A 69,441-nucleotide genomic window follows, 5' to 3' on the forward strand; every position below is an offset into this window, starting at 1 on the left:
ACTTCAACTTTTTTCTTTCCACTTTTATTTTCAAAAGAGCTCTTAATTTTTCAATTTTGCCTAAGTTATGATTTTGTCTATAGTTTATTCTCACCGTAAAAGTAAAAATTTATTACAAACACCATTTATCTTAAAAATTTGATTAATCGGCCAAATCAAAGTTTTGATTTATATTGAATATCAAAATTATAAATCAATAAATATTCTTTTCTACTTATCTTAAGCGATTGCAAACACAATCTATAATACAACTACCGACTAAAAGTGCTCAGCGGAGATGTATATTTAAATAATAAAGTAAGAATTCTATTTCTTTTTTTTCTAAATTTAGAACTTATCAAAGTAAAATAAAAATGATAAAAACACGTATAAGAAAAATGTAAATATAAGTTACATGTATGCATAGAGCCAAGTAATTTTTATTTTATTCGAGTAATTTATCATCACCTTTAAATGGGTCCAAGGCATATGTTTTGTACATAGTATTGAGTACTATTATTCCCTTCATTTTTCACTTGGTCAGTTTGTTTTCTGCTTTGGTTTTCAGTCAGTGCAACTCCATCACAACATTCTTGTGATATATATCACCTCCACATTTCTTAAGATTGTTTGTAATGACAGTGGATAAATTATAACAAGCTCTTTAAATGTTAGTATAATTATAAATATTACTTTTGTTATTTAAAAAAATAAAAAACAATACTGGGATGTTTGATGGTATCTGTACTCTGTTCTGTACGTTTTATGAACTACAATGTAACCTCTGCAGACATTGAACTCTTTTGTCATTCATGGTTTTAATCATTGAGAGAGATGACAATTTTGAAAATGACATTTTGCTTTCCATTTAAATCCTTGATACCCATTCTCAAGAACCTCAACCCCATCTCAAGGGGAATTCAGCACAATTAAGCAGAAATACAAATAGCACTTACTCCTTTTGCCAGTGGGAGGTCTTACACATCAAAATTTTGGCACTTAAGTGGCGATCTCTGTTATTGATGAGAAGCGACTGGAAAATATATCATTAAACACGCATCTCAATTAGTCCATAGATCTACAACTAGTCGTAGCAGTTTATATTCACAACATATTGTTTAAAGATACAGCAGACTCAGCCATCAAATATGCACCGAATTGGATGGCGGGCCTCACGTAAGCAAAGCAGTCTTTTGAGGGAACTAGAAGAATTCCTCTCTATGCATCATCATCGTCCGGATTGTTGACTCGTTCACACTCGTCAATCCATTCGCAATATCTGTACCCCAAAGAATACGGTAATTAGGATCCGAATGAGAATTAACTATTTTAAGAAAATGTACAAGTATGATTCGCCTTTTACTCACATGTCTATAGGCTCGGTCAATGCTGCAGGAGAATTGAGAAGGGAATGTCAGTTAACATTGAGAAATCAGAAAAGATAAACAGTGCGTATGACTACCAGGTAAATATAAAATGATAAGGAAGTGCTGACATCTCCTATAGTTGATATCAGGTGTTATGCAATAGAAATTCCTCTGCAGAAGAAATAAATAGTAAACCTGTTACATTGGTGCTAAAGCTCTCTTGACAAATACGGCAAGAAGCCTCACCAATCAAGTTCTTCATATCTCTGCAAGAAATAACAATATTTCATTACATATATGCACGCGTGAAGGACAAAAAGAAGGGCAGGAAGGAGAAGAAAAGAATTGTAAATAAGCGAATTAAAAAAATTGAACAGAGATTATAATGATGAAAAATTAACACTTATTATAATTTCGTACTGCACTAAAAACAAGTACATAGAACATATAACCTCCTCACAGGCATACATATTCCATGCATCCAGCGTACAAACAAAATTCATCAGATTAATCTGCTCGGACAACTGATATGGGCATCATAAACTTTTGTACAAGCACATGACTTAGCATCTGCCTTGACAAGAACATGACAACAATGAACCTCTTACCAACATCAAATCACATGCGACTAGAAGCATGACACTACTCATATTCAAGAAATATAAACCAAAAATCCCATAGTTCTTTATCAACTAAACATTTCATCACGTTGTGACCGCAGGAGACAGGGAAACAGGAGATAGCTTAGGGATACTTACATGCGGCATTCAACGCTAGTACCATGGTTACAGAATGGACAGCTGAAGACAGTGTCAAGTTTGTCCATCCGTTTCTTTGGTGGTGGCTTCGCCCTGGACTTCCTCTTACCCATATTTCAGTTGGGACTCCTCTAGTACTGTCATATTAGAAAATGTTAACTTCGACTTGAGCAAAAACCAGTTCAAGTACATTTGTTTCTAGACATACTAAGTTAATGGGAATTAAAAATTACACTACAAATACAGATACATGAGTACCAAAAATTCTTCCCTTCCAAAGTGTTATGATTGATTAACAGGTTTAATTACAATCATGTACAAACAGTAGTTTAGTCATACAGTCGCCATATAATGGTTATTGTTCCGAATTTCACTATCCTCCATGTTGAAAGTGTAAACTGTAGGCATAAACTAGAACTCAATGTCATCGAATACTCGGTTGTTTCCCTCTGGATTTGATAACATCACAGCTATAACATAAACACTAATTCACATGCAATGACCCACTCAAAAGAACTAAATTAAAAGGCGGAACCAACTCACAGACATAATTCCAGAGGGAAAAGAGCAAATTTCCAGAAAGTATGTCAAAATGTCAAACTCATCTTCTTTCTCACAACAAGTTTAAGAGTAATTTTCTGGAAATTCAACAGAACTTAGTGCAGAAATCATTGGCGATCCATTCACCATCTCAGAACACAAAAACGTGAATTGACTAAACGCGAAACTCCTAGATAATCGACCCAATATCCTTCAAAACAACGATCGAAACCGCGGAGAAGACCTCAAGTTGCTCGGTGCCGCAAAAAAATTACTTCAAATTACAGATATTAGAACCAAAGAAACCCTAGAACAATCAGACCAGCGATGTTCCAACCTACAACGCCAAGATAACACACAAATAACCATCTGCATATAATCGCAAAAATGAAAAATCAAGAAAAGCAACCCTAGAGGCCAAGAAGCTGAATACATCAAACACCATCGAAATGAAATACAAAGTTTACCTTCAAAATTGCTTTGTTTCCGTTTTTCGTAAGAAGCTCGCGCAAAGACGAAGTGAGAGAAGAGGCAGCACGGACCGTCAGTTCATATATATAGAGCATCAGGAACGTGAAGCAAACGCGAGATGCGATGCGCGTCGTTTTTGGTTTACCATCTCAAGTTAATATCAACCACCTCCTTTTCGAATTAAAATTAATAGAAAATAAAATCCAAAAGTATGAAATACTTATTCCAACCTCTAAAGTGTCCCTTTACATATATTTAAGGGTTAATTACACTTACATCCCCAATAAAAATATAAAATTATATTTTTTTCTCAATAAAATTTTAAAATTATATTTTTATTTTTTCAAAATTCTTTATTTGGCCCCTCGTTGTTAGAGCGAAAAATACTGATGTCAGCAAAATATATATATATATATATAAATGGAGTAAAGTTAATATTTTTTATATTTTTTTATAATACAAAATTATTGCATGAAAATATTAAATGAGAGACAAAATTAAAAATTTATATAAAAAATTCTTGCCAACGTTAGTATTTTTCAGTAAGACCTTAACAAAGGGAGGTCAAGTTAGATAGTAAATTATTGGAGGTAGCGTAAGTGTAATTTGAAACTTTTTCAGAAAAAATGTAATTCCGTACTTTTAAAAGGGGTTTAAGTGTAATTAACTCTATATATAAACTACTTTGAGCATGATTGAGTGTCAGTCATTCGATTATATTCAATTGATTTGTTAAAATATTTAGCACTAATTAGAAAAAAGAAAAAAAAGAATAAAATGTCATCATATAATTTAAATTTTATTTTTTTACTTAATTTAATTAAAATTAAATGAATGTATATATATATATATATATGCGCGCTTTCTAAGAAAAGTGAAAGTAAAAATAAATGTATAAGAGATATTGGTGTTTGGTTAGGAAGAAGATATGGAAGTAAAGTAAAACTCGATGTATATGAAACCCCTCTGAGTCCAATTTTATTTCCGTCCGAAATTAAGCGGAAAAAGTAGAAGTATAACGCTAAAAGGACAAAAAAGTATAATTTTATTTTAATACCTATATATATCTATATATATAATTTTTCTCTAATTCTTTTTTCCTTCCCATTGATTATATTATACATAATTACTAGAAAAAATCGATGGAGATGCGTGTTTTCTTTGCAGATTGCCTTCTTCAATGTGTCTAGCGATGATATATAAAGTTGTTTTTTGTACCAACAAAGGTGCGGATGTGTGAATTCAAATTCGTTAATCAAAATATTGTTGGCAAGGGGAAGGTAGGAGAAGAAAATAATTAAATTTTAATTTATTTAATTATAAATAATTAAATATACTTTAATCATTTAAGTATTAATTTTAAATGTAGTTTGAACTTAAATAAACTGTATAAAAAAATAGCAGACAATAAAATATAAAAATTTTATTATATTGTAAATTATATTTTTTTGATAAAAAATTAAAAGATAATAAGACACCAAATAATTTATTAAATATTTTAAATCTTATTTTAGTAACAAATCTCTTCTTGATATAATTTTTTTTTTAACTTTTAAAGATTGAAAATAACTTTATCGACTTTACACTTAAATTGAAAATGAGTATAGTAAATAATACAAAAGTATTAAATTAAAAAAAAAAAAAAAAAGCTCCTTTAGTGTTAAAATTATAAAATAATTGGTGGAAAATAATTTTGAATTGAAATTGATAATATTGTAATCATCTCATTGACATATGAAGAATTTTTAATTTAATTAAAAAACAATTAAATTAACTACAAAATATTTAAATTTATAAAAGAAAATTATATAGTATTATCTTACTTAATTAACATATAATAAGATACAAAATATTTAAATAAAAAATTAGTAACTAATCTCTTTTGATATTGGACATGGAACCCCTCCTCATATCCATTAAAGATACACATGAGCATTATGGTTCTGTGAAATTTAATAAATTAGTGGATAAATTAAAAAAAAATATTTAATTATATAATAAATATATTTGATTATGTGAAATTTAATTTAAATTTAAAAAATACATTAATTATTACATTTGTTTTAACATAGGTAACCATTTTTAATATTATATATATATATATATATATATATTGGTATATTGCCCCACCTGCCCCCATTACTTTTATTTGCCCTCTAACAATGTGGTAATGTGAATGACTCGGGTTGAGGTCTTCAACGGTCTAAAGTTGATCTAGCAATGATACGGAATGTGATTTGGCTAAGTATGTTGATTGAATTAGTAATAATTGGCCTGCAAACACAAGTCGTTAGGCTAGCTGGAGGTCCTTCGAAGTTTAAATTAATTAGGATTCGAAGTTATAGGAGACACGAAATGTGATCTCACTGCAGAGTGTGATCTCATAGTAATAAATGCATACCTGTGAAATGGGCCCTCAACGTATTTATAGACACTTGTGTATCGGAATCCCTACTACCCACATGTCAAAAGGACGACTATTAGATGAGTGCCAAATCATTGGCTATTTAAATGGGTTGTCGAGCCATGCGGGTCTGGTGCAACCTAGCTCACTAAAAAAACACGCAGATTTTGAGAGCGTTTAGATATTTTCTTCTTTTCTTAAGGGTATTTTGGCCTTCTTGCCAATTCAATATATTTTCCTTATCAATGAACTTAACGTATAAATTACAAAGCTAAATTTACTAAATAGATTTTAGATGATATTTGGAATTTAATTTCTAAAATATCATAAAATCGTCTACTTATTATATTAAGAGAATTAATCATCACCGACCCTTTGACAACAATTCAACAAAAACACAAACATTTGACGACACTTTGAAGTTTGACTAAAAGCGTGTTTTTTCTGTGATTGGTCAGCAGTAGTGTCAATGACCTTGTGTACACCTACAAAATTTGACCAGTTAATTAAGCTCCTTTGGCTCTGTGATTGAGTACAATTTATATTTTGAGTATAACAATATATATATATACACACATTATTTTACTCTATTTTGAATAATTATTTTTTATATTAAATTTAATCCAAATACATTATGATAAAAGCTATAATTTGTAAATTCTACTACAATTTTAAAAAAAGTTAATTACACTTCATGCCCATTAAATAATTTTTAATTCCTTTGTTAACCTTTAAAATAAGATCGAATATGAAATTATCATAAAATTATTATCTCGTAATCAATTTACAACCGTTGAGCCAAACTGAACCTGAACGAGAATAAATATATTGCAATTTTCTTGAAATAAGTAAACCTTTATCTTCATAAAAAATTACGTCCCAACTTGTCACAAAAAAATAATTAAAACAAAATACACGAATATTTTGTATACTACGACATATATAAACATTAACACGATCCCAACAACTTAAATTTGTAATTATTCATAGAAAAATAAATAATTTTGAAGCACATATTCATTTCACATTTTTCCTAGATAAAAATGAGTTATACCTAATTTCAAAATTCGATATTTTTTCCAAAAAAAAATATCATGAAAGCGACTTATATATTTATTTATATATGATATTGATTTATCTAAAGTTATAAAAATAAATAATTTCATTAATAAATAGCTTAGAATAACATCACAACTGTCATTTTTTTGCAATGTAGGGGGGGCTAATTTGCTCTAATTTATTCAATATTTATTTGCATATGTAATATGAAAGATACATTTTCTTATCTAATTGCTAACATACATTTGAATCCCATGCAGTCACTCTCATACCAATTAATTTATGTGTTATTATTCTTATCTTTCCAACTATTCTAATTCCTAAAATATAATTTTTAGGACTAATTACATCTTTCCACCAAACTATGATTAATTTTATATTTTGGCATCTAAACTTTTTCTTGTGTCAACTTATCATTGCAGTTTTACGAAATTTTGCATTTTTTCATTTATAACTAGTTTTCAATCAAGTTTTTTGTCAAAAGATATCACATGCAGTATTTAAGAGTTAGGATTAAAGACAATTTTCGTCCGCTAACTTCAGGCCATTTTTGTTTTAGTCCCCTAAGTTATTAGGGTTCCATTTGGTCCCGTAAAACTGAAAAAATCTCAATTTTGGTACAAATTTGGTCGAAAAGTTGAATCACTTGCCGGAAAAAATCACATGCCAGGCATGTGACTTTTTAAATTGGGGTTTGCATTGTGATTGGCTAAAAAAGATGATGTGGTGAAGATATAGCCTGAAGTTAGGGGACTAAAACAAGAATGAATTGAAGTTAGGGGATGGAAATTGCCTTTAAGCCTTTTATTTTCAGTCAATCACAATGCAAGCCCCAATTTAAAAGTCACATGCCTGGCATGTGACTTTTTCCGGCGAGTGACTCAACTTTCCGACCACATTTGTACCAAAATTGAGATTTTTTTAATTTTATGAGACCAAAATGGAACCCTAGTAAATTAGGGGACTAAAACGAGAATGACCTGAAGTTAGGGAACAAAAATTACCTTTAAGCCCAAGAGTTGTGTAATGCAATATTTTTTACACATGCATAGCATGTTATGTTTTTCCAATAAAAAAATTATCATATATGAAAAAGTGCAAATTTCATAAAATTGAGATGGTAAATTGACACAAAAAATGGGTAAAATGCAAATACCCCCAACGTATGGGGTTATTTGCACTTTGTCCCCCAACCTTTTTCTTTTTACACTTCCTCACCCAACCTTTTGATTTGGATGCACTTTACACTTTTTGGGGAGTAATGATGGAATATCTTATTCGTGTATGTACAGTGTTTGATAAAATTATAAAGGTTAAATGCAAACGTTCCTCGAAGTATGAAATCATTTGCACTTTCCCCTCCCTTACCTTTTAATAAAAATAAAATAAATAGAAAAAATGGAGAAAAAGTTTTATATTCTGTAGATAAATAACTTCACACTTACAAGATAAAATCAAATAGAAAAATCATGAACTTTCTACAATATTTTAAATTAAAAAAAAACCCATAAAATATTTGCTTTAATTTGACTATTTTTTAGACTAAAATGCCCTTCGAATCGAACTTCAAGTTAAGACATCCTTAGTCATTTGTCAGTGTTGTACTACTTTAAAATAAAAATTATCAGCGATGAGAAAAATACATGTGGATATGAGGGATATGGTATATAAAGATAGATAAAATAAAATAATAAAGGCGCATGTATTGTTATCCATGATGGACACTTTTGTCATTTTGTCAATTTTTTTTTTTACATATTTTCTGTTGAAAAAAGTGAAAGGGTATCAAAATACTTTTACACGTTTATAAATGAGTTAGTAATTCATTACGAGCTTAAAGGGAGATAAATATAATTTTTAATATAAAATAAATATATTTATAATTAAATTAAATTCCAGTGAATATAAATATAATTTATCCTGAATAAAATTTTATAACTCATAAATAATTATGCGCTCCCACAAAATATGCAACATCCACATCAATGATGCCTTAGTCAAGTCATTAACGTTGAGATTTTGTGAACAAGTTCGCTGTTATGAGTTTGAGTCTCATTAGATATGTAGGTATTTATCTAATTTTATGTATTTTTTTATAATTTATATATTAATTTTAGTTATACTAATATATTTATTAAATCAATTTATTAATAAAAAAATTGAACACCCACTACCTATAATGTATGGATACTCTAGAAAATCATCTGGTCTTGTGTCGGATACGGACACGGCTCTAATACAGTATCCACATGTCAAAAAATATAAAATAAAAAAGGACACGCTGTCATACACGCCCATTGGCGTGTTCTATAGGTTTAGTTTTCTTTTATATATATATATATATATATATATATATTAAAAAAAATTGGGTTATTTCGAAAAAAAGAAGTTATTTTAGGCCGACCGAATAAAAAAGAAAAGGAATCAAATCACATATCTCAAACTAAAAGTTTTTGGATGAAATTACTGAAAAATTGAGAGATGATAATGATGATTTAACTAATTGGATGATTAGAAATATTCCATTTGATACTTTTAAAAATAAATCGATTATGCATATTTTTCAAACCATGTATTTTGGTTTAGAACTTAGATACACTTATTTTATATTTTATTTTGATATTTTTCATATTACATATTTTAATTTGATGATTATATTAAAAATATATATTAAAAAATTATATATTACAGAAAATCGTACCGATATTATGTCGTGTTCGCATGCATACATCATATCCCACGACTAGATCACATTTCAGAAATTGGGGAAACCCGCTTTATTTTGTGGGTGTTGCGATTTAAAAAATTGGGAATAAAATGGATATAGTCGTGTGTGTATAATAATGGTTTCAGCTGAGGAATATTCCCAAAAAGGCTGAGCAAATGGAAAGTGAGGAGCCGTCAGCCACGAACCTGTGGGCCCCACCCTCAACCCTTTTGGCGGCTATTAAAATTTCCACATTTTATAATTAAAATTATTAAAATAAAATAAAATTCGCATAGCAAAATATTTATAAACCTAATAATCCATAAATATATATATATATATTTTACAAATTAAAAATAAATAATTTCAAAGTAATATTTCAATTTTATAAACTTTGGGATTAGGATGACATGTCATATATTAATTAATTTACCATATCAGAGCTGTCATTTAATTCTCGACAATTGTTGTTTCCAAGTAAATACTAAATTTATATTGTACCTATCTATACTATTTATTAGAGATTCGACACTTAAAGTAATTGCCTTTTTTAAATAAAACGTTAGTTAACTAAAATGTCATTTTTCTGTGTTGATTTCATTACAAATAATTATTTTATTGTTTATATATATATTTAAATTATTTGATTAAACATATATAACGAAATTTAAATTCTACTCACACATTGAGTGTGATTCGTCGGTTAATAATAAATAAAATTACTAATAAATATACAAGTAGTTTAAATGAAAATGTCAAAATTTAATCAACGGTTGTTTGCATTATTATATATTTTAAATATAATTATTTTTAAAAGGTAAAATATATAATCATTTAATTTTTCAAAACTTAGGGATTAGGATGACAGGTCAAAATATTAATTGCTTTACCTTATTAGCCCTACATTTACTTCTCAATAATTGTTGGTATATCTATGTTCATGTTTTAAGCAAATACCAGATTTTTAAGGTGTGATACGTTATTTTTGTGTGTATATAATAAATAATTTTTATATTAAAAAAAGAACAATAAGAGAAAACTAGTTTATCATTTAATGTAAAATTTGAAAAGTCGAATAAGTTAGTTATATTATCGGTTGTATGGCATTTTTGACTTCACAAAAAGCTGGTATGACTGTGTTATTATCCGCCGTTTGTGAGTGGGGAGAGCCTTTCATAGTGTTTGGATCTGTTTTTGGAGTGTTTTGTTTTGTTTTATGGAGATAGAGCGAGAAAAATAAAGATAAATAAGTATGTGTTAGATATAGTATGTATGTTTGGATTTATTTTCGTATATAATTTAAAATAAGTATTGTATGTTTACTGTTGTGTTTTGTGAGACAAAAAATACTGTTCATTGTCAAAATCATATCTTTTTTTATATATATTTATGTATATGTGTGTGTATATATATATGTATTTATGCCAAAATAGTTAAAAACACCCAAATAAGGTATTTTTGTATGATGACAAACATTGATATGTTTTAACTCATTTCGAAAATAACTTGAAAATAAAAACAAACACAGCGTTTCTTTTTTTATATTAGTACAAATGATAATAATGTGGTTTGCGATTAGTCAATGCCTCGTTGCTTTAGGTATTGTTCATTCAGACTATACACGAACCTAATGATTTTTTTTCTGAAAATGCGTCTTGTTAGAGAAATAAGGTCTTGGGGTTTATAAGCCAATAAATTTTTTATCAGCATCTGATGCAGGACTTTTTGCTTACATTAAATAATAATAACAAAATTACAAAAGTAAATATAAAAATAATTAAAAAAAAATTAAGATTTGATTGAGGGTTGTTTGCATATTTTTTTTAATACAAGATAAACGGTATAAACCAATTATTTTAATGACTAATTACTTATGTTAAATTTGATGATCGAATATTTTTTAATGCGTTCTTATAATAATCATTTACCATTAACATAGTCATTTAGTAATTAATTTTTATCAATATTTTTATCTAAATATAACGAGTTCTAATCTCACTTGCACAATTATACGAAATTGAATAATATTTCAATAAATTTCGATAAAATGCAGTCACTATATTTGATTTCATTTTTAACTTGTTTTGATCTGTTTTGTGGAGATAGAGAGAGAAAAACAAAGATAAATAAGTATGTGTTAGAGATAGTGTGTATGTTTGGATTTGTTTTTGGAGATAATATAAAATAAGTATGGTATGTTTGATGTTGTTTAGTAGGAGACAAAAACTATTGTTCATTATCAAATCATGTCTCTTTTATATAATTTTTTTAGTTGTAGGGCCTATAATTAGTGTTGAGGCTCAACACTGTTTCAAAACATTTCAAAACACCAAAAAAACCTCCAAAACAAATCAAGACAAACATTGTCCATGTTTTGGCCTATCTCGAAAATGAATCAAAATTGAAACCAAACATTATGAATATTTATTGGACCAAAAAAGGAAAGAAAATATATAATAATTATCTAAAAGTTAGAAATAAGAATAAAAAATATTATTAATTTATTAGCAAAAATTAAATTGTCTTAGCAGCGCATCTTAGCATGTGATGATGATAATAGAGCCTATTCTTGCAGGGTTACAGCTAATGCTTAGGGAAGCAATTACCAATAACAAATTAAAAAAAAAAATCTCAAATACATTTAATTTTGAAAGTAAATTAGAATGATGTTTTTTTTAATTTTTTTATAATTATAAATATTCTTTTATTATTTAAAAAATTATGAATAACTCACTGAAATTAACGATTGTCTATCAAATACTTCCATACAAGAGGCTGTCACGAGGGAATATTTGTTATATTGTCATTAATTAAAGGGGGTAATTGTAATTTTTTAAAAAATAAAGGAGTATTTGTAATTATGATAAATTTCAGACTGACTAGTTGTAATATATCCTTAAAATAAATAGAGTTTTTTGGGAGTGATTTGACGAAAACACCCTTGAAGGATGGAGGGGTATTTATGGAAATGGAAGGATGTAAGATGATAAACAGGAAATAGGCACACGTAGGCAGTTAACGGTAAAAATATAAATGAAAAGAAAGACAGGGAAGAGAGAATAGAATGCAAGAATAGGGGGAGAAACATTAACAGGTGAATTTCCCATGAAAGCTCTCTTCTCCTGTCTTTCTCTCTCTAAAAATTTGCAAGAACTCCTCTCTCTGTTCTTTTCTAATTCAGATCTCTTGAATTTTGTCCTCTCAGAATCCTTGAATTTGGTTGGTGTTTCAGGAAATTTTGATTTTTTTTTCTTTTAGTTTCCTAATTTTGTTTTTTTGGATTTTTATGGTGTTTTTTATGGTTTCTTGGGCTTTACTTTTGTGGACATGATTTTTGCTCATTTTAATGCATACATTTTTGTTTGAAGGGCGAAATTTTGGTGGGTTTTTTATTTGATTGTAGTTTCGATGATCATTGATCATCTTTAATGCAGGTAACAAGATTAGGGTTTTTGCCCTGTTTTGCTGATTGTTGTTGTTGTTGTTGTTGTTTTGTTGGCAGGAGTTACAAGTATTGATTGGAATTTATTGTTGGTGATTATCAGAAGGTGGAAACTTGCAAAAGCTTGGAACTTTTTCATGATAAAAAGAGGTTAGAGCCTTTTCTTTCTTTTTTTTTTTGGGCCACCCTTTTTGCAGATTTTCGGCTGGATGATTGGTTGGAGCTTCATGATTATCCTTTTCATGTCTGCCCACAAATTTGATGTAGCCTATTTACTGTTTGGGTATGTGGGTTTTCTTTAGCTTGCTTGTTTGCAGAAAAGGAAGAACAGAACCTTAAATTCAATGTTTTTTTTTAATAAATAACAAATTATGTATGTGTATGTTCATGTTTGGTTGATGAAAAATGAAAATTTGAATTTATTTGTGCTTTGTTATGCCAGTTAGAATTTGTTTGGATGAAAAAAAGATGATTTGTGATGTTTTCTCCTTGTAATAGGATGTGGTGGTTGGTTTTGGTTTATTTAGTTTAGGTTTCTCAGTTTCTTTAAGCTGTTCTAAGTCCAGTTACATTTATGTAAGTTGGGGACTTTCCAAAATCATTGTTACTGCATGAACACGGTGTCATAGTTACAGCATTCGGTTAATCATGGCACATTTAATTGGTGGGTTCCATCAACTTCAGGTATTTTGGGTTCCGCTGCGTGTTCCGAATTCCTGGTACATTTGTTTCCATCCTCTATTTGTAAACACGAGGAATTTATGGATGTAGTTACTTTGTAATGTAATCTGCTGGTCTTCTGTTATCCTTTTAAATGTGAGGACACATATAGATAAACGTCGAATCTTGTTTCAGAAAAATTTATTTCCTTGATTTGCTTTTCCTTCCACTTTTAGAATTTTTTCTTTGCTATTATGCCAGCTCATATTATTGCCGTTTGCCGAGAGAAGTAAATACTTGCCCTACTTCTGCATTTCCATACAACTTTCATCTAGTAAAATTTGTAATTTTTGCCTGCACAAGTTATCTTGAGGACTTGTAATTAATACATCACTGGAACCGTTCATGTTGTATGTTGTTTGTGAATGCTTGCATTTGAATTTTCATATCTATGGAGACTCTATTCTGGTAGTTCATCTTCAGAAATCGAACTCGACTTTCGTATATTTTATTAAATAAGATTGTGAAGTTAATTGTAGAATGGATTTTGGGATCAGTACAGTATTAATAGACGTGTGATATTCGTGAAAAAGGAAATCACGGCATTCTATTGGTAAAACATTAGCGGTGACTACATTCTATTGCATGCATTCTGTTTGCAGAATTTGAGAATTTTTTAAAAGCTCTATACCGTTGAATTCTGAGTAACTTGGTTAATTCATGTCCTATTGGTATAGTTGGGCTATTTGTTATACAGAAAGAGGAAACTCTGGACTTTTTGTCTTTTCGCTGTTACGATCAACTAATAAGTCTTATTGACTCTTAAAATTAAATTGCTTCTGAGCTGTCTTATCTTGTAATTAAGACATTTATAACTTAATTTTTAGCATTTTTTACCTTACAAGATGAAAGCATTGACTTAATAACATAACGAAGACTATCTTTCTTGAAGTGATATTCTGGAGTAGGCAGGTCATGACTGAAGGCGGCCAAGTCATTCCTGGAAGAGAATGAATTAGGTTTTCGTTCTAGGTGCATGTTTAGCATGTATTATTAGGTAACTGGCTCTGCTCGTCAAACTGACATTCGTTTGAGTATGTGTGTTCTGACTGCCTAATGCATGCAGCCAAAATGAACCCGGGGAGTTATCTTAAGTTAACTGCTTTCTGATTTACACTTTGCTTGTTATGAATCAAGCTTTTCTTGATGTCGTGATGAGCTGGAAGTGTACTTTCCTTGAGACTATTATTCATTTATAGTTTCTTGGTTGACTCAGGACTCTGTTTGTTACCATTGACTTTTTAGCTTTAATTATTCTTCCTTTCCTTAACTTGTTTCTATGCTTATCTGATATAGACATATCTCATTCAACATGGGGCACCGGAATACTCAGTTCACCGGTCATATGATTGATATGGAGACAGATCAACAAGGCCATAGCCATCTTCATCCTGAACCTTGCATCTTCTATCAAAGTGCTGCGAACTTTCCTCAGCCTAGTATCCACCCAGTTGTCCCTGCTCAAGGAAACCAGTGTAATTTTAACTTTCACCATATGCCGGAACGTCATGACAACGGTTTATTCTATGGAGTCCCGCATTTAAATAGTGTCCAGTCTCAGCATCCAGCCACTAATCTTGAATTAGCTGTTGCCGCACCATCTGGTCATTATAATCCATACCTGGCGCCTCCATCTGGTATTAGAGATTTCCCTGTTCAGGTCAATCATGGGGCAAATGATCAGTTGTCACTTTCAAGCACTCACAGATTTGCTGGTATTCCTACAGACAGCTATGGCAGGAGCTTACCCTACATGGATACTATTAGAGGATCATTTAAGAGAAAAAATGCTGAGGGGTTTCCTGGGAATTACGTGTACCATAATGCTTCAGCAGGTCCTAGTTCTTCTATTGCCCCTGTGACCGCAACGCCAGCTGAATCTGATATTACTTTGACCAATGCAGCTTCTTTTTTGCCACCTGAATATGGTGGTGACAACCTGACACCAGTGGTTGAAAGCAGCTCTCACAGAAGTGTGAGGAACAGGCCTGGTATGATCGGACCGGAATCCATTGTTGCACATAATGCTACTCATTTGATCCAGGGAACTTATGTTGCTCCGGCGGTTCAGTTGCCTGGTAATCCTTGGTTGGACATGCATTTGGGTGCAAACAATGGTGAAATTGGCCATTTTGCATGGCCGCATGCTCCTTTTCCCTACATGCATGGTAATTGTCTACGTATATATTTATAACCTGTTTTGTTGGATCTATATGTTATTCTGATGGGATTCTCTCCATCTCTTTTCATTTCTTGGCATATCAGCTAATGGGGCTTGTGCTGAATCTGGGAATATAGGCCTAAATGGTTATCAAGTTACAGGCAGTAACAGAAGTTCCAGTGGTTTTCTGCATCCCCATCATCAAAGCCATCCCAATCCTCATCAACCGCCCCCACCTATGCAAGGTGTCAGAGGATACAATGTTAATGTCCCATCACAACTGGCTAGCGCTTCACGTCGTATCTCGACCATTAGTTCTTCAAATACTGTCATCACTCCGTATCAGGATGTTGTAGATGCCAGGCCTACATTTCTAGCTCCTGTACCACCAACTGGTTTTCGGTTGTATCAGCCTCATCGAAGGGACATCATACTCGACTCAAGTGCAAGGCACCAGACCCTTCCTCACTTGAGAGTTTTGCCAGAAGATGTACATTCTTATTCCAATCCCCTTCCCTTCACTCCTTTGATCAATATTCCTGTTCATACTCATTCTTTGAGGACTATGCGTGGGAGTAGTGGTTCTGATGACTTCAAAAGTTATAATAATTGTGTTAAATGTTTGTGGTCTGTCATTTATAGGAAGCTGCCGTACTAGAAATTCCAGGCTATCATGGAGCGGGAGATTCTATTGATCAGCACAGAGATATGCGTTTGGATATAGATCACATGTCTTATGAGGTAATTAGGTGGTCACACTTGGTAGAGCAGTGCGTTGATGATTGTTTCTAATGAAGCTTTTTTTGTGTGCTAATACTCTATGAAGTTCCTGAATTTAAACTTTACATGACAGGAGCTTCTTGCATTGGGAGAACAAATTGGTAATGTTGGCACTGGATTATCTGAGGAATTCATTCAAAATAATTTGAAAATAAGAAATTTTACCTCATCGACTGCTGACCTCAATCTTGAAGATGATACTTGCCTGGATCAGCAAATCGACTTCTGTGTCATATGCCAGGTATTATATCTAATGATTGGGTTATCATTTTAAAAATGCCGCATTTAATATTCCAGCATTTAATCTCATAATGAGCATATTGAGGTCCGTATCTAACACAAAGGAGTTAATTTTTCTCTCTACTGCCTATATTACTGATTTTTCGGCCCTTTTCGTGTTGATATGCATGTATTACCAAACAAACCCAACCATCCCTGCCAACCCAAAAAAAGAGACCACTTTGATCAATTAATAATGATTACTTGGGGGTTTTATGCAGACCGATTATGAGGATGGAGAAGATATTGGAATCCTTGACTGTGGACATGAATACCACAAAGAATGCATAAAGAAGTGGCTGCTCGAGAAGAATACTTGTGCAGTATGCAAATCCACGGCCTTGAGCCACAAGGCGAAGGATTTATGAACAGAGGGCCGGTGTTATTGGAATATACCAATAACCAATTTAGCATTTTGGTCCTCTTTCCTTTATAATCCACAAGGAAAAGAACAGTTTTCTTGGTGTATTATATTTTTTTGTATATAGTTGCAGAGATGCGACTGGCTATTGAAACATTTGCTGGCCCTCTGTCTGTCTCGCAAACTGTACAGACTCGGTACATTTGTTTGTTCAGTTATGCATGAATGCTGTATTAGCTTCTGTAGTTGCTTTGCCTTCTCTTGTAGAGAACATGGACAGCTGAATGTTGAATGGAGAAGGCAGGAATTTGTGAATGTTATAGTCATATACCGATGATTGTGATTGTATTGCGCTTGGATGCTCGCGACTTGTCGAGAGCTGAAGCATATTGCTAGTCCTATGGTCACACACAAGGGATTGTCATAATTTCATCCCTTAAGCTATTGTGAGATATTAATAAATTGAAGTAACAATTACAGTGGTTTTTGTTTGGATTTGATGTAATTACATATCATATTTATGAAGTTTGGAAAGCAACATCCAGTTTGTCGCTAACCACCATTAAGACATGTCTGATGTTGTGATCATTTTGTCTCTCTGTCCTTTCTATATTCATGTTACCAAATTCCGTTGGGTTAATTACATTTAATTTTTCTTTGAAAATGTAAAATTTTGCTTTTCCTTAAAGAAATTTTAAAATTATATTTACATTCCCTCAAAAAATTCACACTTAATCTTTTTTTGTTAGAGTTTGAATAAAAAATATCGATGTCAGCAGTAAAATCATTTACTGCTTATCTAATTTTCTCACTTAACGTGTAATAATTTTGTGCCTATGTACAGAAATGTTAAGTACAAAAATGAGAGGTAAATGAGTGTAAATATGCATGGGAATGTTCAATAAGAAGTAAATATTTTCTTATTAGCATATTTATTTCTTTTATAAATACAAAATTATATATAAAAAAATTAAATGACGATAGATTTAAAAATTTATGAATTTTTTGTTTTTTACCAACGGTAAGATTTCTTGTTCAACTCTAACAGAAAGGCATTAGGTGTAAACGAAAAATATTCTAAAGGAATTTAAGTTTAATTTTAAATTTTTTTTGAAAAATATAAATTCGCATTTTTATAAGGGGTGAAAGTGTGATTAATCCAATCCCATAAATAGGACTTAAATGCAGTTTACAAACCTATGGGACTTCAATTTTCAATTAGAATAACCTTCAAGACAGATTATCCTTTAATTGAATTGCAAATCCAAGAATCACAGACTTGCATAGTTCTTACTACATTATGCAAGGAGCAGACGATGTCTAAACAAAACATTGTAATAATTTTGGTTAACAGCCAGAAAGCAAGTTGTGAAAACAATACAAATCCTCAAGAGTCATTAAGTGAAACAATACAACGTAGGAAAGCCAGGTAAAACACCACAGAACTGACGTTCGTTTGACCCGTTGCTAACTCCAAAAACTGATGGCAACCTCACCAGTCACCGAGAGGAGAGAGCAACCACAAACGAACGCACTGATGGCACTATTCCTTTAAATCCAATCTAATGCCCAGTTGGCGCCAATTTTGTGATCATACGGAGCAGCAACTGACCTTTTTCACAGCCGACACATCATCCTTTGACCCAACATTTATAGTTTCCCCTTTGGGCAAGGCTGCTGGATCATCACCAATATCAAGCGCTTTACGACTGACCACGTGGTATATTTGGGTGAGTGCTTCTGTGAAAGCATTCTCGACATTCAAAGACTCAAGGGCAGATGTCTCTATGAAGTAGGTCTTTTCTGTCTCAGCAAAGGCCGCACCGTCCTCAGTGGAGACAGCTCGTAGATGACGTAGATCTGCCTTGTTGCCCACAAGCATGATAACAATGTTTTGGTCCGTGTGATCTCGGAGCTCTTTTAACCATCTTTCAACATTCTCGAATGTGACGTGTCGAGTAACATCGTAAACAAGCAACGCACCAACAGCCCCTCGATAGTAGGCACTTGTTATTGCGCGGTATCTAGAGGCCCACAAAATACTAAGCATCAAGAGCTTGTACATGATTGTAAATAACAAACAGCAGAATAGGAGGCACATATTGTTTTTCATCCTAATCCTATCAGTAATTCTGCAAACTGCTCCCTATTCTTCAGGAACCTGTCAATGTCTCAAAGATGGTAAAAATAACTGCAGATTCAGTTACTTTGCAAGAGACTTAGAACAGTTTTTACTGTCTAAACACTAAATTAAACAAGCATTTTAGACAAGTTGATCAATCAATCAAATCCCGGTATCTTTGATTACAACCTAAAGACCCCAAGTGGCTTGCAGGAACAGAGCGACAAATATTATCAGTAAAATTGAAGATTTTGTATTTAACATTATTACCATATGCGGCAATAGTCCATCACCCTACATTTGTAACGGTAATTGCAGCAGGCATTCTTAAACTACAGCCACATCATCCAGATCAAAGAGCCCAGAAAAATTCAGTGTCAGGAATCTCACTGCCGCAAAGTTCTAAACATAGCAAATTAACAATGGCCCAAATGTTCCTACTTCATGAAAAACTTAACGCTGTCTCGAAGTTCTAAACCCAGGCACATTTTGCTCAATGGATCTGTTGTTAACTTGCAAGCGTTAGGAACTATCACCAATGTTCCTCCAATCTCAATATCCATAAAACAGTAATAAGTAAAATAGAGAGTAAAAATAAGCACTATTCCTCGCTCCCGGCGTTAACTCACACGAGCACTACAACCCTAATCCCCCCATTCGAAGAGAAGAATCAGAAACAATTCCAATCTCTTCATCAATCCGTACAGTGAAACCAGAAAACGAGAAAAACTCAAGCATTTAACGTGTTAAACAAACAAAAAAGAACAAAACATAGTATTACCGTTCTTGACCAGCGGTATCCCAAATCTGAGCTTTGATAATCTTATCATCGACGCGTATACTCCGTGTGGCGAATTCCACGCCTATAGTAGACTTGGACTCTAAGCTGAACTCATTCCGAGTAAATCTCGAGAGCAAGTTGGATTTACCGACACCGGAGTCGCCGATCAGCACCAGCTTGAAGAGGTAATCGTAGTCGTCGTCCGCTCTGTAGCCCGCCGCCATGTCTGCTCTACACTACACCGTATGTACGTATACAAATACGTAGCTGCTGCTGCGTACGCAAATCCAGAGCGAGATGTTTTTAAGGTTTCAGCGTCATTAATATGTGAGAAGAAATGGAGTGGAGATAGAGAAATTGGTGGCGGTGGAGAGAGAGAGAGAGTTATTAATACAGAAATGAAAAACAAAAGGCGCAGTTACGGCGATTCATTTATAAGACCAACTTTTTACTGTTACGCTCTTCTTCTCTCCCACTCCAACATATATTCACTCGCCACCTATCATATAATTATACCTAAACTCGTACTAGTTTGAAAGATTATTTAACATTTTTTATGTTAAATTTCGTCTAATAAATAAATTTTTTTATTAGTTAAAATTTATTAAATTTGTTGGTATTTACTAAAAAATTAATATTTACCCTCAATTGATGTATTACTAACTTATTGCAAATCAAATAAATTTTTTTATCATCCAAACTACTCTTATAACGATGAAAATATCCTCCTCACATACATTAACGCGTGAAGACTATGAGGATGATTTGATCATAAAAGGACTCACCTTACATGCAATAAATTAGTAATGAGTCAATTGAGAATAAAATATGAAAAAAAATTTAAAAATATAAAATCAATTGTTCAGTTAGTTAAAAATAAGTGAGGGTAGCTAAGGGGGAGGAGGGCGAAGGTAAAGGGGAGCGGGAGGGAAGCTAAAGGGGGTGGTGATGGGGGGAGGGCGGCGCTGGTGACGGTCCGGGAAGAGGAAAAAGGAAAGAAAATATTATTATAAATAATATATTTAATGTATGATATTAAATATACACATATATGTGTATATGATGCCCAGATATAAGAAGGGAATGTGTGCTATACCGTTGGCCAGCAAAGTTGGAACGAAATGTTACCTATGCATCATTCACGTACGTTGTTTCTTAAATGTAAGAACTTGGTTTGTTTTTGTTGTTTGACGCGGATTTTATGCTTGGATCTTCAGTCAAGTCATATGTGTGTTGAATTTTTATTCTGATTATTTGATTATAGCATGAAAATACTAGTGATGTATGATTATTGTTACAGCAGCCTTTTGTTATTTCACCTGACAACTTAGGAAGAAAAAATAGTGCATTATTCTGTACAGGAATGTTGTTGGAGTTGAGGCAAAAACTGCAAAACAGAATTGATTTCTCAAGTATTCCTCTTCAGAGAGTAAAATCCAACAGAATTGAGAATGTGAGTTTGTAAGAAAGAATAAAGTTCCATATCATTTTCCTTCTCTATAATTTCAGTGGTCTTCACGACATACTTGAAATGTCGCCCGTAAATATGTGAAGCTGCTGCTGCTTTGTAGGTCAAAAGCTTCAAATCACCTGCGACTGTAGAGATAATAACAAGCAAATGAATGTACATATTCGAGTTATGTAAGAAATAAAGAATAAATACTAGAGAGGTTCCACGTAGAGTTTCCTCAATGCTAGAGTAGCTATCTGGCCGGCATCAGTACCTCTTTTCTAAAACGAGTATTTGTAGTCCCTCATTTAAGTACACAAAAAGAAACAAAACATACCCATTTATACTTATATGCAAAAACCAAAATAATTGAACTAATTGTTTGTAGAAAAGAGAACCTAATCAATCCGACTTTTTGTACTAGTGTTAGGACCCCGAGTTGCTTAGGAGGGGGCTTGGAGCAGCAGCTAAATCCTGAGTAACTGCCCATCGTTTTTATCTCCTCACTCTTAACGACTTCTTGTTGGATAGTCCAGAAGTTCTTTCAACAACCTCAAAGTTGAGTTTTATACTCTCAAAATATGGTAGAATACGCTTAGTCATCCACCTCAGTATGTTTTGTTTCCCATACGGTTATTCATCACAGGACAAGCTTTTATGAAACACGATGAAGAATAAGGGGGAATAAACTAATGAGAGAAACAGAAATGTCGAATATGACTTAGGGACCAAACGAAGTAGACTTTAAAGCCCAATTGATTCCTCCACAGAAAGGCGTGAAGCTGGATGGTACTAAAATCAGTGAGAATTTAGAGGTAGAAACTTGGTAGTGATGAAATTCACAAAAAGCATGCTTCAGGAAAACCAGAGTTAACTGTGGCCAGAATACTCATTTAACGAACAAAAAATAATAATAATAATAATAATAATATCCTTATACCAACAGTAGACTTCTTATTAATTGATCCAACTAGGGGTGATCAAAAAAATTTCAAAATTGCCAAAACCAAACCGAGTCAAACCATTTATTATAATTTGCTGAACAAATTAAAATTTCAAATTTAGAGTAAAACCACATCGCATCGATTTGGTTTTGGTTTAGTTTTGAAAAAACGCAAAAAAAATGAACTGTTATATAAATTATTTATTTAAATTACATATATAGAATATTTTGATAAAATTAGTTGTTTAGAAGATTTTAATATTCAAATTATAGAAATGTAATCAAATGTGCAAATTGCAAACCCATGTTTATAAATGTTAGATTTGGCTTCTCAAAGTTATTAAAAATACAACAAAAAAAAGGGACAAAGGCAACAAGAAAAAAACCACAAAAGCCCACAGTTTTTTTTTTTTCAAAGGAAAAATAGAAAAAGAAAACAAAAACTGAAGATGAGAATCGGAGAACGTCTCTTTCAGACTCTCATATTCAAACTTCTCAAGCTAAGTCCTTTACTTCTTATCCTAAATTTCACTTGTTCAACTAATTTTTTCTTTTCTTCTTTTCTTTCAATTTGACAAATTATAAAACAGCCAATTGCAATTTGATTTTAAAATAACTTAGGAAAAATCGAAACCGCACCATGATCACCCCTGGATTTAGGGGTCCAACATAGAAGAAAAATCTAGCTTCGGTGGTAAGAAATAACAACCCAACAAGCCAAAACTGAATACCTAGCATAAGTCTCTATTAAGCAGAACCAAATAACAGCTAATTGAGATGCAAATAAATGGGTTTTTGATTACCTGACTCATTATCTGAAATCAGGATCCTGTCATGGAAATGGCGATTCAGCCACCATCTGGAACGTAATCTCCAAGTTTTTCCAGATTCACCATTGGTGAATAAATCTGGAATCTTGTTAGAATGATCTAAATATCCTTCATTGTACCGATCACTGCCACCAAAACAAGTCGAAACTCTATCTCCTTCACATTGAGAAAGTTTCAAAAAGCAAGATGCCAATTCTTGCCATGTCTCACACATTCCATATGAAGCATCTAAGTGTAAGGCTATCATTTCCACCAAATTCTCCGTTTCATAATCTCCTGCAATTCAGTACACAAATCTCATTCAACCAACAGAAAAAGAACTCGGTTTTAATTTTTGGTGTATCTAGAAGAGGAGATTATATTAAAATGACTTCAGGTCCAAAATAAGCAAGTCCTGTGGCCAATCTGGTAGCAGTAACCAAAGCAGTAGCCCAAACTGACCACTAGCCCAAGTATTGATTTGGTACTTTACTTTGGGGGGGAGATGAACTGTTGGTGTCCAGGTGTTCAATTGACAAATCTTGTTCCCTCAGTTAGGTAGCAACATGGTTCTCACAAGGACACTGTCAAAGCTCTGAGATTATTTTTTTAGAGACTTTAATTAAGACTTTTCAGTGTCATTGTTATTCCAACCTATTCATAAACTAGACAGTAATGGTTATAAGATGACCAGCCTCCCTTCTGTATTGACACAGGGCAAATGGCAACTTCAAGTGACAATTTTTTCACTAACTGTAAACCACTTAATTTGATATGCAAAATACAAAAAAACATGAAAATTAAATGAAAGGCAAAAACCAAAAAAAAGGAGAAATATGTGAATGGAGATCGAAAAAGAAATCAAAACCAAGAAACATTGTATAGAGGACCTTCCTCTTATTTTTGTTTTTGGAGACAAGATGCACAAAATTTGTGTACTAGGGATGCACTCACAGATTTATCGAAACAGTATACCTTTTAGAGTAGCATTCATGAGTGCCTATGAATTGAGAGACACATTTGCAATTAGTTCAAACTGATAGCTTACCACGGCGGTGCATCAGTACAAGTCTTGCTAAGGAGTCGTTGCATGTTGGATCCTTCTTTAAAATGTCCTCAAAGCATGTACAAAGTTTGACAAAATTGCCACTATCAAAATGCTCCAAGAGACTGGCTTTCAATCTACAGAGGAAACATATTCTTCAAACACAAACAGATGTATACACATGCATGATGTTTGTGAAAAGAACTTTGTGTGCAAGTTTCACAACCACATATTTGGGAACCTTAAAATATTTTAATTGGTCTTGGCCATGCATTCAGATATTAGGTTTTTAGAGGAGACAGGAAATCATTTGAAGGGGGGAGTGTAGACGAATATAAATTAAAAGCCCTCCATCTCCAACAATCGTCACTGAAAAGTGAGTATTCACATTGATCTGTGATTCATAGAGGGTTGTCTTCCACGATTTCCAGATTCAGCATATTTGAGCATCATTTTCTGCACTTTTACCAAGATAAGAACAAAAGTGTGGACAGATAATCGGTGTTAACACTAAACATAAGACTTTTTATCTAGTATAATTTTGCACACCTCAACTCTCAGAAGTCAACCGTCAGAATGATCAACGAATTTTCTTTTATTCAATATACCTATTCAACTTTTAGTTTCCGTGAATCTTTTTAGCAAGGACTTCTAACCAAGAACACAGAAAAGAAGCCATTACCTTAGTTGGAGTACTGTATCCGAGCTATGAAATAAAGTTTCAAGTTCATTAAGGGCTTCATGAACCTGATCTCCAAGAAGCAGCATCTGAAGCATGAAACAGAAAGTGACAGCCTTTAGAACACATGGCTTCAAACAAAATCAAAAAATGTTCTTGCTTAGGACAAAATGTAGCTATCCAAATTGGCAAAGTGATTGCACCTATGGGTTGCTAATATATTACTGTCACTTTTCCCTTCGTTTTTACATATCTTCTTTCATCCTTAACATTTTATTCTGAAAAGTTTACAGACAGAGTTCAGCACCTGTAACAAACAAGTGCACTCAATCATACAAGAAAGAAAATGCAATAGCATGATATTGCCGAGAAGCAAGTAACATATACAGGTGTACTTCTTTATGATGATACAACTTAAAGGCGAAGAATTAATGTTCCAGCATGACATGCCCAGTAACTGAAGTAACTTCAAGACTACAAGTGTACATCATATGAATGATTCAACTAAAGGCTAAACTAGGAATGTTATATGGAACATAAAAAGTGAAAAGAGGATAAAGTCAGCAGATTTGTTTTCCAGATACCCTTAATCAACTCAACCTCTGCATCAATCTTAAGACTCACGCGATAAACGAAGATGATTGCGTCCAAGCCAGGTTTCAAATGATTCTACTTTATTATCAGACAAAGGATATATAAGAAAGATACCCTTTTAAATAATCTCAATCATTTCCATTAACATAGTAGGAAGTAGGTATATAACTGTTAATTCTGTCAAGAGCTTTTGTAGAGCTACTGGCATATTTTAATTGCCATAATTATCCAATACCATATATTTCATTTTATGTCAGCAACCATCAGTTGCTACCAAAAAATTATCAAGCATATGAAAGACAACCAAACAGGGACGTTATGAGGCCAACGTTACAAGATAACAAGAAGGAGCAATTGAGAACTTATAACTATGGGATGACGGCTGAACTTATGATTTATTATATCTTAAAACAATGATTTCTCCAAAAGAAAAATAGAAGCCACATTTTCATTATTAGAATGAACTTACAGGCATTCACAGAATCTCAATCATCAAAAGACTTATGGTTTACTACCTGTATTAAAGGGTGGAAGGCCTCAATTACTGGTGGTGTTGAGTAGAGAGCAGCACGTAAGTGCTTCAATGCACTCTTATAGTAGTTGTTATGCAATTTCCTGTGCATATACACGGCATCCTCCACGTTTTCATGAGAACTCGGCAATTTTATAGGCAATAGCCATGGAGGTAGGCCTATATCTGGACAAAATAAGATGAAGTTAGCTTACAGAAACTTCATAAACATATCTTCCAAAATATACCAAAACATTACACCTTGAAGAAGCAAGTAGATCTCTAAAGCTGCAGGAGCTCACAAATTCAAAATAGCAAGTTTGTCTACTAAGGCATTTCTGAGCATACAGTTTGGTCAATCATAAAATATAAGATGCATAAGAAGGATGATGTTGCAAATGTAAAGCATCCCTTAATCTACCACACTAGAATAGTAGAATACAATTTGCATTGTAAAGATTCATTTCCAGGAAACTATAACGCTACCCTACTTCATTCTGTTTGGATGGGGGTGAGAACAATTTCTAGTGATGGTAAGAAAAAATATTAAATGTTAGAATAACTATAAGAACAGCACATGGTTTCACAACAGGTTCCAAACTGATGAAAAGTAGATAGCATGGACTAGGAGAATAGCATACAAGTCCTTAAATTGAAAGGGGGACAGGAGGACAGAGAAACACTGAATTTTCCCTATAAATCCAAAAGAAGGGGAGGGGTAGATTCTGGACTGCGATTAAACCTGATGAGCTACAGCTCATAAAAGACGTTGGGAATAAACAAATTTATGCATTTCATTTGAATACATAAGTTTCTTGTGCTGATTCTTGCTGCAGTTTTGAGGTGTTGATGTGGTAAGTCACAGATATAGATAAATTAGCAAACCACAGAGAGTTTTTCCTAGATTTGCATCAAAGAAGATGCTGTAGCTCCTCAAAATACACCTTTGAGCAGTTCATGAGTAAATAGACAAGAAGACAGTCACCTTGATTGTAGAAAATAGAGGCATGAGGAAGGTCGCTGCTATAATTAGACATCGAATAATCACTATTTCCACTTGCCTCGGCTGATCTCATGTAACACCCTTGGGGTTGAAAACTGGTATAAGAAGTTTCTTTTTTCACATTGTCATCAACATCCATGGAATCTTTCTGCTGATCACCATCATCCCCAACTAGGTCTTTATCATTGGCAACAGAGGTGTTCGAATCACATTGTAAAGGAGAATTGGCTCCCCCTGCTTCAACAGCATCATTTTCCTTAGAATAATCAATTGGCATGTGAATACCATTGACAGGAATTTCTGATTGTTTATAGGTGCCAGATGAGTTGGGCTCTGTCAATTGCAACTCTTTTGGAATTCCAGAATACCACAGCTGAGAAAATGCCAGGCCAACAACCAAATTTGCAACAGGGTCACCATCAAAACCACGCTCCTGCATGAGACTGATCAACAATGTAGGTAAAAGAAAATAATAACTAGCAGCAGAATATCCTGCCATCAGAGTTATTTGAAACAAGACCAAGTATATTAACATAGACTTCGGAGTTATACACTCTCCAGATCCTTCAGTTGGAGAGAGTCGGAAGTTGGAACATCTTGCTAGAATATGGAAGTTGAAGGCCATATAGAACATTTGAGATCAGAGTTCTTAGAAGCAAGACCAAGTATATTAGCATAGATTTTGGAGTTCCCCTTCCAATTGGACAGGTATATCATTGTCTTGAAGCTATTGCAAACTGGTAAATGTGGAAACAAGTAACCTTACCAAAGAGCAGCTTGATGTGCATCCTCCATGCTTCCACGTTTTAGACAAGTAAGAATGAACTCTAATTGCACAGCAAACCTCTCCTGTAATCAGAATCTTAGCTTAGCATATCAAACTAGTTTTGGCCTTCACATAATGCATCTAGAATTTTCAGTATTTGTATAAATACATCAAGAACTTTGGAACTGATCTTTTCCACCTATGCACACACAAGGCAATTACCTATGAACATCAACAAGTTTACAAATGCAGAAATCTTTCTTGGATCCTATAAAAAAAACTTTGCAATACCGAATTAAAATAAACAAGATAATAAAGATATAAACATAGGGTATGCAGTTGATTCTCATTTTTTCATGATTTGAGACGGGAATTATATAGCAAGTCTCTGTAAGAGAGCATGCTGGGGGTAACAACCACTCACCAAAAGAACAAAGAAATGTATCGTACCTTCGTTGACCAGTTCTTCAAAGGTCCAAGCTTTTTCATCCATAGCTCATAAACACTCTGGATTTTCCTTGAGCTGATAGTTTGACCTTTAATGTGACTGAGAAGTTCCAATGCAGCCTGCAGAAAATTGGTATACGAGCATTTAATATAGGCTATAGCACATAGGTGTCTAGGAAGGATTATAACTACAAAATTTGGTAACTGAACATGTAACAGATTGACTAATTGGAAAAATAATAAAGTAAATAGAAGACAATAAATACGACCCCTCAATTACTGTAAGTTGCACAAAACTCATTTCCCAATTACAAATTCTTGAGAGCCACCCCCAGAAAAATTTACAAGCTAAGAGAAGGGCTCGTGATTGGAAAATTTCATGATGTGAACGAATAGCAAATGCCATGATAAGATTAACAGATACCGAATACTTGGCACGGTTTCTTGAGAGAGATTGGTCTTTGACAGTCCCTTGGAGCAAGACACTCAATACTCCACTCGCTTCCGCCCAGTTGTGCCGCCGAATGAGCTTTTTGAGTAGCCGCCACAGCCTTTTCCGGTGCTGAGACCGCAGGCTTTCGCCCCCACATTGCAAACTCCCAACGCCTTTCTTCAGGCAGTAGCTGGGCTTATTAACAGCCAACAATGCCCCTTTGATTTTTCTTGCTTTCGAGGACGCTTTCGCGGAGCTCTGGTTCTCGAACTCGTGAAGTTCTCTGGGGGCTTTCCGATTGATTTTTGTCAGCGTTTCGCTTTCTTGGTTCTCGTGTTTGGGTTCCGTTAAAGGCTCTTCCTCCATGTGAAGGGCTTCAGGGGAAGGAGGATTTTATAATTATGCAACGCCGACAGCGGTAGAGGTGGAAGGGACGGCGGAGTAGGAGGAGGAACTGCCGCATGCGGAACCCTGAAAATAAGCCGCCACACCTCGCGAGTTTCAATTTTATACCCTCCCACGTTTCAAATAGGAAAATGGCACTTCACCCCTCCAAAGTTTAGTTTTATTATTTCGACCCCTTTAAATTCAAAAATTTGTTGTTATTGCCCAAAAATTGAAGAGTTACTGCACTTTGGCCACATTCAAGTTGAGGTACATCTTCCATTGTGTTAAATGCATATTTTTTTTTTAATATATACTTTTATCTATCTATATTAATATAGAAATAATAGATCATCCGCAATCACAAACGGTCGTTAATAACACAAATGCACTAATATTTTGTGAAGTTAAAAATGCATTTCAATTGATAAAATAACTAACTTATTCAAATTTTCAGATTTTATATTGATTGATAAAATAGTTTTCTTTCTTCGTTTTTTTCAAGATAATGTATTGATTTGTATATTTCACTCTTGTTTATAACATATTTTAGGGTAAATTATAACTACCTCCCATGAGATTTGGCATAATTGCTAATACCCCTTATTGTTTGAAAAAATACTATAGCCCATGGATTTTAACAACCGTTTAACAATTAGCCAAATTTGTTAGGTTTTGCATCTAATCGTTTTTTTTTATAAGTTTTTAATTTTTTTTTAAACAAAAAAATACAGCAAGGGCAAAGTCGATAATTTCATACCCGATCCAATGATTACATAATTTCATCAAACATCATGGGGTATTAATAATTTTCCAAATAACGAGGGGTATTCATAATTATGTCAAACCTCATGGAAGGTCATTGTAATTTATCCTATATTTTAAAGTGTGAATCATTGGTTATTATATGCACGCAGGAAATATGTATCACAAAGGGTAGTACTTTTGTAAAGAAAATAGGTGTTGTAGACACTAAGTCACAATTTTGACACCGCTGCATCAAATTCTTGTGAAACAAAAAATACCCTTCAAATGATACAAAAACTAACTTATTCAACTTATTAAGTTTTATATTAATTCAACTACCCAATTATATACTTATTCTTATTTATAATATATCTTAAAGTGTGAGAGATTATTTATTATATGCACATATGGACGGGGTGTTACAATGGTTAATACTATTATAAAGAAAGGACGTGCTATAGACATAAAGGATGTTTTTGATATTGTTATATCAATTTTTTGTGATCCTAAAAATATTCTTCAATTCATAAAATAACTAACATATAAAACTTTTCAAGTTTTACACTAAGTTAACTGCCTAATTAATAATATTTTGTATATTTGATTCTGATTTATAATGTTTGAAGCTAATGATTTCATATCATAATTACAAATTTATTAAGTGCGTTTAAATGACGTATTGTTATACTAATTTTCAACTATTTGAACGTCATCTCAAGCTATTTTATTGAGGTGTGTTGTGAATTTTTAGATACATATGATACGGAGTTGTTTGTTATTTATTTTCTAAACATTTTCTTAGATCCCACAATCTTTTACCAAAATGCAATATAAGGATTTGAACTTTAAAACTTACTATAATAACAAAAAAGTTTAATGTTCTTACTATGAAACTTTGAACGTCGTTCTAATTTGAATTGTTCGATGTGTAACTAAGGGCTTTAATCACTAGTTCGGTACAAAGGATTTAACCAAAAACTATCACATTCATTGATAAGAAGAATTCACCCGTTCTTTTCATATACCTGTGAGTTATATAAGACGTTACAGTCAATAATACTTGAATGATAATTTAATTAAATATTTTCTGTAAAAAAATAAAGATATACACTTGCACGAAGTTAAGCCGACAAGCCACCCCACGACAATATGCATGTGATGTGAGAGCTTCGGTCAAGAACCCCCCATAAAAAAAGGTTCACTCTCGACTATTTCAAGCTGAAAAACGTATTTATTTAATTAAATAAGGTGGCATGCAGTCGTCCCAATTCTCAAGGTTGGAAAGTGAAATTTTGGGTTTTATTTGGATTCTTCGAATACAACTTTTTAAATCTTACAATGTCGGAGGTAGACCATTCATATTCTGCTTACCTTTTAGTTTTAAGAGTGTCGAACTTAAGTGGTAATTTTGGACATTAATTTTATATACTCTTAAAATTGATACTGAGAAAATAAAACTAAAAATTATCTAAATTTTATGTAGATTAAACTATTACAAAGTGATTTAAAGTTTGCTAATTAGAATCTACTTAATATTTTGTTTTTTTGTTATATTTTCATTATGCACCCACACTTCAGTTTTATTAAAGTAGTCGTCATAGCCTGTCGCTCTTAAGAAAAACAAAAAAAAGTACTTATTATTAATTTTTAAAATTAAATAAATAAGTATATAATTATTATATTTAAAAATTAAACTAATTATTTTGTGATTGTAGAGTATTTTTTATTATTATTTATTGTTTTACCTTTTTGTTCACGAGCAAAATGATGGGGTTGGGGTATAAAGTAATCGAGCAACAGATGAGGGTGTTCCGCCTCTTCAAAATAAGAAATTACTCTCCCCCCCTCTCCCAATCTCCCTCCACCTTCTCAAAACCCTAACCCCTTTCCACCAATACCCAGCACCTACACTCTGCAAAATTCTAATTCTATTATGGCGGAGGCGACGGACGATTCTAGGGACATCGAGAAGCTCTACGAATATGGAGAAAAACTCAACGAAGCTAAAGAGAAGTCCCAGGTTGGTCCTTTTCTTCCCGTGATTTAGCACATTTTTGTGAGGGAAAGAAGACATGCTCATCTTGTGTGTGCGTGTTTGTTACTGGGGTGCAGAATCAGAAGGATTATGAGGGGATAATTGCTGCGGCGAATGGCAGTGTGAAGGCGAAACAGTTGGCGGCGCAGCTGATACCCAAGTTTTTCAAATATTTCCCCGAGCTTTCTGAGCAAGCTCTCGATCAGCATTTGTATTTGTGTGAAGATGAGGAGCTTGGGGTAAGTGATTCACGGTCATCTCGTATCATTTTGCTTAGGTATTTTTGTCCGTACTTGCGATAAAGTGCACATCAGGAGAAAAGCTTTTCAGTTGACGAGTAATCAGAATGCGACTTTTCCTAATTCGGTTGGAAAGGCTTAAAAATTGTCTCATTATGTTGACGTGTTGAAGAAGGCTTAGAAATTCTATAAGTTGTGTTGAAGTGCAGCTCATGAGACTGCGCCATCCTTTGTTCGCGGTTTTGGGTTGCCCAGCACATTTTTGAATTAGCTAGAAAATATGAAATTTTATCTAGATCTGATATTTCCTTTCCAGTGCTTTATCTAGATGTTTACTTTCATAGCAAAGTGAAAGAGGAAATAATTTTTTAAGAAAATGGTTTATCTAACAGGTTGTGCCCTGGTATATTGGCACGCGTAGTGAAAATGATAGATTTGTGCTCGATAGGATGGAGGTGAAGTTCAGATTATTTTTTATTGATGTCTTGCTCGGTTCCTCCTATCAATTTAAAGCCCATGTCCAAGCACATTCTTCATGTATTCTTTTTTCCTTACCCTGCATATGCTGAGTTCAGAGCAATGGATAAACCATCAAGTCATGGATTCTAGTCTTTTTGAAATTTCCACTTAGTTGACCTAGTCTGTTCTCCTTTAGATGGTCTGCGGGAGAAGGAGAGTATGTTTTTGGATAAGATAATTAGATGATGGTTTCTCATCTTTAAGGTGTAGTTGTATCTAAATGTTTTGGGGTTCTCGTTTTTTCTGTTTCGTGATTGAAGGTTCGTGTGCAAGCTATTCGTGGGCTTCCTCTTTTCTGCAAGGATACACCTGAACATCTGGCTAAAATTGTTGACATCCTCGGACAATTGCTTATTGCTGGTAAAATAGTCTTTGAATTTTTTAATAGGTTGTTTTAGCTGTTTAGTTTTATTGAATCTCCTTGATGATCATGATTAGGAGATAATGTGGAGCGCGATGCAGTTCATAAAGCCCTCATGTCTCTGTTGCGGCAGGATGTCAAGAGTAAGTCCTAATTTTAGCAGATATATCTAATATGTCTTCTGTTTTCCGAGAAAAACTGCAAAAGAGTTTGTTTTTCTTTCTTTCCTTTTTCTTTTCCAGCTGATGCCATCCTAACTTTACGATATCACATCTTTAATTTTTTTTAAGAAGTATTCCTAGGGAGCCTGAAGCTTTTGTGTTTGTAGCTCTTGGAATGAATATAATTCTCTAAAGTATATTCGCCCTTTTATGTTTATGTAAACCCCGAAATAAGTTATACTTGGGAAATGAGCATCTTTGCTTGGTCATATTAAGTTGCCCTTAATGGTGAGAATGATCTTTAGGATTTTAATGTAGTGTTTGGAACTTAAGTTGAAAACTAATGAAAAGAAATATGGTTGTATCATTAGATAGATGTGTTCTGTTAATTATACTGTTTGATCTTTTGCGAGAGATAAGACCGACGTGAATGCTGTTGCTGAATTTTGTCTATGGGAAGTGTTTTTGGGGAATAAATAAGACACCAGGATTTGTCTTTTACTTTGTCTAACCTGTCCTTATTCTATTTTTCTGAAATAAAAAATTAAGGAAAGGCCTGAGAATTTTGTTTTGATCAAGCTTGTCTTTAGTGCACTTTGACCTGTAGAAAACCTACAATTATTTGCGTCAAGCTGCTGCCCAGACTGCCTGGATGTATTATCCTTCCTATCGGTGCATACATTTAGTGTTTATTTTGAAGTTTTTGAGTATGTTTGTCGCAGCTTCATTAACTGCCTTATTTAAGCACATTGGAAGCACTGATGATCGAAATGCGGAGGATCTCAGTGCTTGGGAGAGCATTCGTGAGAAGGTTCTCTGCTTTATTAGAGATAAGGTCAGACATGAGCGCATTTTATGGATGATTATTCATTTTACAAAGCTCTTTGCAACTCTAAATTTTGACTGAGTACATTTTTCAGGTGTTCCCTCTTAAAGCAGAGTTGTTAAAACCAAAGGATGAAATGGAGAGACATATTACTAATTTGGTGAAGCAGGTATTACATGTGTAGCATTGAGCATTTTAGTCCAATCTGTCTATCTTTAATGTCTCAATTTCTTTCTACAGCAGTTTATTCTTTTTGGATGCTAGAATCATGATATGTGAAATGCCATTATTTGAGAAGCTTAGATATGCCTTTTGAGTGTTTCTCTGACATGTTTTTGTTCCAGAATTTGCAAGATGTGACAGCTGCAGAGTTTAAATTGTTCATGGACTTCTTGAAAAGTTTGAGCTTATTCGGACAGAATGCTCCTGTAGAGCGCATCCAAGAACTTGTTGAGATTATCGAAGGCCAGGCTGATCTGGATGCTCAATTTAATGTATGCCCCATATCATGCATTTGCAAGCGAATTTTGTTCTGCTTGCCACTGATTGTTTGGTTGTTGTTACCTCTTTTAAAGGCTTCTACTTATACCAGTTCATTATATTATTCATTTAATATGGTTGCAAGGTCCATATTTTTGCATTGTTGTTTGTTTGTTTAAGTGTAATATTTCTCTGTCTCTGTTCCATAATCGGTCCTCTTTTGCCTTTTCCGAGTCAGGAATTGGGATAATTGCTTTTAGATGCAGTAGAATGTTTATACTTACTTAATTTCAGTATTTATTATGTTGATAACAATTACTATTTTCTTCGTAATTTTGTTACTCTATTTTCTCTGACTATTGTCCTTCATTGTATTGGTATAATTCTACCATGCAAATGCTGGTCTTCTGTGGATCAAGAATTACTATAGAAGTATTTTTTAATTTCATGTGCTAACCTTTCTCCTAATGTTTCCACAGGTGTCAGATGGTGATCACATCGATCGATTTATATCCTGCCTACAAATGGCCATTCCCTTCTTCATGGTATAAGAAAACTCTGATATTTTGATAATTGTAAAATATCTGAGCATATGTTGATCTCAAGCATATGTGTGATTTCAGAGGGGTGCATCAAGCAGCAAGTTCTTCAACTATTTGGCCAAGCAGATTATCCCTGTTTTTGACAAGGTAATGCTCATACTGAATTTCTGTTTAGTGTCTGAATGATTAAGTTACATATAAAGTCTTTCAGTTTGCAATTCTTGATCAATTATTCCTTCTGCTATTTTTCTCACCTCAGTATTTTCTGCTAGCTTAATCTCTCTTCACCGAATTCAATATCCGGAAGCTGCGGTAGTAGTGTTCACATTTCATATTTTCTTTCTGCATGCAATCAAGTGGGCCCTTATTTTTCTTCCATCTCTTTGCAACTATTATTCCTGTTTGATATTTTCTTTTTCTGCATTTAGTCAATTTAGCCCTTATTTTCTTTGATCTGTCTCTTTGCAACCTTACTTATCTTTTGATCCCATCAATATCATACTGGAAAATGTGGAATCCCTATACTGCAACTTCTTGCATTTGGGGACCTTAACAATTTTGCAGTTTCCTGAACTTTTGCCTGGTGACAAGTTCATTTTGACTTCCCTCTCAAGCCTATTAGCTTCATTCAACATAAATAAGGAGATTCACTTCCAATGGAGAGCTAAGAAGTTATTAGCTAAAGATATCTTCTGATATTTATCTATGAGTTTTCCTGCTCTATGTTTTGAATTTTATTTTTGGAGTTATCTGATGGAAATTTAACGCTTTCCTCCATCAGCTTCCTGAAGAAAGAAAATTAGACTTGCTCAAGAGCCTTGCTGAATGTTCATTGTATGCCAAACCACAAGATTCAAGACAGCTTCTTCCATCAGTTGTTCAACTTTTAAAGGTACCATTTCTTCCCAGGTAGATAAAAAGGTGAATGTTTCCTGTCAAGTGTGTTGTGCTCTTTTTTCTCTATCCTTTGTTCATCCATCCCTTCCTTGATTTATGCTGTTATCAGTTTTCTTATTTGCACTCTCTCTTTGACCTTGATGGCCCACTTTATGTTCATAAAATGATTCTGCATTTTTTTGGTATGTATTGGTAATTGTGCTGTGTCAGCAATCTTGACACTCTTGATGCTTGGTCAAGTACTTTTGTCATCCATATCATTCGAAATATTACATTTAAATTAGATACCAATACTTCTTCCTTTTAATTGTAAGATCTTTTTACTGAACAGTGATCCTTTAACTTGATTCTCAAATGAATACGAAATTGGGAGCACACTTGTCAAATCGGAGATGTCACAACCACCTTGTGCTGTTGATGTTATGTTGTGGATGAATAAATTAATTCTATTGATGACATTGCCATTTCATTTTACATTAATTTTCTTAATTATTTTTTATTGTTCTCTCGCCGTCTCACAGAAATACATGGTTCGTAGAAAGATTGAAGAGATAAATTTCACCTGTATCGAGTGCTTGTTGTATGCATTTCACCATTTAGCTCACAAGGTAAGTAGTATGCCACATTTGAGCATGTTGAGTTATATATCTTATACAATGAAACTGGCTGACAAAGTCTTCAATTTTCTAGACTCCAAATGCCACGAATAGCCTTTGTGGCTACAAGATTGTCACTGGGCAACCTTCAGACAGGCTTGGGGAAGATTTTTCAGAACAATTTAAAGATTTTACAGAAAGGTACGTCATGAACTAAACATGTTTTCAACTTGCAATCTGGTGCAGTTCTGAAAATAATACTGGTTTTATAGTCCAAATCATTCCCTTATGAATGTTCCAGTACCTTGATAGAAGTTTAGGGACTAAATCACTATGCATTAGTGGGCTTTGTGGAGGCTTAGTTACTTTTTATAGCCAAAAAAAATTATAATAAAATATTATTTTCTTAAAATGCATAACATTTTTATTACAGATCATGGACAATATTCACGACGTGATAAATTCTTTTTTTTTTTTAAACTGTCCGTGACTTGAACATAAGTTTAAAAAAAAGTTTAAATTTTTTTTCATCAAGGCGTGCTGCAAGGCTGACACATAAGCCTTGACTTGACTTTTTCTTTTCTTTTTTTTTTTAAATATTAATGTTATATGTTATAATTATTTATAATTATAATCAACGTTAAAAATTTGTCACAGTTGATTGTAATTTTTTTTATTAATAAATTTTTAACCTTGATCATAATTAGAAAAATATTTAAATTTATAAATAAATAATCGTTTAAATATTTTAATATTACTAAAAAAATAATAACAAAAATAATTAAAATGAAATAACTAATACATCTATACCAAGACTTGAAGATTTTTTGTAACTATTCGTCCACGACAAGGAAATGAAAAAAAAAAAAAAAGTTTGAATCAAGCATTTTGGCTAGCACGCCTTGGACAAAGCCTGACACGGCAGTTGGCGTGCCAGCCTTTGTCACTTTTCATTCTTCTTTAAAATATACATATATATTATTTAAACATTATATATATTTTAAGTTTAAGTATTTTTTAGTTATAATCAACGTTAAAGATTTATTAATTAAAAAACTTACAATCAATTAAATATCACAATAAATGCAAATATTATTTATGATTTGCGACCCCGCATTGATACATTAATGTATTTCTTATTTTTTTAAATATTATATATATTATTATTAATATTGTATGTTATAATTATGTAATTATAAATTTACATATTTTTCTAATTAAAATCAATATTAAAAATTTATTAATTAGAAAAATTACAATCAATTGTTACAAATATTGTAATGAATACAAATATTATAACATAGTTGAATTTTTGTCACACTTTATGTAAGTTATTGCAATTTAATTATCGTTGTTATATTAATGTATTTGTTCAAATGAGATTGTTTTGCATATTGAGATAAGTTATTATAATTTGTTTACGGCTATTAATAAAAAAAGAAAAAAAAAAGAGTGCACTAATAAAATATTTTTGTCAAGTTGGTTAAACATAATTAATATTGATTAGAAAATTTTTCACTTACTACAGTCTTATTATTAATATATTAATTTATTTTTAACTTCGACTGATTAATTAAAATTTTAAGTTATTCGAGATCGCGTCTTATTTGACTGATCATAAATAGTATGTATTTATTATAATATTTGTAATAATTGATTGTAATTTTTTTAATTAATAAAATTTTGGCTTTGATTATAATTAAAAAAATATTTAAACTTAAAATATATATAATATTTAAATAATAACATATATGTATATATTATATTTTAAAGAAAAGAAATGAAAAAGTGACAAAGGCTGACACACCAATTGGCATGTCAGCCTTTGTCCAAGGAGTGCCAGCCTTGATGCTTGATTTAATATTTTTTTAAAATTTCCTTGTCGTGGACAGCATCCGCGACTAGGGGCGTTTTTTAAAAATCGAAAAATTCTTCACTGTCCACTACTTGGTATAAATGTGTTAGTTGATTTTAATTATATTTTTATTTTTAGTAATATAAAAATCATTAAAGCATTAAATAATTATAATATATAATAATACTATATATAACATTAATACATAAACAAAAGAAAAAGTCAAGGGCACGCCTTGAAGAGAATTTTTAAATTCTTTTTTTTTGTTTTTTAAAACAATGTTCGAGTTGTTGATGCTGTCCACGACTCAGACAGAGTTTTTTCTTTTCTTTTTTTTTTTTTTAAAGTTGTGATTGTCTATGACTTATAATAAAAATGTTATGCATTTTCAAAAAATAATATTTTTACTATAATTTTTTTTGGGTAGTAAAAGTAAATAAGCCGCTTTGTGGAATTAGAGCTGAGTATGGGGTGCGAAAAAAATTAGTGAATGAAAAGTCTTGAAAGATTAAGACAGTTCCTATTCTTGACAGCCAATGAAAACCATCTTGAGCAGAAATGGCAACATCTGTAGGTTTTGATGTCTTACAGTGATGAAAAGGAATAATGTTTTTGGGCTTACTTATTTAATATTATAAAAAAAAATTACAACTATACCCCAATTTGGGGAATAGTTGCAAAAGTATGGTGCGTCTATAGTGCTACTAATGACTCATCCATGTTTCTGAGTTTTTTTTTTTTTTAAATAAAAATATGCCTTGAAGTCGTTAGTGCTACTAATGAAACCAAGTCGTTGGTAGCAGTAATGTCTTTGTACATTTTTTTTTTGTGCCAAGTCTTATGTGCTACTAACACTTGGCACAATTATTCTTTTTGTTAAATTTTTTTTATCAATTATTATTTATTATATAATTAACAATATAATATACTAAAGATATTATTAATATATTGATTAGTAATTATTATTTTTAATTATAAATTTTTCATTTAATATTTTTATAATAAAAATATTAATAAAAAATATAATAAATGTTTAATTGATTTTTAACGACTAATAAAATTGAAAATTACATAAAAATATAAAGAAAATGTATGAACCAAAATATTATAAAATTAGAACTAATTACAAATTTTAATAATGTCCATCAGTCCCACAAAGACGTCGAGGTCTTTTTCTTTCCTGAGCCATTGTTTTGATGGTTCATTTTACTCTTGATCATCACAATCGGCATGAACGTGCAACAACCGACTTAATGACCTTGAACTTGGTCTTGGCATCACTCAAACATATGCGTTATGACCATAATAGTCAGTGGCGCATGGCGCAAAACGGCGCCAAGAGCTCCTGTGCCTTTTTGAAGGATGGCGCAAATATAAGAAATAATCTATGTACTTATATAATTAATATTATTTGGACTAGATTAAAGTATAAGGAGTTAAATAAGATATATTAAACAACAAATTCAACATAACAAAACTTCATATAATTAAAACGACCAATGTTGAACCATTGAAGGATAGCAAAAGTCCTAAAGATTCAAATAAATCCTAAATAGTAAATAGTTTATCAAAACACAAATAGCCTAAATATAAATAGTGGCAATGTATGCTATTAATCTACAATAAATATAGACATAAACATACAATAAAATACTGTAATATGCCAAAAAGAAAACACTAACAGAACAACTAAAGCACTCAAAGATTAATAAAATCACATCAATTTCGAGATTCAATCGACATAATTAGACCAAAAATTTACACTTCATAAATTTAGAAAAAAAGTCGTACCGGTGAACAGCAACAACAGATACTATATATGGAAGAAAGAAAAAGAGAAGAATTGAGAAGAAGATGCGTTGAAAGAGGAAGAAGAGAGAACTGAATAAATAAGACTCAAGAATGAAAGTTAAACATGCATGCAAAGTTCTTAATTTGCTAAAATTCCTTTTATAAACCCTAAATTCCTTTTATATTTAGGGTTAATTAGCCTAATATTTTGTTTTTATACACGGGCCTGGGCAGCCCAGCCAAAACCCAGGCTGCCCAGGCCATCTTCTCCATGGCGCGCCTGGGCAGCGCCAAAAAGGCACCTGCACGCCAGTCAGCGCCATTGACTACACTGGTTATGACATAATGTTTCCCCAATCCAATTTCCATCGTTTCGTGCATATCGTGATTCAATACAATCAAGCTCTACAACATTGTTAAGTCAGTTGCACATTCATGCCCATTCTGATGATCAAGAGCAAAACGAACCAACATAACTAGTTTTCAGGAAACGAGAAGACCTCGATGGCAACGCACTTGTGGGACTGGCTAACATTATTAAAATTTGTAATTAATTCTAATTTTATAATGTTTTGGTTCTTATATTTTCTTTTTATTCGTTTGCAATTTTTAATTTTATTAGTTGTTAAAAATCAGTTAAACATTTAATATATTTTCTATTAATATTTTTGTATTATAAAAATTTTAAATTAAAAATTTCATAATATACAATTAAAAATAATGACTTCTAATTAATACATAAATAATATAATTAGCATATTATATGATTAATTATATAATAAAAATAATTAATAAAATTAAAAAAAGAAAAATTGTGCAAAGTCTAACAACTTGGTGTCGTTCTTAGGACTAACGACTTTGAGGCATATTGTTACAAAAAAAAGAAAAAGAAACTATAAACATGGGTGAGTCGTTAGTAGCACTAACCACTCACCCTACTTTTGCAACTACTCCCCAAATTGTGGTACGGTTGCAATTTTTTTTTTTATAGTATTTAAATAAATAAGCCAATGTATTTGGGCTATGATAATTACATCATAATCGGGTAAAATAAGCTAGTTATTGTATATTGAGAGGCATAAAGATAAAACCAAGGTTGCTCTTGGAATCCTGGGGACCACTTGAAGTGTTCTTTGGTGTATTGAAATGGCTACAAAGAATTACAAATCCAGGAATAGAGGCAGCTGCCTGCCTAATGTTGTTTTCATTCTTCATTGATTCTATTTTTCAAGATTATTGCGTACTGCAGTGCACAATGCTGGCTCTGTAGAAATGAAGTCTTTTCAAGTTGTGCAACTTAATAGATTTGACAATCCCATATGATTGCTCTTCTATTTGATCCCACAATTGGGTTGGGGTTGGGTTCGGGGGTGGGTTCACTTCACTGCATCAATTTATTTGGTCAGCATTCTGGTGGATCCTGAATTTCTTTTTGCGTGTGATGTCACTGTTTAAATCGATTAAAGTTGGGAACTTTGACATGTTAGCCATTTACTTAACTATAAGATTAATTCATATGCTATAGGCTTAAACCTGTATTTGTTGATTTAATTTTGGATTTGCACCTAAATAATCATGAGTCCAGAATTTGACTGTGTGGATTTCATTTTTCTTTTCCTTTTTGTGTGTGTGTGTGCCTGAGCTGATGGTTTTTGTGGTCATCTGCTAGATGTGTTACTGCTAGGAAATATGAACAGTTTCCACTTGTCCGTCGACAGTTGGGGCATGGTAGTTTCTACATATGCACTTATAGAATTGAGCATGAGGACTGAATGTTGGTTTATTTTACGAACCCATGCTATTGAAATATTTGCTTGCCTAATCTTCTAGTTTCTTTGTTGAACTTCAGACTGTTAATTTGGTCTCTTGTTGAAATAGATTGAGCACAATTGAGGAATTGGCTAAGGCGATGAATAAGAAATTGACCCAGGGGATGGCGGAGCACAATAAAGCTATGGCAGCTGCAAAGACAGAAGACGAAAAAGAAATGATTGTGGGTTTTGCCTTTAGACATCCTGTTGTCCTTTCACCCACTTCTATTTGGCTGCATGCACGATATTGTTTCATTCAGTTGCTTTAATATCATTTCTGTCTTGGTGATATCCTGCAGAAGAAGCAGAAGCAGAATGCTACAGCTGGCCTTCGGAGCTGCCACAACATTCAGGCAATGACCCAGGTGGGTTTTGGGCAAACAACTTTGGGTGATTAACCTTACACTTCATAAGGAACTTTGATGAGGAAAATAGTGGCAGTGGATCTGGTTCTATTGAAGGCTGATGCTTTCAAGGTTTATTAGAATTATTGAATGGTCAAATTCATGGAGAAAACTATCTGATACAAGTTTGCCCCCCTATATGAATCATAATATATTGGAAGAAAAGGAAGAATTTCATCTCCTCTAGTCTACTCAGTTATCTTACTTCTCTCCAGCTTTATTGCCTGTTATTTAACAATTATCCTATTCTAATTGATCTCAATAAACTACGGTCTCCGTGTAACCTTTGCATACAAAAGCGCCTTATCTCTTACTTCTCCCGAGCGTTTTTGCCTGTTATTTTGACAATTATTCTATTCTAATTCGTCCCATAAACTATGTTCTGCATGTAGCCTTTGCATGGAAAAGCGCCTTCATTTATCGGGGACCAGAAAATTAGCTTGTCATGGAAAGAAGTAACAAAAGCTGCAGTAACATCCGGTGCTGGTGCTGCTGGGTATAACGAGAAAAAGTTCCTTCCCTTTCAGCTATTACTGCTATTATGCTTTATTTTCTGTGTTTCTAAGTTAAATGTCTATCATCTCAGCCAAAAACGAACAGCTACTGCCACAAATGGATCTGGCACGAATGCAACAAAGAAGGGTCGAGGAGCAGGCGGCTTATCAAACCAACTTCTTAATAGAGCCTTTGAAGGCTTAAATGATACAAGAAGTGGCGGAAGAGGTAGAGGCTGGAGGGGTCGTGGCAGAGGAAGGAGTTACCGCTAAAAACCATCAGTTTGTTGTATAATATTACAGACATTTAGCTAATTTGTAGACATTGTAGTAACTGGTTTTTCACTGATCTAGTTTCAGAATACATGATTTGTTCGATATATTCTAATCAGCTGCCCCTTTACGTCGACTAAACATTCGCCTGCTCTGCTCAATTTATCTGGACAGATGAGATCCCTACTTCCATTGTTTTTATGATTCAGAGTCAGACTAGATCTGTTCAACAGAGTATCCACATCTTTAGGCAATCTGGCATGTATTTGTTGTAACCTTATGTTGAATGTCTGTGTGTTTTCCTTATTGCTTGAAGCAACATTCTTAAGCTGATGAAAATATTGTGCTGGCGTGATCTTTCTATTTATTGAACTGAAAGTGCTAGGGCTTCTCATCCAGACTGTTGAACTAGAGCATGCTGCAAGTCTTGATCCCAATTGCTCCAGATTGCAGCTCTTCATACCGTTGAATTTGTTACAAATTGATACTTCTCTTGTATTCTGCTACATGAATAGCATTTATGTAAACAAAGTCCAAGAATTGAATCAACCCTCGTTTCTGCAACTTTAGTCTCTTTCTGATCGGGCTCGAAATCGTTTAGATCGCTCTACGGTCGCGTTCACTTTTCGCTCCCAAATCCTTGAGATACTGTGGATAAAAGAAAACGTTATCTAGTCGGGTTGGCACCCGATGAAGACACTCCGACGCTCAAGTCAGTTATCTTTCTTAAATGTAAAATGCTGATATGTAAAATATATTTATTTGTGAATCTGAAAATTTCCTCTGTCGGAGGGATTTTTCCCTTCTTATACTGAATGAAGCTTCCATACCGGAAATGCCACGTACCCACGATCTCAGATTTTTGGATCCCACTTAAATGCACATCTCCTTAAATTATGCACCATGATCACACGTAATGTGCTAGAAATCCGTGATTATGCCCATTAATTACGCCCTTAAGTATTTATTTTACTTTGTTTGAAATCACGTCAAATTTAGGTCAGACCATTTTGATGCATAAAGTCACTTTTACCCTTCTTTGGGGGTATATCTGACTTTTTCTAAGTTCTTCCCCATCACTTTCTAATGCTGTGGATCTTTTCTGCTAATTTTCGGGGTGAAGTATATTCTGCACATCTGAATTATGCATGTGGTCTCCTTAAGTATGAAAGTTAACAAAAAAAAATTTTGGCATTAAGAGGGCAAAGATGCGTCCTGCTTTACCTCCTACACTTTTCATTTTTAATTCTAGAGTATGTTTTTATTAAAATAAATTTTCTCCCAAAACTATTTTTCCTGATTCAAAATTTTACTCAAATTTTATTAAAAAAACAATATGTAAACTTTATAATTTGTTTATATTATGCAACACAAAAAGTATGTATACGCCCAATATGTAAATATATTTTTCAAAGTAAATTATTTATGTTACAGAATACATGTAGATATGTGTAAATACGATGCATATGATTTTATAAAAAAGTAGTTCCTGTTCAATTACATGTATCATAATTTGAAATATATCAAATCACCACTCAAAATAATCTAGAATATTATAAATTAATTATATTATAGATTTACATATTTTACATTATATATACGATCGGCGTAATATTTAAAAAAATGCATTATGATTTTCTTTTAAAAAGAATTAATATGTATCGCAATACAAGAAAAAATTATGTAAATTTTTGAACAATTACGTACAAGATATAAGGATTATGTATTTATAGAATTTAATCAATTTATACAGTTCTATACTAATTATAAAAATCATAATTTTTGAATAATATTTATTTTAAATAAAAAATTTATAATAATTCAAATTATGTTTTAGAAAAATGATAGTAATGTATATATTTTAGGAGGCACAAATAATAACGATATATCCGTGGTAAAAAATTGATCCATGTCATAAGAGTCATTTGATGCATTTTATAATTTGAGGTTAAAGATTTTTTGTGGGAGGTTTTAGCATAGATTTGTAGAAAAGTAAGTTAAAGGGCCCTTTGTACGTGCAATAAATTTGAATTTGACATTCCATCAACATCAAGAATAGATTCTATGTGAATTTCTCAAAGTTCTAGCAGCAAAACCTTGAACAAAATATTGCAATTCGATTATTATTTTTAATCATTTTAAAATATTAAAATTATCATCAATAGTACCTAATAAGCTATTATTATGTTACACAACACAATTTATCAATTTTATAAATATATGTTTTAAAAAATTTAACTAAATTAAATATATTTATGAATATTATGCAATGGGTTTGATCGGGTTTTGGGTAAAACTCGAGATCAACGCGAAATCGGTCGGGTCCATAAAGTAAAACATGCCCCTAGCCCCAACACCAATAATTTGAACCAAAATCGTCCTACTTAGGACGGGTTTGAAATAAAACTCGATTTATCAACCCTATTTATCATCCCTACGAAAAGAATAATATCAAACAAACCCTCAAAATGTTAATAGGGGCGAGTGTAGTAAGGCAATTAAAGAAAATAGTCTTTTTTTTTTTTTTTGATAAATCCAGATATGGAGTCTTAGAATTGATGTTAGGGACAAGAAATGTCCAAATATGCTGAATGCTAAGTAATATCACATATATATTGGATAGTTGTGGTTAACGGTGCCTTAGTCTAGTGATTAAGGTTAAAATTGATGTCCAATAAACATGTTTCAGTTTTATCCGATGTGTGATACGCTATTTATCTCACTTTATGTGAGTTACTTGTAATTGTCGTTCTTTTTGAATCCCACTAGAAATGTAGGTATTTATCTTACCTTATGTGAGTTATTGTAATTTGTTACCGTTCTTAGTTATATTGTTGTATTGGTTGAATCGATATAATATGTTACTATTTTCAGGCATATTGATGTAGGTTAAATTACATTGACATCCCTTGAGATTATGTCAAAATACATGAACACCCCCTACTTTTTGCAAGATTATAGCTACAGTTCCCGAGTCTATAGTTGTAATTACAATTACACCCCCTATTCAAAATTTAAATCTTACAAAAACACTCCGTGGAAAGCATTATACTAACACCCATCAGGAGGTGTAGCTGTAATTTTGTAAATACAGAGGGTGTTTGTGTATTTTGATCTAACATCAGGAATGTCAATGTACTTCATGTGGTGTGTTTGTATAAAATTTCACTACGAAATAGAGGACTTACTTGTAATTACAACTATAACTGTACTTGTAATTTTATAAATAATTGGAGTTTTTTTTTTGTAATTAAATCTAACCTCAAGGGGTGTTAATATAATTTAATCATAATATTATTTTATCAAAAAATTTAAAATTCTTTTTTAGAAGTTCCAAAAAAACAAATTCTTTTTAAATTAATTTAGCCCTTCTCAACTAAAAAAAAATTGTTCCCACTTTGGATTACAATTGCAATCACAATCCAAGAAAATTTCAACCTCTTAACAAACAAATACATAAGCAATTTGCCATAAAAAACCACAAACTTCCAAATATGTTCTTGGGAAATTGTCACATAGAAATATATATATATATATATATATATTAGTATATTATATTAGTGTAACTACTCTCAAAATAACAAAAATGTTAATAAAAAAGTATGTCATATATTGGTTTAATGTTTGCCATTTTTGACTTTCATAGCCTTTTAATATATATATATATATATATATATATTAGTATATTATATTAGTGTAACGTTTTTATGTCGATGAAGCTTAGTTTAATTCGTGAAATTAAGGTATCAAATTTTATTAATATATGCGTGTTTTAAAAAATTTATTCCTTTTCAAAAGTGTTTAATTTTAGAAAAAAAAGTTAAGTGGTTTTTTTTTAGTATTATATCGATTCAACCAAAATATAGTAAAAATAATTACTAACAAATTATAATAACCCTCGATTCAATTAATACATCAGTATGATTGTAAATAAATTACAATAACTCACATAGAGTGAGACAGAATATCCACACATTCGGTGAGATTCGAACTCATAGCCTCAAACTTGTACAGTGGACTTCTAATCTTAAATAGAAAATTTTCAATCCAAATGCAACCTTAATTTAAGTTTTGCCTGACGCCCCCTTAGTCTGCTTTAACGACAGTAGTTGTTGATTTCCTTAATATCGGATAATTGGTACACTGATTGTTGATAGTTGAAAATTATAATGCAATTGTGACCGTTTCACTAAAAAGTAGTTCTTTATAAGTAGAACAGTTTTTTTTAGCATTATATCGATTTAACTAATGTATTGATATGACTAAGACAACAACTAATTATAATAACTCACATAACTGAAATAAATACCCACACATTTGGTGAGACTAATTCATGATTTAGAACTTATTTATGAGACCTCAATATTATAAATATAAGGGGCAAATTGCAATTTACCTTCCCATGTTAGTTGAAAATGGCAAAACACACCCCCATATATACGGCGAGTTCCCATGTTATTTTTTTAAATAATGAGGGAGTATTCATAATTATGTAAAGAATATGAACACGTAATTTAATATGACAAACAACGTAATACTAATCCGAAAAACTTCACAGTTGGTGTGTTATTAGTTATCACGTACGCTCCTTCATCACCCTTACTTCCGACCTCCATTAACACACACACATACGATCATGGCGTGCCAGCCGAAGCCTGCTCTAGCCCTCGTATTCATCCTGCTCCTCTGCGGCCTCGCCTATGCCCGCCGCATTCGCGACCAATCAGATCTCATCTCTGATGATGTGGTGGTCGGCGCGTCAAAGTTCCCGCCTTTGCTCCGCCTCCCCGCGGCAGAGGAGGTCTGCGAGGAGACCTATGGCTTCATGCCCTGTACCTCCACTGCACTGGGAAATCTCTTCTTGATTCTGGTATACGGTTATCTCATGTTCCTCGCCGCCACCTACCTCTCCACCGGTAGTGAGCTGTTGCTTGAGATCCTCGGCCCTGGAATTGTCGGCGGCCTGTTCCTTCCCGTGCTCGGAGCTCTTCCTGATGCTATGCTTATTCTTGGTAATTGTTTTTTTTTAAATTATTTTTGTACTAATTTCGTAGTTTTTTTCCTAACATAAATATTATAAGTTGTTTTCTTAATACTTATTCTTGAAGTCTTTCTATTAGTCGCAGGTTAAATTATATATTACTGTTAGATGTTAATAATTGATAGATTTATGACCATAGTTGTTACCATATGTAAGATTGATAGTTATAATGTAATAATTGTCATAAAGAACCAGCTTATCCAAGTTATACCTTTAAAACATTGTAATCAGCTTTTAACATAGGCCATTTGTTGTCTGTAAACGTGTGGCATATACCTTAACACTAGCCTTTTGCAATCTTTTACAAGTCAATTTTCATGTAGAATTAGCTTTGCTGCATTTGCATATGGCTCATTGTTACTTCGTTTTTCAGTCTCCGGGCTCTCTGGAAGCAGAGAAACTGCGCAAAGTCAGGTCTCAGTTGGAATGGGACTGCTAGCTGGCTCGACCGTCATGCTTCTTACTTTAATTTGGGGTACCTGTATTATTGTGGGGAAGTGCGATATAGAGAATTCTGTAGCTGTCGACTCAAAAGACACGAAAGCCTTCAGTTTAGCTGGTTCGAATCTACTTGGCTTTCCTTGTCAAAATAGCGCAACGACCCTTAATTATGTGTTCATGGCGCCTAAAATTCAAATGGATTGGTAGTTGTCTGTTTGATGCTCTTTCCATATGCTTTTACGTGTCATGTGTTTTATGCATGTCTTGCTCTGTTTGTGTATGCATATGTCCTCATTTTCGTAGAGTTTGCTCTAGCCGCTCTACTGCTGAAGCTGCTACAACGTCTGTTTTATGTTTGAATCAAGCATATTCGTTGACTGACCTAAATGATCCCCCAACTTAAGGTCACATGATCTTGGTCTATCATCAAACAAGCTCAATCATTAAACCTTGCAATTTTATGTCAAAGGGCTTTACATATTGGGATCGAGAAAGATATAAGAATGTGTGTTGATTTGGATCTTCCTTTCGTTCATTTTTTCTTTTCTTTTCTTGCAACACAAAGGAAAGATTGGGAATTTTGTACCTTTTACGTTTATTAAAGTAGTGTACAACTACTACTAAGAGAAATATAGTTCTATAAGACAAGGTTCCGCTTTAACAAATTTTAGGTGAAAGTCACAATTTTTACTTCAAAATTCCTACTCCCTTTATCCTAATTTTTCCACTAAAACTCTTTGTTAAGACGATACTGCTATGATCACAGAAGTGTTGTCCATGCAGGCTCTGGCATTAGTACTGATATCTGGACAAGCTATGCAAGCATCATCATGGCTATATCTGTGATTCCCTTCATAATTGTCCAATTACCACAAATTCTGCACTCAAATTCAGGAAGACATTTGGCTGTCTTGATTGCTCTTATTGTCTCTGCTTCACTTTTGATCGCTTATTGCCTTTACCAGGTAGTCCATGGTGGTGTTTTCAATTAACGGGCTCGATGAAATACTCACTTCTTTTTATTTATCTTTTAAAAATTGCTTGACGTTCCTTTGAACTTCTTCTGCAGGTATTTCAGCCTATGGTTCAAAGGAGGCGGATTGCTTATGCAAAGCACAAGCACGTTGTCGCAGGAATCCTGAAGCATTTGAAAATGCATGCCTTCGGTAAGCTTTATGGCGAAGATGGAAAACTGAATGTAGAAGTATTGAGGAAGTAAGTTTGGTGTTGTCTCTACTCTACTGATTACATCAATATGGCCTTTTTGCTGCTGCCGTTTTATTGATCACTGTGGACTGTCGTCGTCTTTGATCTGGCAGGCTGTTCAGGACGATTGATGATAATAAGGACGGATACCTTTCACACACAGAACTAAGAGCTCTAATCGTTGGAATCCGTTTTAGTGAGAGTAATTTGGACGAGGACGATGCAGTGGTGAAGTTGATGAAGGACTTAGATAGCAGTCGTGACTCCAGAGTTGATTTACATGAGTTCATTTCTACTGTTGCAAGATGGTTGGAAGAAGCCAAAGGTGCCAAAACGTCTAACCACACTGGCTCGATGAAGTTTATTGATGATTTTCACGAGGTATGTAGTCTTGCAATCAGCCTTTCTTAGAACTTTTTACCCTTCTTTCATGGATGTTTTTTTGTTCTTCCGCAGCAAACGAGGAGAGAGCATGATCTCTTGGGGGACCAAGGTGATGAGGCTGCAGAGGGCGTTGACAATCCCAGATGGACCTCGGTTAAAGCCGTGCTCCTGTTGCTGCTGGGAACAGTCATTGCAGCGGTATTTGCCGATCCTCTGGTTGATGCCGTTGATAATTTCTCCACTGCTACTAGCATTCCTAGTTTTTTCATCTCCTTCATTGTGCTGCCATTGGCTACCAACTCGAGTGAGGCGGTGTCTGCGATTATATTTGCTAGCCGGAAGAAGTTACGGTCTGCCTCCTTGACATTCTCAGAGGTACGCTGGTTTATGCTCTTGTTCTGTTGTCTGTGAATCTGTTAGCTTAGGTTAATGCAATCTACAAGAAAATAACATCTAATACATACAACCAAATACGAGGTTGTAAAAAAGATCGAGTCGAACCCATTACTGGTCATGCTTATTTGAATTTTATTGAGTTTCAAAATCTATGTTCGGACCTCGTTTGAGTATTAACTGAATCGAGTTTAAACGAGCTTTTCAAATTTAAAACTGTTTTGTTTTTATAATTCTTTCGCCAATGATGCTGTACTCAACTCAAACTTCCAGACTAATTGAATGAAAACCGTGTAACGAGCTTCTCCCGATCGATCTAGAGCTTCTCTCTCTTGAGTTGAATATCAAGTAGTTTGATTTATTTTTCCCGGCCTACTGACGATTCATTCTCCCGTTTCAGTTATACGGAGCAGTCACTATGAACAATGTCCTCTGCCTATCGGTCTTCTTGGCGCTCGTTTACGTGCGAGGCCTGGTCTGGGACTTCTCGTCCGAGGTCCTGGTTATCTTGATCGTGTGCGTCGTGATGGGCGTCTTTGCCAGCATCCGCACCACGTTTCCACTATGGACATCCTTGTTAGCTTTCCTGCTCTATCCATTTTCTCTAGCACTGGTATACGTTCTTGACTACGTCTTTGGCTGGTCGTAGGTCCATCGACGGGCCACTAAAATGTTCTCTAACACAAGCGCAACGTCTTCTGTTACACCTGCCAATGCACAAACAGGAACAAAGAGGTGGCTAACATGTGTGTTATGTACAGCCTGAGGTTTTGAGTGGTCCTGTAAGAACTGGTGAATGGTTTGGATAATGGGAAAGGCATGTCTTAATTTGTTAGTCTGACCTCAGAGGTAGTCTTGATTGTTGGAATGATTGATGTCGAGAACGTATCAAACTTTTTTGTTTAATCATCTTAAGGTAAATAATAGATTCTAACTTTTATGCCCTAAAATTTGATCGGGAGGTTAGTCCGCAGAAGAACATTATCGGAATTAAAGAATATGTTACCTATATTACAAGGTACAACAAATTGTAATAAAAAACTACATGAGTTTATCTTGCGACAAAAAATTTAATGACAATATAAAAAATGCAAATAAAGCCTATTTTTAGCACCAATTTTAAGTTATTTCAAAACAAATATGTTATTAATGTTGTAAAGTATGGCAAATTAGGGTATAAAAAATACAATTTTGTATGAATGTTGCTTAAAACCAGCTCCAAAGTTGTATCTCTATTATATGGGCTTAGCAAGATTAGCTTCATTCCTCTACTATGTACCTTTTAAGAAACACAAGAGAGATAGTTCCACTGACATAAGGAAATGGTTGGAATTGGACATCATTAAAAGGTCAATGTAAACAAATGATAAAGAGAATTTATCAACACCCACAAACATATTAAAGGAGTGTTTGCGAAAATTTTTATTTTTAGAAAAGTGATTTTTATAAAAAATAAAAATAAAAAGTTGAAAGTTGTAGTAGAATAAAAAATAGATAGTATTTGTAAAAAAAAAATGAAAAACAAAGCTAAATTTGAATAATATTTGGAGATAAATTATTTCTAACATAGACTTAATTAATTAAAGATCATTTCATCTCTATGTGTTAAAAAGATATTATTTTTTTTGTTTATTATTTCACTTCTTGTTTGTTAGTAATTAATATTTTTTCAAAAAAATAATAAATTCTATTTCGATTAGTATATTTCATATTCATTTTTACAAAAATTGTATTTAATCAAATAATAATATGTGAACGATATAATATAATTAGATTATACAACAAATAAAACATAAACATATTAAATATGTGAAAGTAAATTTGATTATTGTTATACTATTCAAATTATTTGAAAACTCCAATATCAATTTTAAATATATAATTTTAAAATAAATTAAAAACGATCTAGTTGAATTAATATTTTTATAATAAGTGTAAAATAGTCAAAATAAAGTTGAATTTATTTATAGAAAAGCCAAAGCAGCTGGAAGCACCTTGGATAAAGTTGAATTAAGATTATTATAATAAGGATAAAGTAGTCAAAATAAAGTTGAATTTATTTATAAAAAAACTAAAGTAGTTAGAAACACCCCCAAGGTGCTCCTAACTTTTAGTCTAAAAGCGCTTTTCTTAGCCATTTCAAAAGTAGAAGTTAATATCTAAAACACTTCAAAAGTGTTTTTTGGGAGTCAGAAGTTGAAAAGCGTTGCTCCCTAAGTATTCGACACAAACACAATACAATTTCAATGAGAGTGTTTGCAAAAACTTCTACTCTTAAAGAAGTAATTTTAGTAGAGAAAGTTGGAAGTTGTAGCATAACCAAAAGTGGATAGTGTTTGTAAAAAAAGTAAAAAATAGATAAAAGTTAAATTGAATAGTGTTTGTAAAAAAATCACTTCTTAAATAAATTTAATTGGTTCAAAAGACCACTTTGTCCATATATATTAAAAAGATATTATGTTTGTTTAATATTTGCATTTGATATTTGATGATAATATTTTTTTCGCAAAAAATAATAAATTTTATTGCAATTAGTATATCTCATATTTAATTTTACAAATATATGTCATTTATATTATTAAAATATTGAATATTAATGAAAAATTAAATGTTTAATTTAATAATATTTTCACTATGAAATAGAGTTGTTCAGTAATTCATGCACAATAAATAACCTTGCTTGATTGCCGAAAAATATATTCATTAATTAATTATAGTAATTTTAATTTATATTTTTCTATAATAGAGGGATAATATCTAATAATATAAAAAATAAAATAAATAAATTCTAAAACATTAAATATGTGAAATTATAAATATTGTTAGTGATAAATTATTCGAATTATTTAAAAATTCTAACATCAACTTTAGATGAGCAATTTTAAAAATAAATTAAAAGGGCAAGTAGAAATGAAATTATTATATTGAAGGTAATGTAGTAAAACAAAATTGAATTTATTTACAAAAAAAATCAAATCAGCTAGAAGCACGCTTCAAGATGCTTCTAATTTTTTTACTTAAAAATGCTTTTCTTAGCAGTTTTGAAAGTAGAAGCTGACATTTCAAACACCTCAAAAGTATTTTCTGAACCTTAAAAGCTGAAAAGCGATTTTAGGAAGTTCGTGCAAACACTCCCCCGGCATCACGTTTGATATGTCAAGTAGTTGTGTCCATAATTAAATGAATGGTAAATTACAACGACCTTTCTTGAGATTTGACATAAGTACGAGTACCCTCTGGTTATTTAAAAAATTATAAATATCCCTAATGTTTGATGAAATTATGTAATTTTGGATAGATGTATGAAATTGTCATTTTTGCTTTTACTATTTTTTTTTCTAAAAAAAAATAAAAAGTTGTAAAAAATTGGAAGGGGTAGATGGAAAAGTTTAAAAATTATACACGTAGCCCATAAAAAATTTAAAAAATTAAAAATAAATAAAATTGTAGTTTTTTGTCCACAAGGATATTTTGATTAATTTACCACAAAAATAGATGAAAACCTAACAGATTTGGCTAATTCTAAGACGACCATTAAATCAAGGAGGTATTGATAATTGTTCAAACAACAATAAAGTATTTGTAACTAATTAAAAAGAGTTTGTATAGTCCAAAATTTGCTCAGTTTAGGAAAAATTATCACCAAAATCAAGTTTGACCGAACCAAATCAATCATAAAGTAAATATGATAAACTTATCATATAATTGATTGATTTTTCCTAAATTATACATCAATGTAGTTAGGATTGCCAAAATTCTTCCAACTCCAAGTCAAGACAGTGCAAGAAAATACTCAAAAGATGGAAAGATTGCCAGGAATGAAATTCAGTTAGATTGTGGAAGTGAGCAACAAATACAGAAATGAGGTGATTGTGTAACATAGGATCTACATTGTTTGGAGAATTCTCCTATGTCCAAGGTTGCTCAAGATCGGGTTTGTACTACGATAGTTTCGTGTGAATTACGTTGAAAGGTAGCCCGTCAACTATTTATACTAAGACGTCTATGGAGCAACTGTAAAACTACAATTCTACCCCAAGCAAATATCTTTCTGGATTTGCAAATGCTCAGCCTGGATATCACCTTCGGACAAGCTCCACACTTCAACAAAGATTTTGGTGAAAATGGGTAAAACTGTTATCTAATACAAGGAAACAGACAGGCACAGTCTCTTGATACTAGGATGGGGAAGTTTATGTCGTGTCATATCTGGTAAGCAAGGATTTCTTGGTAATGTATCATTTTCAAGAACTCAGCTACAGTCTTTACACAATGAAACTCAAATATAAGGTCCCATGAGAAATCAGAAAAGACAAGATCATAATAAAATCCCAACAAACTCACATGCTAAAGTGTCGTTTCTACCAAGTTTACCGGCTGGAATACAAGTAAACAATGTCCGGAAACACCAAATGGTTTGGTGGCTGCAACCAGCAAAGTTGCTTCAGCATGAAAGTAATGCGAGAAAGAAAGGAAACGAAGGCATGACCAAGATTTAGATTTGGTCTTTTAAGGATGTAATTTATGCAGATCTGTAATTGTTTAGACTACAGAAATCCATAAAACATAATAAAATTTGAAGAGAACTCGCATAGTGAGAGGACAACCAACAGGCAATGACAGTGAGTATGATAACAAGCTGTTTAGAGGTAAAAGATTTACACATAATCAAGCTTCTATAGCTTTAAACTGTGATCGATCGTTTCTGTCTTCTCACCATTGCCATTGCTTACACTGGTGGTAGTTTGGTCGATTTGCAACGTAATTGGCAAGAAGCTAACTGCCCGTTCTACTAATCCACTTGGTCCAGGGTGACGGATCTGGCTTTTGGCATAATCCTATCGAAAAATAGAAGTGAGATTTTGAGTCAAGACCATAATATGAAACAACGGAACTGAAAAGAGAGCCAATGGACAAATGTCGGGGTGATTAGAGATTTTAGAGGTTTTCTTTTGCATACCTGACTTGGTATGCGTTCATAGGGATATAATTCGGGCCGTTTGTAACCTGAATAGTCCAAAGTATTCTTGTGCTCTGAGTTTGAAGGTTGAGAAACAACTACCGGAGGAGCAAGTGTTAAGAAGTCTCCGTTAAGCATCCCCTTATCTCTGGTTACTTCGCTAGGATTCTGCTCAGGCTGGGGACTTGAGTTTGAAGAGCTTTCTCTGGAAAGATTGTGAAAGACAATCTGTCAGCATATCACGAGCCCTTGGTGTGTTTTTTTGTTTTAACAATAATATTCGATCCAGTAGCAGTTAACCTGACGCATTTGTTTCTTGGTTCCATATGAGCTTTGTAACCATTGCTACATGAATCAAATTCATCTGATCGAGATAAGGAGGCAGCGTAGCTAGGATGAAAGTTGCAGTGTAAGGAACGGGATGGCTGACTTTCTACCAAGAAGGGGTAGGACCTCTTCATGCCAACCATCTATATATCATCATAAAGAAATCAGATATACCGTAAAAAATGGACAAAACCGGCTCAATCCTATATTAAATCAACAATCAAAACTTACGGCCAAAAATAACTATGATCATGACAAAAGAACAACACAAGAACAAGATGTAGACATTCACAAATGTCCCAGTTTTCATACTCCATCGTTATAACAGAGAACAGAGTTACTAACTAATGAACTAGAAATCTAATAGTCCAAGTAATTATCAAATACATCATATGAAGTGTGGTCATAGGCTCCACTCGATCTTATTCATTCGAGAAAGAGAACGGGATCTTCTACGCTTAAGCAAGTGAGTAATGAGAAAGAATGAGGATACCTTCTCTTCCTCTGACCATGAAGGCACATAATTGTTACCGCGAGAACTTTGGTTTGAAGGGGGCTCCATCTGAGAACTTAGTATAGACGACGCTGAAATCCCGGTTGAGGAATTCATCTGCAATTGTCACAAATAACACAAAAGATAAACACAATACCTCAAGAACACACAAGAACCAACTATATACTACATTGCAGTTTTACATATCATTCATAAGACTCAACTAACCACTGAAGAAGAAGAAGAACATGGCCACTGAAATTGTTGTGATCTCTGAGGCACAACTGGAAGAGGTAAAAATGGGGAGTTTGATTGATACGGTAAACTCACTTGTGGCTCAAATGCAAATCCATGTGTACCTAACCTTTGTTTCTCTCCTGGAAGATTGTACTCACCATTCCACCATATAGGCCTATTTTCATGTCCTGGGCTAGAAATGGCTTCAACACCTATTTCCCCTCCACCGGCATTTAAATTCTTGGGAATTTGAACTGAATTTTCATGCAGAATTTCAAGATTAGGATCTGACTTGTGAAGAGGGGAAAGACCTGGCCTAAATTTGGAGCATTGAACAGCCAAGAACTGGGCATTATCACTAGATGAACCAACTGAATTTTTTGCCAGAATGTTAGCTACTTGTAAAGATTCCTTCTTTTGTTGTTCCTCCAATCTAATCTTCTCAAGCTGAGCAACACCTAATCCTCTCTGGGGCACTTTTTTCTGCTTCGCCGTTTTTGACCTACTGCTGCTGACACCACCACCACAACCACTACCACCACCGCCTCCACCGCCGTTTCCACCACCACCACTACCTCCACCGCCGCTATAACTGCACCCAAAGAAATGCTCTTCTTGAGCCATCCTCCCTTTGAGCCATTCAAGATCAACAAGAAATCTTGGGATTTAAAGGAGAACCTAGAGCTGTTTTCTTGAATGCTAAGCCATCCACCATATCGCCCACCATATTCCTGAGATACCCAAAATCTAGAAAACACAAAATCTGAGGGGGTTTTGAGGGGAAAAAGAGAAAAAAAAGAACCCAAATGGGAAATCTGAAAGAGTTTAAAGAACACAGATCTCCATCATTTAGATTACACAAAATCTTCACAGTCATAGGGTCAAGATTGCCCCTTTATTATACCCAAAAACAAGAACAACTCCACCTCATAATTCAGCAAAGATTGCTACTCAATTTTGCTGCACACTCAAAAGGGCTGAAACTGAAAGCCCACAAAAGCAAGAAAATGAAGAGAGAGAAACCTGAGGGTATCCGAGAGCATCGGATTTTTCTCAACCAGCTGTTGAGAGCTGTCCGAGAGACAGATCAGATCAGTTATATACACTACTGAAACAAAGGAGACGAGGAAAATCCCATCTTTTTTTTTCCTTAAAAAAAGATCAAAAAGGTTTATTATTAATCCAAATCTAAGGAAACCTATTTGAATGCTTTGCCCCTCTCTTCCAATCTAATTTCTCGCCCAAATCGTCGCTCCACTCCTCCTTTTCCATCCTTAGACCGACTCCCTCTCCCCCTGTTTTTTCCTTTTTCCTCTTCTTACTTAATTTAGGCACACGATTTCTGCAAATAATGAAAATGGATTTCCCCCAAAGGAGAAAAATGTATGTGTAGTAGGGCAAGGTTTGATTCTGCGTGTTTGTGCCTTTTCCGGAAATTATCTCTGCTCTCCTTTGCAGCTTTCAGCACACAAATGCATCCGGTCCCCTCACTTTCTACTGCATGCCCATGCATCCTCTCTCACTCTCTCTCTCTCTCTCTCTCTCTCTCTTGATTTGTTCTAAATTTGTTTTCACATCTTAAAATATCCTAATAAATTCCCCTTAATGATATTATTTAGAATATTTTTAATTTTAAAAATATTTATAATTATATCAAACTCACTATACCTATTATAATTTACCCTATTTTAGAAATAAGTTAAGAGTTTTATATTTCTTTAGGAAAAAAAAATCATAAGATCTTAATATTCTCATTTCTATATATTTATTGCAAATGAGCAAATTATCTTTTTATAATTAAAAATAGCAAAATTTACTCTATATGTTTTTAAAATAAAGTAATTTATTCCCCTATCTAAGGACGTAAATTGCTAGTTTTTTTCATAAAAAAATAATTAGCTCATTTGCAATTCCACATAAAAGTTACTTGCATTTTTCTATTTTTTATATATTTTTTTTTGGTATAAATTCAATTATAAAAAATTTATGTTACGAAGGATTTCAAATCTATTTGGATGAAAGGATTTGAATAAAAGAATTTCGATTGTCTCTCTAAAAATAATTTAATAATTTATTAATATTCCATAAAATACAGTTCAGAATAAGAATTAAAGGATTTAAAACTCTTTAAATTTAGAACTATTTAAACAAATTCAAAAGTTTTGTTAGTCGGGATTTAAATATCTGATATAAAATTCATCGATCCAAATGTAACCTCGTACAATGTGAAAATTTGAAAATTAAAATCAAACCGGAAGCTTAATAACAATTGCCCCTCCCCCTCATGTTTGTTTTCGTCTATTTTTTCAGTTTCCAGTGGTAAAAATATATTTTTAATTTTGTTTAGATTTTTGAATGAAATGAGAATATATTTAGATTAATTAATAAGATTATATTTTATATTAAACTGTGACATCAAATTAATATATTTTTATTTTAATTACTAAAGTATAATTTTGTTAGAACATATATTCGGTAACGTCTGTCTGAGGCAACTGTTAAATTCTCAAATCTTCAGAATTATTGCACTGGACCACACCAAAATGCTATCTTCTTTATTTTTATTTTTAATTTTTTTAATTGCTCGATTCATATAATAAAAAAAATTTGATTAAAAATCAAATGATAAGTTAAAGTAATAAAGAAAATTAAATCTTTCAAATGCTATGCCAATGGAAGATATTTGGTTTAAATGAAAAAAATTGACCTCTTATTATTAAAAGATTGTAAATATATATTGTTAATATAAATGTACATCTATTTTCATAGTGATTATTTAATTTTTTATTTTCTAACTATGTTATTTGATTTAAAATTATTGATATATTTGATTTATTTTGAATAATGAATCATATTTATTAAAAAAAAAAAGAATATTATTACTTTCAAGATTTGTCCTACCTAGGCCTAAATTTAAAAAATCTTACAAAAAATAAATAAATCAATAATGCACGATGGGCTCTTCTTGAAATTTGTCATAATTATAAATATATTCTCATTATTTAAAAAATTATAAATATCACGTAAAACTAATGGTTGTCTACCAAATACCCTTTTGGGATAGCCAATTATATAGTGTATTTCCTGAGCGATCGTTAAATTTTCAGAAAGATGTAACTTTTCAACCAACGAAAAAATATTTATAATTATGATAAATATCAAATAAGTCTTTTGTAATTAGAAAACAATATTTTTGTTCTAAAAGAGGGGTGCGGTCACAACTCCACCGCAAGGACGGTGGAGCCACCGTGTGACGCTGCCATATTGTTATCATAACAAAGATACAAATTACCCACGTAGGCACTCTATTCACAAGATTCTCTTATCTCGTCTATATAAGGAGAGTAGTTGTACCCCGAATCCAACTCGATCAAACTTAAATCAATTATATGAAAAGTTCAGTACACTTGGCGTATGATTGCTGTACAGTTCAAGAAAAATGGTCAATCACATAATAAATGCATCACACTTGCTCTATAATGGTTTTTGATTCGTCCAAATATGATCCAAACAAGAATTTTTCATATAACGGTTAATCCATACGACAATGGGTATTTTGTGCATTGAGTCTGGGATCGGATTTCAATATTTTTAGTCCTCTATTTTACATGATTTTCAAAATAGTTACAAAATTAAAAAAACTCGACACATTTAATCTTATGCTTTACTGTATTTTCAAAATTGTATCAAAATTAGAAAAACTCGACACATTTAGTTCCATAAATTTCGTAAAGCAAAAGACTAAATATGTCGAGTTTTTTCAATTTTAAAAATTTCGTAAAGCAGTGGACTAAATGTGTAGAACTCCGATTTTATAGGACTAAAATTGTAATTTTGACAAAGAAGAAATGAGGGAGGCAATGCTGCAATTATGTTACACCCCCATTTATTTTGAGTATATCATCTAAGCTTTTTATTTTTTTATTTGTTAATTAAATGGTTATTATTTCACTATAAATTGGTATAATTTTATTTTATTTAAATGTCTTTTTTGCATGGTTGTTAAAAACTTAGTAAGAAAGAAATTAAACTTCTTTCTACCACATATTGTTCCCTATACATGGAAAGACAACTTTACCCTCAAGATATGTATTACCCAACCCAATAAAAGTAAAATTAATAGGCAAAAATCTATAATTATGCTACATCGAGCCAATCCTAGTTCATTTATAGCTCGTTGATGGCCCAATCAATTCAGCTGACATATTTGCATCACTCCCACCTCGAATGACACATCAACAAGGATAACTGTGCTAACTGAAATTTTGGTATAAGGCTAGGCTGCACCGTAACAAGTAGGCAATTTTTGCTCTAATATGATAGTTTCGGTTCCTGCTCGTGTGAAACGTGGATGACATGGCATACAACTAGACCAATGTACTCTATGAAAGAATATGAGGATACCAAAATCATGCTTAACCAACTCCCTTATTGTCTCATCCGATTCTTACAGATAGGGGTTTAGATAAGTCAATGTAGGTAAGTAACTTAGCTTCACAACTTCACTTTACTTATTCAATCCACTTAGCTCACCAACTTGACGAATCTCTTATGTTTATAATTCAATATATATTTTTGCTTTAATCTTCTCCGAAATTATTACTAATTTTTATTGAAGTACTAATCCATATTTTGCAGGTTGGTCCTCAAAAAAAAATTAAATGGATTTCGATACTTTATAATGCTATTGGACTCTGATATGCCTAAAAAATTACCTAAAATTGATAGAGAATGATTATCAATGATGATTTTCAATTTAATAAAATTAAATTTTGAAGAAAAGTATATGTTTAAATATTTTAGAGAATAGATTATATTACTAGTGTTAATTTATATTATTATCTTAATGAAATATAAAAAAAGATTAAAATTCTGTAAAAAAAAATTGCCTGCAAAATGAGTACAATTGGGGAAAAATAAACAAATTTCAGAATTGGAAATCAATAAATAAAATACTCATAATGTAAGAAAATCAAGAGTAATTTTGTCAAAAAATAGAGTAACAACTAATATTTGAATTTTTAACCCCAAAAAAAAATTAATGGACTGTATCTTCAGATAAAATTACTGAAATAGATTTTCTGAATTATAAAAATATTTTAGGGATAATTATATTTTTGCTTTATAATATATTTCCGTAATACCATCTTATTTTAAACGTAATTACAGAAATTACCCCTATTTAGAGAATGTATGTATAATTTAAAAAAAAATATATATAAATGATGTTGATACTTTTGTATATATATTTGTAAATTTCCAAAAATCAAGAGTGATGTATAAATAGACCATAGGTTATAGGGGTTTAAAGGGAATTATTGGTCTACTGAAAAGTCTTAACAACAAGGTCCCGTAGCTCAGTTGGTTAGAGCGTTGGTCTTATGAGCCGAAGGTCGCGGGTTCGAGCCCCGCCGGGACCAATTCTCTTTTATTTTTATTTCCCCCAAAATGCCCTTCCCCTTGTTGTTTCGCTTGATGCTCAAGTTATGAGCTGAAGCAATGGAGAGAGTAAGCTGTCTTGTTTAAGAAACTGCAATTGAGCTTTCAAGAGAAGATCAAATATCACACTCCCTCTCCCACCATCTTCCGTGTCAGTTGCTTTGTCAATCACTCCAAGTTCCAATGTTCTTGTCAAATGTTGCTGTTTATTTGTTCTATTCCTCACCAATTCTTTCACACAAAGAGGCCGAGATTTCGAAGAACAAGTTCCGATTGGATGAGCCCATAATCTCAGCAAGTAAGAAATATTGCTCATTTATGATATGCGATTCTTGACTTTGTTCTCATTTTAATTTTTGAGCGTGCAAGTGTTTAAATTGTAATGTTGTTTGCTTGATCCTGGTGGGTCATTGTGATGTTATCATGAACTGAATGATTTTAGGGTTGAAAAGAGGGCGGGTTTGGATTTATTGTTCTTCGGTCAGTGATGAATTCTGTTCGATTCTTAATTTTTAGAAGACGGTTGCTATTGAGTCATCTATATTTTATCGGTAAAATTTATGTAATTCATGATTTTAATGGAATCAGTCCATTCACATTCACGATCATTGGATTATGTGCTGTAATCTACCCTTTGTAATATATGTAGTTTTTGTGGAGATAAAGACTTTCTTTAGAAGAAAAAATAATTCCAAGTAGACAATGTCTCATATTGCAAGAATTTGTGTGGATCCGAATGTATAAGATAGAATTTTGCTAGTAATGGAAATAAATCATTTTTGTTTAAGCTCCTGCTTGTAATGTTTAGGAATTTGCATTTAATAGTGCTTGATCTGGTGTAATGGCTGACCTGGGCATAAATTTGTGGTAGGTTAATGCTGTAATTCAGCACCAAAACCAACAGAGATGGGTTCAGGTGATTGGTTCAAGGCTATAATAAGCCTAAAGAGATCAAAGGAAGATAAACACAAACAAGCTCAGGTAACTCTTTGAGTACATTTCTCTCTCTGTATGTATATATATATATATATGAGTTTATTGTATATCTCTTGCACATTTTGATGCAGCATTCTGGGAAAAAATCAAATGGATCAAAGGGGAAACAGCCGTCCAGCAAAGAGGGCAGAATTCTTGCCAATGGCACTTCCAAGAAGAATGTCAAATCAAGGCACCTAACAGAGGATGCTGCTGCTACAAGAATCCAGACGGCCTATAGAGCATACAAGGTTAAGTAATCATCCAATTTGAATCAGTATGATCAATGCTAATATTTACGGCTTTGCCTTCTCTTTAGAGCTTTTTAGTTACTCGTATTCTACGTTGTAGATTGTTTAACCTTGATCCTGAAGTTAGGACTTGAATCTTGATCATATACAATGTTGAACAAGTAGAAAGTTGAATCCCATAGAAAACTACTGTTCTTTTTCTCATAGGACGATTTATTACATTATTCAATACATTCAAATTCAAAAATTGATTAAAATCAAAGAATATATTTGAAGGAAACAAAAAAAGAGAAACTATTATGAAAGTAGACATATATCCTCATGTATGAGATTCGAACCTCTTGACAGTGAAATCTCAACCTTACTACTTGAATAAGTCCTCATTGGCGAAAACTGTCCATATGGAGCAGAAATTTTCAATTTGATGCTAATATGCTAAATTTAGTGACTGCCACTTGATTGCGGTTTAGGTTGGGGTTGTATGTCGGTGCTAACTGGTCAAAGGAGCTCAGAGTTATAAACGATCTGAATCTCTAGTTAAATAGAAACTAGTTTGAAATCAAGGAAACCTCACTAACGATCTCGAGATGAGCCCCAACGAAGATCTTCCGATGGTTAAATTAGAAGAGTTTGGGAAGATCAAGCGATTACATTTAAATGAAAAGAGTAATTTGGTTCATTGGCATAAGCCCACATCACCACCATTTCTTGCCATAATCCTACTCCTTGGGGCTTATTGCAGGCGAGGAAAACCTTGCGCCGTCTAAAGGGAGTTGTGAGATTTCGAGAAGTTATAGAAGAAGGCCATTCAGTGAAAAACCAAGCAATGTCTGCTCTGAATCACATCCATTTCTGGAGCAGGATACAAGCGGAGATCAGAGCACGATGGCTCAGCATGGTTACTGAGAGCAGGACAAGGCAGAAGAAACTCGAAAACCAGTTAAAACTCGAAGCTAAGCTGCATGAGTTAGAGGTACTCTGCTTCAATTTCATTTTAACACCAACCATATGAAATTGATCTTTGTTTTGATAAGCATTGTTCCCTTTCATTCTGTATAGTTTGTCTTTGTATTCATTCATGACCAAGTCCAAGTCAATTTTTCCTTGATTAGTCCAGGAGGTACGGGCGTGGACAGATCGAGTCAACTCAAACATATTAATATCCAAATTTATTTTAAACTTCAATCCGTGTTTCACCTTTGTATCATTGTTAATTGACATCCAACTTAAGTCGAGTCAGGCGCGACCCTAGCTCAACTAACTTCATCTTTCTACACATTTTAATTATTTTTTACTAATTGAAAGCGCGATCTGTTTGAGATCCTTTCTTGAGTATGAAATGGATTCTCAAGTATTTTGGTTTGGCTACTTCAGCCATATGATTCTCATTTTCAACAGCTTTAAGTAAGAGCCAAGTGAAACAAGACATCTAGGGAGTGTTTCTTGTGCAGGACTCAAGAAAAACGAATACTGCCTGCACGGAAGCATGTTACAAATATTAAATATAAAATGATTATTTCTTTTAACAGTTTCAAATTATTTAGATTATGTGGTCCTCCAACAAAAATGCAGAACTTTTGTTAAAGGGAAAACTAGATGACCTTCGTATTAGTGATTGACTCTGTCGAAACAGGCTGAATGGAGTGGTGGCCCTGAAACCATGGAAGAAATCCTGAACAGGATACAACAGAGAGAGGAAGCAGCGGCCAAGCGTGAACGTGCCATGGCTTATGCTTTCTCACACCAGGCACGTAAATTTAACACACTTTGCAACATCTTATAATCTCAAAAACATTTTATAGGACGTTCTAATAAGCTCACCCTAACGCCCTCTAAAGTTGAATCTTTTTGCAGTGGAGGGCGAATTCTAATCAGTATTTCGGGCAAGCTTACTACGACCTTAGCAAAGAAAGCTGGGGCTGGAGCTGGAGGGAACGATGGGTCGCTGTTCGTCCATGGGAGAACAGGTTCCAAACAAGGCCTAGCCTTGCCAAGAAAGTCGAAGCTAAACACAAGACGACTGAAATTACAAAATCAACCCCTACAAAAACTACAGCTAAACCAGTTTCTTCAAACGGGAAAGTCTCAACACATGCAAGAAAGCTATCCAGAGTGTCCGAAGAGGCCTCTGCATGAGTGGCAAAAACGACATTTTGATTGATTGATTTTCCATTTACATTTTGGTTTTCCATCATTGATGATTGATTTGAAGAAAAAGGGAGAGATGATATTTGTATTTTGTTCTAATTTCAAGAAATACTGTTTATCTTTTTATTATTTGTCAATAAAATCATAGAGGGGACTGTATCTATAATCTATTATTAAAATGGATGGGTCTTTTGGCGTTTCATCTATTTTCTGTCTACTATCTTATTTTTTAATTTAATATTTATTTTCGTTTTCTTATTTATCGTGTAACTTTCTATTCTCTCATTCTTGTGAACCTTCATATGTACAATAGTTTGATTCGTTTCCAACTCCAAAATGCTTTAGAAAAATCAAAGAAACGCTGCTGAAAATCTCCACAAAGTACAATTTTGCCAGCACAAATTCGAATATGTATTTTTATCTCCAATTTCGCTCTTATTTTTGGGTATTTTGAGATTATTTTATTTTATTTTAACAGTAGTTCTATGTCTATTTTAACAACAGTTGTTCACTAGTCATAAATATTTAATATCAATAATTACTACAATGATTTGTTATAATTGTGCAGTCATGATGTCATTATGATTAATTTAATTAAAAAAAATCAACTTCCGACTCCAATTGTCTAAGAAGAATACATTTGGATCGATAAAATTGAAATTACGAATTCAAGATATCTAACAAATCCTTTAAATTTATCTTAATAATTCTAAATTCGAAAAAAATCAAGCACTTCACCTCTAATTGAACTATCGTTTACTAACTATTAATGATTTCAAATTCTTTTAATACAAAGTCATTTGAAGTTCTTTCTTTAAATCTTTTACTCAAATCCAAATATAATTTGAAGCAACCAAATTATATCAACTATTTCTTACCAGATCCCGCTCGACTAGAAAAGTCAAGATCTCACAAACAAGCAAGTGTAGGTTTGAATCCCACGAACGTGGGTATACAGTCTACATTTATAATAATATCCCGTTTCATTATTTTCTTTTTACAATATATTTTTTATTTAAAAATATCAATATATTGAATTGGTTTTTAAGTTTGAATAGACTAAATGATGTATAAAACGAACCTTATAAAATAATAAATAAATAACTCACCTCTATTAATTTAGATGCTCAAAAAAATTGTACAATCAAATCTAAGGACAATTTAGATGGTGAATGCAACTTTAAATATTGTCGGGAAGGTAAACTGCATTTAACCCTATATTATTATCTTCACCAAAAAAATCTTGCACTAACTAAAATCCCTACATCTATACACTTTATTATCAAGGGTGGGGTTTTTTTGGTATCTCTCTCTCTCCCCAATTTTCCGAGTTCTACATCGTTTGTCCTCTCGCTATTTTTTCAATAATTTCTCATAACTTCTTTTTTTAATAGCTATTTATTTATCCAATCAACATACATATACTTTTAGATAATATTTTTTTTTAAAAAAAAAAAATCTAATTCTGCACGCATATTTAAACGTGCCACGTGTACAAGTAGTAACAATCAACCATCAATAAGTAGAGACAAACCTCAAGCAACTGTCACCATCTCAATAGAAGCCAATTATTTTTTATATTTTAATTATTAATTTATTTCCCCCAATTTTATGTTTTTGCCAAAATGGTAAAGAAATAAAATTTCCAGCTAGCTAGACTTGGAGATTTTTAAGAAGCACAGACATTTTGCAGGGTAGGGGACCAATGCTCTTTGATGATGGTCAAGTACCCAATTTTGGTGCTATTCAAAGGCTTCTTTTTTTACCCCCATAATTGATTTTCATGACATTTCATTCACTTGACATAATTGGTGGCCTAGGGTTCTTCCTTCATCTCAATAATCTACCCTTCTTTCTAATGTTGATCAAGAACCCTCTCTCATGTTTTAATGCTAAATTCATTTGAGGGCCCATTACTCATGCATACGCGCGATTGTGTAACATTAAAATGGGATAGAAGATCATTCACCCTCTATTTAAGCCTTTTCCTCTCGAGAGTGGTACGATTAGGACAATAATTTAGGCACGAACATAGGAATACGTGTTTATATGACACTATTGTGTAGCGTTGAATTGGAATAGAAAATAATTCACCCTTTATTCAAGCCTTTTCCTCCCGACTATATCAAAGACATGAGACGAATAATCAACCTTGGCGTGCACATGGAAGTACGTGTTATATGACACCATGGTGTAACATCGGAGTGGAATAGAAGACATTCGCCCTCTATTTATGCCTTTTTTCTACTAGCTATATCAAAGGCAGGAGAGGAACGGTTAGGACAACATCTCGGCATGAATATAGGAATACGTGTTTATGTGACACTATATTGTAACATCAAAGTGGAATAAAAGACCATTCACCCTCTATTCACGCCTTTTCCTCCTGACTATATCAAAGACCGGAAAAGAAGGATCAGGATAGCAATTTTGACGTGAACTGATATTTGAGCAATAACTACGGCCTAAGAAGGGAGTGCATCGCTGCACAACCACACCAAAGGTGTTACTATAATAAGTAGATTCGCCTTAATAATTTACAGCAAATTTCCAACTTCATCATTTCACCCAAGTTGCCACAAGCAAATTCGTGTTTATATAGACGACTAAACGATTTACAGCAAAGTATCTACCTCATAATTAGCCAACTTCCAAGAGCAGCATGAGATATAGTTGTTTCTACATTCAAGTTACAGTAGGGCGAGCTTTCAGGAAGTAAATTTAGGTAAAGTTCAGGCAATCTGGTACTGTACTACATAAGATACTGCTAAAGCTTAACTAGCATGGCTGAAAATATAGACATTAGGTTTTTTTTAAAAGAAAAGGGTTAGCTAAAACTGGGCTCTTTCCTTTCTGAAACAATCTTGATTGAGAGTTCAAGACAACCTAAGTTCTGATCTGTCCTATAACTAGACTCCTTTGAATAAATTACATGATAAGTATAGTGCACATTTGGCATTTGAAGACCATAGAGTTCATCGAGAGTACACTTACTATGTGGACTGTTTGGTTCGACTAAATCTGATTTGGTACCTGGCCACATTTATAAAATATTCTAAAACTTACACAGGGTATCAATTATTAAAGAAGAGGATTGAACACAATGAAGACTAGGGAGTTAAATTGTAAAAATGCAGTAGGAGAGTTTGGTTTTAAATGCATTCTCAATCAACAGAAATGCAGTAGGTGGGATTTCAATATTTCTGTTTGCCTACTGCCAAAACGAGCACGACAGCCCTCTCATGTACGTTGTCAACCATACCCAAAGGTAGCTATAAATAGTGAACAACACTTAATATCTGTTTGCCTATCTATCCATCTACCTATCTGTACGTATGTATGTGTAAATTATGCAGGTATCTACAAGATCAATGCTATAACTTGGAACCAAGATTAAATCTTGCAACAACGGTAAGCCGTCAATGAATTACTACATGGTGATCTACTTCTTCCCGTCCCCTACAAACATTTGATCAGACTATTCGTCTGAAAATTGATCACTCCCACACTGCCTCTCTGGCTCTGAGGGGAGGTTAGGTCACTTTAATAATTTATGCGGGACGAAAAGTGTTGACGAACTTCGATCTTAGAAGGCAGTAAAGCTAAATACTGTAAACAAATTCTCATTTTTGTCCTACGTGAATTGTTGATCATTTCTATACAGAGAAAACAACCTAATTATTCCTCATATGAGATTAAAGAAGCAACAAACAGCTCAAATCAGTAAAACCACAGCTATGACATGCTTAGTATATGCAAGTCATGTAACCCTCATCCAGGTTCGATTGCATAGCAGAAAACAAATATTAGATTTTGATAACACGGATTAGTTCTACAAAGATCAAAGAAAGAAGGTGAATACTTAACTTAATTGAAACATGTCTCCCTTCAATACTCAACTCATGACTCTTGAACTGATGGGATAGTACCAACACAGCAAGTAAACAGTAGAAACATAGTAAGTCTAACAACGGAATGCATAAGCAAATTTAAATGGCTCGAAACAAAGTCGAGCCCTGCTTGCACTCAGGCATGGAACATGAAACTAGCATAGGAAACATAAAGTAGCAAACCGGGATCGAAAAACCTGAAATACAATCAGATTCTTCGCCCAACGGCA

The 69,441-nt window shown here is 33.0% G+C and overlaps 9 protein-coding genes and 1 non-coding gene across 18 annotated transcripts in view; 5 read left to right on the top strand and 5 right to left on the bottom strand.

Moving 5' to 3' along the window:
• Positions 1 to 969: 969 nt before the first annotated feature.
• On the bottom strand, positions 970 to 3,250 carry LOC105176963 (transcription elongation factor 1 homolog). 4 transcript variants are annotated; one of them, XM_011099961.3, is made up of 6 exons: positions 3,112 to 3,230; positions 2,889 to 2,981; positions 2,105 to 2,241; positions 1,542 to 1,612; positions 1,347 to 1,368; positions 970 to 1,258 (listed from the first exon to the last, which is right to left on the bottom strand). In XM_011099961.3, the coding sequence occupies exons 3-6, from the start codon at positions 2,215 to 2,217 to the stop codon at positions 1,198 to 1,200; spliced, it is 267 nt and encodes an 88-aa protein (XP_011098263.1). In that variant the 5' UTR covers positions 2,218 to 2,241; positions 2,889 to 2,981; positions 3,112 to 3,230; the 3' UTR covers positions 970 to 1,197. The 4 variants fall into 4 exon arrangements, with proteins under 4 accessions (XP_011098263.1, XP_020554381.1, XP_011098262.1 ...); XM_020698722.2 differs by having other exon boundaries at positions 2,792 to 2,981; XM_011099960.3 differs by lacking the exon at positions 2,889 to 2,981 and having other exon boundaries at positions 3,112 to 3,250.
• Positions 3,251 to 12,286: 9,036 nt separating this feature from the next.
• On the top strand, positions 12,287 to 17,519 carry LOC105176962 (putative E3 ubiquitin-protein ligase ZFP1). Of its 4 annotated transcripts, none has more exons than XM_088877340.1 (7): positions 12,287 to 12,379; positions 12,788 to 12,877; positions 14,744 to 15,615; positions 15,713 to 16,098; positions 16,251 to 16,349; positions 16,462 to 16,629; positions 16,889 to 17,519. In XM_088877340.1, exons 3-7 carry the CDS (start codon positions 14,760 to 14,762, stop codon positions 17,033 to 17,035), a joined length of 1,656 nt encoding a protein of 551 aa, XP_088733466.1. In that variant the 5' UTR covers positions 12,287 to 12,379; positions 12,788 to 12,877; positions 14,744 to 14,759; the 3' UTR covers positions 17,036 to 17,519. The 4 variants fall into 4 exon arrangements, with proteins under 4 accessions (XP_088733466.1, XP_088733467.1, XP_088733464.1 ...); XM_088877341.1 differs by having other exon boundaries at positions 12,365 to 12,504; XM_088877338.1 differs by lacking the exon at positions 12,287 to 12,379 and having other exon boundaries at positions 12,869 to 13,010.
• Positions 17,520 to 18,347: 828 nt separating this feature from the next.
• Positions 18,348 to 20,365, bottom strand: LOC105176961 (ras-related protein RABA1f). Its single transcript, XM_011099957.3, has 2 exons — positions 19,932 to 20,365; positions 18,348 to 19,052 (listed from the first exon to the last, which is right to left on the bottom strand). The coding sequence occupies exons 1-2, from the start codon at positions 20,153 to 20,155 to the stop codon at positions 18,620 to 18,622; spliced, it is 657 nt and encodes a 218-aa protein (XP_011098259.1). The 5' UTR covers positions 20,156 to 20,365; the 3' UTR covers positions 18,348 to 18,619.
• Positions 20,366 to 21,306: 941 nt separating this feature from the next.
• LOC105176960 (TAF RNA polymerase I subunit A) lies at positions 21,307 to 29,095 on the bottom strand. The gene is made up of 9 exons (XM_011099956.3): positions 28,603 to 29,095; positions 28,182 to 28,298; positions 27,732 to 27,814; positions 26,948 to 27,408; positions 25,967 to 26,148; positions 24,861 to 24,946; positions 24,182 to 24,315; positions 23,128 to 23,430; positions 21,307 to 21,527 (listed from the first exon to the last, which is right to left on the bottom strand). The coding sequence occupies exons 1-9, from the start codon at positions 28,975 to 28,977 to the stop codon at positions 21,340 to 21,342; spliced, it is 1,929 nt and encodes a 642-aa protein (XP_011098258.1). The 5' UTR covers positions 28,978 to 29,095; the 3' UTR covers positions 21,307 to 21,339.
• Positions 29,096 to 31,545: 2,450 nt separating this feature from the next.
• On the top strand, positions 31,546 to 43,332 carry LOC105176959 (apoptosis inhibitor 5-like protein API5). The gene is made up of 16 exons (XM_011099955.3): positions 31,546 to 31,762; positions 31,855 to 32,016; positions 32,796 to 32,895; positions 32,974 to 33,039; positions 33,780 to 33,892; positions 33,978 to 34,052; positions 34,228 to 34,377; positions 34,843 to 34,908; positions 34,987 to 35,052; positions 35,687 to 35,797; positions 36,324 to 36,410; positions 36,493 to 36,599; positions 41,923 to 42,037; positions 42,155 to 42,220; positions 42,652 to 42,755; positions 42,846 to 43,332. The coding sequence occupies exons 1-16, from the start codon at positions 31,676 to 31,678 to the stop codon at positions 43,024 to 43,026; spliced, it is 1,656 nt and encodes a 551-aa protein (XP_011098257.1). The 5' UTR covers positions 31,546 to 31,675; the 3' UTR covers positions 43,027 to 43,332.
• Positions 43,333 to 47,557: 4,225 nt separating this feature from the next.
• Positions 47,558 to 51,326, top strand: LOC105176958 (sodium/calcium exchanger family protein / calcium-binding EF hand family protein). Its single transcript, XM_011099954.3, has 7 exons — positions 47,558 to 48,038; positions 48,441 to 48,626; positions 49,292 to 49,473; positions 49,578 to 49,723; positions 49,828 to 50,095; positions 50,171 to 50,473; positions 50,892 to 51,326. The coding sequence occupies exons 1-7, from the start codon at positions 47,663 to 47,665 to the stop codon at positions 51,138 to 51,140; spliced, it is 1,710 nt and encodes a 569-aa protein (XP_011098256.1). The 5' UTR covers positions 47,558 to 47,662; the 3' UTR covers positions 51,141 to 51,326.
• Positions 51,327 to 54,964: 3,638 nt separating this feature from the next.
• On the bottom strand, positions 54,965 to 58,027 carry LOC105176957 (uncharacterized). Its single transcript, XM_011099952.3, has 5 exons — positions 56,500 to 58,027; positions 56,272 to 56,388; positions 55,752 to 55,921; positions 55,452 to 55,656; positions 54,965 to 55,329 (listed from the first exon to the last, which is right to left on the bottom strand). Exons 1-5 carry the CDS (start codon positions 57,130 to 57,132, stop codon positions 55,168 to 55,170), a joined length of 1,287 nt encoding a protein of 428 aa, XP_011098254.1. The 5' UTR covers positions 57,133 to 58,027; the 3' UTR covers positions 54,965 to 55,167.
• A 3,827-nt stretch (positions 58,028 to 61,854) lies between these two features.
• On the top strand, positions 61,855 to 61,928 carry TRNAI-UAU (transfer RNA isoleucine (anticodon UAU)). The gene has a single exon. It is a non-coding gene; the product is annotated as a tRNA-Ile (tRNA).
• Positions 61,929 to 61,984: 56 nt separating this feature from the next.
• IQD10 (IQ-domain 10) lies at positions 61,985 to 65,527 on the top strand. Its single transcript, XM_011099951.3, has 6 exons — positions 61,985 to 62,245; positions 62,819 to 62,928; positions 63,015 to 63,173; positions 63,916 to 64,146; positions 64,807 to 64,920; positions 65,028 to 65,527. The coding sequence occupies exons 2-6, from the start codon at positions 62,854 to 62,856 to the stop codon at positions 65,307 to 65,309; spliced, it is 861 nt and encodes a 286-aa protein (XP_011098253.1). The 5' UTR covers positions 61,985 to 62,245; positions 62,819 to 62,853; the 3' UTR covers positions 65,310 to 65,527.
• A 3,579-nt stretch (positions 65,528 to 69,106) lies between these two features.
• The window catches only part of TCP3 (TEOSINTE BRANCHED 1, cycloidea and PCF transcription factor 3), a 2,022-nt gene continuing 1,687 nt past the window's right edge, over positions 69,107 to 69,441 (bottom strand). For all 3 annotated transcript variants that reach the window (XM_011099949.3, XM_011099947.3, XM_011099948.3), the window contains exon 2: positions 69,107 to 69,441. This exon is cut by the window's right edge. The gene's annotated coding sequence lies outside the window, so the exon portion shown is untranslated.

This window comes from Sesamum indicum, linkage group LG13, assembly GCF_026168435.1.
Source record: "Sesamum indicum cultivar Baizhima isolate 11 linkage group LG13, ASM2616843v1, whole genome shotgun sequence".
NCBI classification, from domain to species: Eukaryota; Viridiplantae; Streptophyta; class Magnoliopsida; order Lamiales; family Pedaliaceae; genus Sesamum; species Sesamum indicum.

Excerpts from the sequence above, each read along its gene's own strand:
- LOC105176958 (XM_011099954.3), top strand. The coding sequence starts at position 47,663 with ATGGCGTGCCAGCCGAAGCCTGCTCTAGCCCTCGTATTCATCCTGCTC. Across the intron at positions 49,724-49,827 it reads AATGTAGAAGTATTGAGGAA|GCTGTTCAGGACGATTGATG; the intron begins GTAAGTTTGGTG and ends TTGATCTGGCAG. Across the intron at positions 50,096-50,170 it reads TTATTGATGATTTTCACGAG|CAAACGAGGAGAGAGCATGA; the intron begins GTATGTAGTCTT and ends GTTCTTCCGCAG.
- LOC105176957 (XM_011099952.3), bottom strand. The coding sequence starts at position 57,132 with ATGGCTCAAGAAGAGCATTTCTTTGGGTGCAGTTATAGCGGCGGTGGA. Across the intron at positions 56,389-56,499 it reads GTTCTTCTTCTTCTTCAGTG|ATGAATTCCTCAACCGGGAT; the intron begins GTTAGTTGAGTC and ends TGACAATTGCAG. Across the intron at positions 55,922-56,271 it reads CATGGTCAGAGGAAGAGAAG|ATGGTTGGCATGAAGAGGTC; the intron begins GTATCCTCATTC and ends GATGATATATAG.
- LOC105176960 (XM_011099956.3), bottom strand. The coding sequence starts at position 28,977 with ATGGAGGAAGAGCCTTTAACGGAACCCAAACACGAGAACCAAGAAAGC. Across the intron at positions 27,815-28,181 it reads TGAAGAACTGGTCAACGAAG|GAGAGGTTTGCTGTGCAATT; the intron begins GTACGATACATT and ends TTCTGATTACAG. Across the intron at positions 21,528-23,127 it reads GATTTCAGATAATGAGTCAG|TCGCAGGTGATTTGAAGCTT; the intron begins GTAATCAAAAAC and ends TTATCTCTACAG.
- IQD10 (XM_011099951.3), top strand. The coding sequence starts at position 62,854 with ATGGGTTCAGGTGATTGGTTCAAGGCTATAATAAGCCTAAAGAGATCA. Across the intron at positions 63,174-63,915 it reads CGGCCTATAGAGCATACAAG|GCGAGGAAAACCTTGCGCCG; the intron begins GTTAAGTAATCA and ends GGCTTATTGCAG. Across the intron at positions 64,147-64,806 it reads CTAAGCTGCATGAGTTAGAG|GCTGAATGGAGTGGTGGCCC; the intron begins GTACTCTGCTTC and ends CTGTCGAAACAG.
- LOC105176962 (XM_088877338.1), top strand. The coding sequence starts at position 12,937 with ATGATTGGTTGGAGCTTCATGATTATCCTTTTCATGTCTGCCCACAAA. Across the intron at positions 15,616-15,712 it reads TCCTTTTCCCTACATGCATG|CTAATGGGGCTTGTGCTGAA; the intron begins GTAATTGTCTAC and ends TTGGCATATCAG. Across the intron at positions 16,630-16,888 it reads ACTTCTGTGTCATATGCCAG|ACCGATTATGAGGATGGAGA; the intron begins GTATTATATCTA and ends GGTTTTATGCAG.
- LOC105176959 (XM_011099955.3), top strand. The coding sequence starts at position 31,676 with ATGGCGGAGGCGACGGACGATTCTAGGGACATCGAGAAGCTCTACGAA. Across the intron at positions 32,017-32,795 it reads GTGAAGATGAGGAGCTTGGG|GTTCGTGTGCAAGCTATTCG; the intron begins GTAAGTGATTCA and ends TCGTGATTGAAG. Across the intron at positions 36,600-41,922 it reads TTTAAAGATTTTACAGAAAG|ATTGAGCACAATTGAGGAAT; the intron begins GTACGTCATGAA and ends TTGTTGAAATAG.
- LOC105176961 (XM_011099957.3), bottom strand. The coding sequence starts at position 20,155 with ATGGCGGCGGGCTACAGAGCGGACGACGACTACGATTACCTCTTCAAG. Across the intron at positions 19,053-19,931 it reads GATACCGCTGGTCAAGAACG|ATACCGCGCAATAACAAGTG; the intron begins GTAATACTATGT and ends GTGGGCCTCTAG.
- LOC105176963 (XM_011099960.3), bottom strand. The coding sequence starts at position 2,217 with ATGGGTAAGAGGAAGTCCAGGGCGAAGCCACCACCAAAGAAACGGATG. Across the intron at positions 1,613-2,104 it reads ACTAGCGTTGAATGCCGCAT|AGATATGAAGAACTTGATTG; the intron begins GTAAGTATCCCT and ends TATTTCTTGCAG. Across the intron at positions 1,369-1,541 it reads CTTTAGCACCAATGTAACAG|CATTGACCGAGCCTATAGAC; the intron begins GTTTACTATTTA and ends ATTCTCCTGCAG.